This window comes from Kogia breviceps, chromosome X (assembly GCF_026419965.1).
Source record: "Kogia breviceps isolate mKogBre1 chromosome X, mKogBre1 haplotype 1, whole genome shotgun sequence".
Classification (NCBI taxonomy): domain Eukaryota; kingdom Metazoa; phylum Chordata; class Mammalia; order Artiodactyla; family Physeteridae; genus Kogia; species Kogia breviceps.
Genome location: NC_081330.1, coordinates 81,622,600 through 81,694,688, shown reverse-complemented (window position 1 = coordinate 81,694,688; position 72,089 = coordinate 81,622,600). Strand labels below are relative to the sequence as shown.

Here is a 72,089-nt window from a genome sequence, read left to right as displayed (position 1 = left end):
TCTGTTACACCATCATGCTATGAAGGGATCCCAAAAGCAATCATCCCTGGAGGGAAAGATACAGAGCTATCCCTGGTATGGATTGGCCATATCCGGCGGGGTGGGGCCTAGTGGGTGTGGCGTACCATGGCGTCCAAGAGGACGTTAGAGCAAACGTCATCTGTACCCAGCAGCACTCTGGGCTGAGCTAGAGCCCATGGCAACGGCGCCTGGAGCGAAAGCTTGTCCACTGCACCGCTGAGGTATAGGCCATGGAAACACGAAGCAGTCGGATGCCATGGCACTCAGGGGAGCGTGGCCCAGAGGAGCAAGGTGCCAGTGGGGAGGAGGAGGAGGCTGAGGAGGCAGTAGTGGCAGAGAGAGAGGAAGGGAAGGAGAGCGAAGAGGCCAGACCCGCCACCAGTCAGGGGAGCCACAAGAGGAAGACAGGCCCCGGTGGGCCGCTCAGAAAAGTGTCCCACCGGAAACATGCTAAAGATAGTTCAGGGTCCGTTTATGAGGCACTCTTCCTGAGAGGAGAAGAGAGTGACGTACGGATCCGCGCACTGGGGGGTGAGTGGAACTTGCATAGGGTCCACTTGTGCCAGTCAGGGTACTTTGCTAGTATGTTCAGTGGTGCTTGGCGGGAGACAACCATGGATACTATAGAGTTGCAGATGCCTGACGAGAACATTGATCGTGAGGCACTGCACGAGGCTTTCGGTTCCCTGTACCGAGACTCCATGCGCATCCCAGCCGGTCGAGTCGTCGCCATCCTGGCCACAGCCAGCATGCTGCAGCTGGATGAGCTGATTCAGCAGTGCGGGGAGGTCATGAAGGAGACTGTCAGTGCCCAGACCGTGTGCAGCTACTACTACTCTGCTGAAAGCTACGGACTCCAGAACATCAGGAGCATGTGTCTTCAGTGGCTGCTGGACAACATGATGACCCAGCGTAGTGACGAGCTATTGCGAGAAGTCAGCCTGGATCTCATGAAAGAGGTCATTGCCTCTTCAGATCTCTTGGTGATGGAGGTGGAGATGGACGTGTACACCATGCTGAAAAAGTGGATGTTCTTGCAGCTGCAGCCGACATGGAGTGGCCCGTGCAGTGCCCTATTGCCTGACACCGACTCGTGGTTTGCCAGGTCCAGGAGGGATTCGGGGGGCACCCCTATCCTGGAGACCGAGCAGGGCAGAGCCTTCGTGCCAGTGTTCCAACAGCTGCGGCTTGCCTACATTATCTGGGACCCGACGTCAGCACGCGTCATCCACCATGATGCCCTGATCTGTGCCACTTGGCTGACTCCAGTGTACAAAGAGCATTGGCTTGCCCCCCTGTGGACTGAGCAGACCAGAAATCTCTGGCCCATGGACGTCTACGTGTCCGACACCCAGGGGCACAGCATGCGGTGTGGGGGCCAGCTCCACAGGGACAAGCAGTGCAGCTGGCGGTGGGAAGACTTAAACTTCAGCTGGGACCTGGTGGTGTGCTATGCCAACCAGCACATCATTTTACGGTGCAGCGCACTGAACGAGTCCTGCGGCCTCGGTGTCAGCTTACTCTGGCAGAGAAAGTTCCTGTTCCGCCTGCGCCTGTCTTCCTTTGACAGGGCTGGGAGAGCCGTTTTCAGGAAGGACACAGGATACCAGATGCTTTCCCTGAGAAAGGATCAGGAGCTACAGGTAGTGAACCTGGAAAACCAAGATGTGGGTTTCCCCATATACGTGTCTTGTAACTTCCTGTTCCTCCACCAAGAGGGGCGTTGCCCAGAGGGAGGAACCCTGCAAAAACGCTCAGAGAACTGAGCAGCTCTTTACTGGGGTCAGGTACTACCAGCTTGGTCCATATGCCAGCTCCTTCTGTGGGACCAACCAGACTTACCCATCTCAGGTAACCAACTCTGTCAGAGGCTTTGTTGAACTGTAGCTCATAATACTTGAGATTGTTTACCTTAGCATATGAAGAGGACAAATATTGAAGCCCCCCAGACACCTCTAGAACTCATTTGGGCTTTTAACTTGGCAACCTGTCCTCCTGGTTTAGGATCCATCGACACGCCCCACGCCCCGCCCATCATTTCTGTGAAGACAAAGAGCTATTGACTTTAGACAGAAAATGTGAGCCTACCTGCTCTACTACTCTTAGTGAAACTCTCTTAAAGTTTGTGTTTCCTTTAGTTTGATTAAATGAATGTTAAAGTAACAGTTTCATTTCTCTTTCAGTTGGTGTATTTAGAGCAGCTACTTGGTTTCTATGGTCTTTCACTATGTTAGCACACCCCCCAGTCCACACTGATTATCTTCTTGTTATTGGTTGTTGTTCAACCTAAGCATATCTTTTTTTAAACATATTTATTGGAGCATACTTGCTTTACAATGTTGTGTTTGTTTCTGCTGTATAACAAAGTGAATCAACTATATGTATACATATATCCCCATAACCCCTCCCACCCCGCTAGGCTGTCATCAAGCACCAAGCTGATCTCCCTGTGCTATGCAGCTGCTTCCCACTAGCTGTTTTACATTTGGTAGTGTGTATATGTCAATGCTACTCTCTCACTTCGTCCCAGCTTACCCTTCCCCTTCCCCGTCTCCCCAAGTCCATTCTCTACATCAGCATCTTTCTTCCTGTCCTGCCCCTAGGTTCATCAGAACCACTTTTTAAAATAAAATTCCATATATATGTGTTAGTATATGGCATTTGTTTCTCTCTTTCTCACTTATTTCACTCTGTATGGCAGACTCTAGGTCCATCCACCTCACTACAAATAACCCAATTTCATTTCTTTATGAATGTAAGCACATCTAGATATTAGTTAGACTTGAACTTCCCTAGCAGTTTAACCCCAGAGAAACATTTCAAATCTTATAACACCCTATATTCGGGGTGGAGCGGAAGGAAGCAGATTAATTCTGTGAGATTATTCTTGTACTAAATATATTTTTTTCTGTGGCATACAATCATGAATTATTTATGCACCAGAGAAAGTACACTTTAAGCAAGTTGATGGCCTTTCCTCTTCAGAAATCGTTGATGTTCAAATTGTATTAGGAAAGACTCTTTCCCACTTAAGAATAGGACTGGTAACCTCTGGAACAGAATGCCTTTGGATTATAGTGGGAATTACTTAGGATCTGGAAATGGGATCAAAAGACTAGCAGTCCAAGCCAGTCAATCAAAAGCATAAGGTAGAAAGTGTTTTTGTCACAAAAGGAGAAACACACAAGTCATGATTTGAATATGTTGGTTTCTGACTACTGCTACCTTGCAAACTGGCCCCATCCCATTCCCTTTCACATGCCCTACTTGTTTGCATTTCATTGAGTGATTTTTGTGGTTAAAGTAGGTCAAAGAATGGAAAGCTCTGTTTAAGAATCCTTACAAATAATAAATACATGCTTGGAAAGGGTGTGAAAAGTTCATAGAAGATGAACAAATAAATTAAAAAGAATAATCACCAGATTTAATGTTTTACTTAGTTGAAACAAGAATTTTCCTTATAGTTTGTTTATATTCCTCTTCCCAATGAGATTTTATACTTTGTCATCCAGTGAACAAATTAGTTTTGACTTTCTTTGTTTTTCTTCATTCATTAATTCATTTATTGAATTTTACCCTTTAAGGAGGTTTTAAAGCCTTCATTATCCCAAACCCACATACGTGTATTAGAGTGATATTTACATAAGAGTTAGTTATAAGAAATAGTTCAATCAGGAAGCTGCTGTTGCATCCTTTGATGTTTGCCCTTAATTTCTCATTCTGCCCCCCTTCCCAGTGTTCCCTTATACTCTGTATATCTATCCAACTACAAACAATAGACTTCATTATATTTTTTTAAAAAAATTAACTAAACTAGGGGAAAGTGTAAGTCATTCATTCAGTAGAAAGGTAGAAATTGTTATTTATTTTTTCTGTAACAATTTCACTTCCTTTATATAAACTCTCTAAGCAATTTCCAATTACATTTTCTTGAGCTAAATGCCAGGATGACATTTCATCTAAAGAGAGGTATCCTCACTTGGGAAATTCAGAGACTACTTATCTAGAAATGCACCTTGAGTGAGAGATCTGCTTTTGTTTTCCTCCCCATCTAGCTTTAAATTCTTAATTGCATTTTTCTGTTTACAATAGACAGATGTTCAATAATGTACACACAGTGACAGCTGAAATACACTCATTTAATAAACATTTAAACTCTCACAGTCATAACTGTTGCTATTTGCCAGTTTGGGCAATTTTTCCAATATTAGTCCCTATTTTTTGACTTCATTTTTTTTCTTTTGTTTTTGACTGCTAAGGATGAGGAGGAAAGCTTCTCCCACCTTGACACTCACTGTGTTTTTTAGCCTGTTAGTCAAGGCGTGGGGAGATGGGGAGATTTGAATACCCAAAAGATCCTTAAGTCACTGAAAAGTATTCATCACGTAAACACAATGCATTGCATTGGTGATACGTGTCAAGTAGTTTTTTTAAAAAATAAAAATAATACAAGGTGATGGTAAAAATAGGAATCTATAAGCAACTGATTGTTTTGATGAACATGTTTGAAGCACATGGAATTTTATGAAGAACGGTGACTACAAGTGAATTAAAATTTTCCAAGCAGTCACGAAGAGCATGTTTGGATGAAGGCAAGTGTCTGAGTATCATCCACCAGCAGGTGAGTAGACTTCCGGTAAGAGGTACATTCTCCAAAATGGTATCCCCTAGTCATATGTGACTATTTAAATTGATTAAAATTAAGTAAAATTGAAAATTCAGTCTCGCAGTCTCACTAGTGACATTTGAAGTGCTCAGAAACTGTGTGTAAACAGTTGCTACTGCGATGCGTGCCGCACAGATATGGAACATTTCTATCAGTGCAGAGAGTTCTGTTGGATGGTGCTGTTCTATCATTAGTTGCCCCAAGTAAATTTTACATTTCTTTCTACTTCTGAATACGTAGGTTGTCTGGATAAACTCAAAGTGGGTTGATGATGTTTGTGGGTGTGAGGAGGAGTTAGAAAAATGGAAATACAAAGTGGTCACGTTCCAATTTGCAGGGTCTCATCAGGATCAAATTCGTCTCACCGTGCTTGTTGAGATGTTATTGGAGGCTGGGACCTGGGCTTGAGGAAGGTTGATAGCCACCAACAGGGGTGGTTTCTCCTGAAGCACTGTCCTCTGAAATCAGAGGAATTTGGGTCTTATCTTCTGTGGCCCATAGAGCATGTGACCTGGTAGTCAGACCATCATCTCCATCTCATTGTCCAAAACTCAAACTTTTCCTTCCTTCTCCCATTCCACCTTCGTGAAAATCTATGTTCAATATATTTTATGTTTGATTTCTTTTTTCACTGTTCATCTTGTTAATATCTCCACCAGTATGCCAGCCCTCTTCTCAGTCTCAAGGCCTTGTAATTGCCGGTTGAAAGGATACAAAATAAATGTCTTTGTGAACTGAGAGTTATGTTAGAAATATTAGCATGTGGGGTTATTGTAGTAAACACACCTGATTCTTCGTTTGGCTTCGTTATCAACTTTAACGTGACACAATATGTCAATGCCTCCTAGCTAAGGACCACCAGGAACACATTTGTAGTTGAACAAGCTGGGTTTACGTTTCCTTGTTGTGAAGGAGAACACACACAGTGAGGAACTGTGGGCCATATAAGTAAGAGGGTGATAGAAAAAGGATATTAAAACATTCGGACATATTTTAGGTGATTTGGGTGAGGTCTTAGGGAAGCAGAGTTTTGCTCTTGATTGGATACTGTCAGGAAGACAGGTATTCCTATGACTGAGTATCTTCATAAACCTCTTGTAGAGAGTAGATTACAGTGAGGGTAAAGCTGCAATTGGTAAAAACAAACAAAGCAAAAAAAAAAAAAAAACCCAACTAGCTGTCTCTCATATTAGCTAGGAGAGGGACATATGGTGATTTGTACTGTGATCTTGCTTTTGTCTGTGCTTAGAAAAAGAAAATTATGAAGTGGCCTTTGTTGTGTCTCACTTTATCATGATCTCCGAGTGCAGAGATCTCATGATCTCATCTGAAGTTGGCATTCCGTGAGATTTTTTAATGTCTACTGGGAGAATCACATGCCCTAGCCTGGATGTCAAGAGCCATTTTTAGTAGCCCCCTTTGGCCACAAGACCTTAATCCATGTAATCTAGCCTCCCACCATTGCTCTGATTTTGCTGGTGAGGAATTTATTTAGAGAATGTAGTCTTTAGTTGGACATGGGTTGATCTCTCACCTGCCTTTCATTGTGGAATGCATCATTGAATGATCTGATGTGACATTAGCTGTGCGATAGCATTTAAGACTCTGGACAGGATGCTCTGGCCAACTGCAAAACAAGTAATCATACAAAATACAATAAGTATTAGTCCTTGTAACAAGTCTTGAAGTCAAGGGCCTAGATTATAAAAACCAGGCAATGAATCCAGCTGCGTTCACTTCTGATAGCCACATGACTTTTGTCAGAATCAAAGACAAGTTTGGGGCCATCCTTGCTAGTTATTATTTTCTCTAATGTGAGGATCGCAGGTCACAAAGCATATATGAAGAGGGAGCCAGTTACTCTTCCTGGGAGATTTTTAAAAAGAAATTGGTTTGACTGTTACTGGATAATCCCCCCCGCACCCAGCCACCCCAGGTGAACAAGATCTGCTGGAATGTTCAGTTTTACATATCTGAAAGTCTCTAACAATTATCCTGAACACACAAGATAAGTTAGCATATGCCATATGGGTGTTTTATAAGATGTTATGTAAGAAAGAGTACCCCAGTGCGGCACAGACTATATCCGGAGTATAAGTATCATTTATCACAGCAAGAGAAAGCCAATTTTGTGTTCCTCAAGGCAAACAAACTGTATTTAGCAGAGTTAACCAGTTGCACAAAGCAGGCTGACTATCATGAACAAACGGAATACCATGAGCAATTTGACTATCAGGGCCAGGATGGCCCCGATATTGGAGCCTACTCCTGTTTGAGTAGGACTTGCTTATAGGATTGTAATCACCTCAGCAGGAGGTCAGTGTCCAAATTTCAAAGTCTGGAGTTTGGGATTAATGCTGTAAGGGAAACTGACAAATCAGAAGGGGCCTTCAAAAAGAAATCTGCCTTGAAGAGTGTTTAAAGGAGCAGCATTTGTGTCTTTTGTCTGCAGGTTCTGATTGGGAATGTTAGATGTTTTTCCTTAAGTGGTAGAAGGAGATCACAGGAGTAAAAAAGTAATTCAATAAAGATAAGGGAAGGTCACAGTAATGTGCTAGAAGTCATCACAGTGTAATAATAGACAATATTAATAGTAGAGTAAATAGGAGATAAAGGTCTTAGAGAATCAGAAAATTAATCTCATTCTGTCATCTTGGGAGGAATCTGTCCACTTCTGAAGTCAGCGTCACCTAGAATACTGCTAAGAATCCTCAGTTTAAGGTCTTCAGATGGAGTGGATATCCAGTAGAGATGGGGATGTGATGAGGAACCACTCAAGGATCAACACTCTGGAGTTTTAGTGATGTTAGTTCTTAACAGTATCTGGTAAGACTTTTTTTTAACCAACACTCAAGGGCAGATTTTTCTGACACTTATTCCAGAAAACCAATTCTCCAGGTTGCAGATCATGTAAAGGCTGTTTATGTGAGTGTTTTGTAGATTTGCTCATATTTGTGTGATAAAGCTGGAAGTATCACATGAGGGTCTTCAAGTAATTAACCCTATTAGATTGTAAAAACAGTGGAATCTAAAATTGGGCATGAGGTTCCCAAGGGAATGGACTGGCCTGATATGAATTAATAAGTAGATAAATTCTGAGTCCCACATGGGGTTGATCATACAGACATGAAAGTTATTGGTAATATTTGAGACCACAGGAAAATTTTAAAGAGCTTTACCAATTTTAGTTTTAGCATTCCGTTTTTATTTATTTATTTATTTATTTGCGGTACGCTGGCCTCTCCCTGTTGTGGCCTCTCCAGTTGCAGAGCACATGCTCCAGACGCTCAGGCTCAGCGGCCATGGCTCACGGGCCCAGCCTCTCCACGGCATTTGGAATCTTCCCGGACCGAGGCAAGAACCTGTGGCCCCTGCATCGGTAGGCAGACTCTCAATCACTGCACCACCATGGAAGCCCCGCATTCCATATTTATGATGGATTACACTTTTATTATAGAAATGATCAATCTATTTCTATTTGATTTAATTTTGGTAGGTTGAGAAAATTATTTATTTCATCTGGTTTAAAATTAAGTAACTCAAATTAATTCAAATTAAGTCATATGCTACTTACGTAAATATCTACTGTATCTGAATGATTACTTCTTTTCTCATTCCTAATATCTTTTACTTATGTCCCTCGCTCTGTCTCTCTCTCTCTCAGTGACCGTTGCTATACAATTATCCATTATTTTTTCCATTTCTTAACAACAAGCGTTTGGTTTGCTTGAACTTCTTTATGGATTTTTTCTTCTTTTCTCTTTATTTAACTTTGATAAATGTTCCTTCCTTCCACTTTCTTGCATTTATTCTGTTATTCTTATTCTAATTTCATATTTTGGTTGCTTAGCTCATTAATCTGTGGTCCCTCTGCTTTTCTAATACAAGCATTTGGTGTTATGAATGTCCCTCAAACTATCATTTGGTTGTATTCCACAAGATTTTTTAGGTGCTGTTTTCATTATCATTTGGTTGCAATACATCCCAATTTCTATTATGATTAATAATTACAATTTATCCCTTGTTGGTCATATATATCACTTGATTCAGGTCGTATTTTTAACCGTTCCCACCCTAAGTGGTTTGTTTCTGTTTTCCTTGGGTTATTATTTTTGAAATTAATTACATTCTGTTCCGAGAGTGTGGTTTCCACCTTCACAACTCTTTTTTGAAAATTGCTGACATATTTGTGGCCTTGTGTATGATCAGCTTTTCTAAATGTTCCAATTGTGCTTCCAAAGAATATATATTCTCTAATCTTTGGACCTAGTATTCTGTACATACCCATTAGATCAAGATTTTAATAGGGTTCTTCAAATCTTCCTTATCATTGCTCATAGTTATTGTTTTCTTAATGAATCAGTTACTGAGAGAGACACTAAAAGTTCCCACTCTGTGAATTTGTCAAATTCAGTGAATTTTTGGCATATGTTTATAATCACACTCATTAGCCCTGAATCCCTCTTTTTAATCACTTAAGAACTAAAATAATCATTAAATATGTTCACATCTATATACTTTTGACCCTTCCATGCCCTTATGATTTAGATTGTGCTCTTTGAAAGATCATATGACTCCACTTTGAATTTTTCCTAGAAATCTGTAGTTTGCAGTTGTTTGTCATCTTATTTCTGCTTCCTATTTATTGTGATTTTTCCCCTACACTTCTCATGTATTATTCTCTTTTTCTGTTTTGTACTGCACTGATTGAGTCTCTGTTGGATGGACTGAGTGTTCTTTAGTACCTTATTCCCTCTAGTGGTTTGGAAGTAATATATCTTAGTTCTGTTTCTCAAGAAATGGGTGAACTCCCCATGACATTTTAACATGCTCTCCAATGTTGCCAAGTCAGGTGTGATTCTATGAGTAAATACTTGTTTGTAGACTGCTTTACCCTAACCCAGTGTTCCTTAGGGCACATTTAAGACATCAACACAATCTAATGGACATCATGACAAAGATTTAAACCCAGTTGTTCTGATTTGGAGGTGGAAGGGTTGTAGTAGAGCAGGGAGCTAACATTTACTGAACAGCTTTAATATTGCAAGCACTTTATATACATTTTTCTCATTTGACCCTCACAAACACGATACCAGGTAGGCATTCTTATATCCTCATTCGAAATGGGAAAAGTGAGAATCAGAACTTTTCCCTTATGACATAGCTAGTAATTTCTGGAGGGAATCTAGTTCCCAATATTCCACATTGCTTCAAGGGTAGATACATAGACCGAAGCCACATGAGGCCTCTCACACTGAACAGTTAAACTTATGAGACCCCGGGCCATGATCAACCATAGCAAAGTGACCTTTTATTTGCCTCACAACTCAACTTATTTTTCCTCAAAACTGCTACTGCCACACAACTGCAGAAAATGTATCTTCCATTGATTCCTTTCAGCAAACTTGAAGGACACATAAGCATTTCCTATTTGGGGGACACATTTGCCAGCTTATCTGTAAGGTTTTGCCAAACATGTGGTTTCACCATGCCTAGCCTGGAGCAGGGGCACATGTCGGTTAGGTATATGTACGGTTTGGGTTAGTAGAAGAAACAACCCCATGCATGCATGACACTTTCAGTATGGGACCACTCCAGGGATTTCTATCAGCCTGCATCACATTTCTTTCGTAGAGCCCGTAACGAACTTCTGCAATCCTTCTAGGAGCCAAACATTTCAACAGGACTCATGTTGAGATCCATGAGCCTCTTTTCACCCATTGGGCTTCAGCGCACCTTGTTAGCTTCACTCAGCTTCCAAAGACCTAAGAGGTACAGTGTCTGGGTTTGGAAGGTTCAAAAGTAATCACTGCATGTGTCCCTCACATGGGATCGCTACTGGTCACTGAAGGAGCACTCTCGGGAAACATTGGTGCCGAGTGCTGACATCAAAAGGATCCCGTTCCTTAGGGCCGTCTTCATGACAGGCAGGTGGAGAAAGCACAAGTTGCCCCTGGGCCTGAGGTCACTGCTTGTGTGGCCTTCAATTCAAAGACAGGTGTTTCTCCAAAGCCTTGGTTGAGAAGCCTCTGAAAAGACCCAGGTTTTGCCTCTGCCAGTAGGTTCAGTGGTCAAGGAGTGAATGAAATTTGTGTTCCACATGGGCCATCCACCTACTGAGCGAATGTACCATCCTTTGCCAAGGTGGGCAAGCAGCACGTGGCCAAGTGTCTTTAAAAGCTTTTGCTCCCTGTGGGCTTCAGAACCGAGCGTTTATTGCAGCTTATGGGAGCCCTTGTGGAGTCCGGGTACCACAGTTCTCCAATAGGTTTCACTACATTCTAGACCCTTGGCCTATGTGTTTCCTGCATGGAAAGCAACATTGTATACCATGGCTTCCATCCGGCCCACCTCAGTCATATGCATTTCTGAACTGGGGACAAACTCTTTCCCCATGCCACGGTTGAGTCCTCCCTTGCAATGGACTTGAGGACACAGTGCCAAGAAGAGTTTTCAATGTTCCATCCTGTGATCGTAACCACTTTGTGTGAACACAAGTCACCTCACTCCTCAGGCAGTAAGGACTTCCTGCACTCAAGGAACAGCACAAACCCAGGATTTCTTTCCCGCAAGCAGCAGTGAACCAACTCCTGCCTTCCTTGTAGGAGCAGTATCTTCCAACTTCCTTTTGAAAGGCTTTCTCTTCCTGTCCCCTAGAGCACCCTTCGCTAAGCTCCACCTCCAAGAAGCATGCACAAATGATAAGATTTTAGTTCACACCACTCATCACCACAGGTGTCACTGCACTGGGTATGACCTTCTATTCTTGTAGGAACCCTCCTGGGAGAAACCTTTGCAAACCCTTCTGTCTCCACAGGGTTTCCTATTGGAAACCGGCAATGTTTTCTGGTGATGCACTCAACCTGCTAGTCTGCTGCTAGTCTCTACAGATTGCTGCATGAGAGCAGAGTGTTTTGAGGGAGCCGATGTACCACAGTGGCAGAGGATGTCTGTGACTGAAGACACTGCATGCTCCCTGGACCAGTGTCCAGTTCCCTTTGTACTGAACGAATTCTGCATTTGAAATTTCCTTCGTCAAGACTCTCAGGTACACATCCCATTTACTCTGTAGGAAACTGCCTTCCTAGACAGTTTGAAAGGCTATCACTAGTTATCACCCTGAGAAACAAGGAGTGTAGTGTTGTTTGCATTAACTGGGGACTGGCGTGTTGGGAAACGGGGCACAAACCTTTCAGAGCCTGCTTGGAACGAGCCAGCTCATAAGTGCCTGATCCCGTAAGAATCGTGGACGTCACATTGCGTTCACCTAGCACGTCAGATGCACGTGCACATCTGGGGAACCAGCCTGGCCATGCTTTCTGCACCAAACGTCATTCACTCCATTTGGAATATTGAACACAGAGCTCAGGGCAGCACGAAGGCACCTCTGGCGAAAGTGCTATTTCCAGGTCTACCAAATAATTCACTCCCATATGGAACTCTGTGGCTAAGCTCCAGATCCAGAAAGGGCCAGATGCCTAACATTCCTTTCAGCTAGCTTTAAGGACACATGTTATCCATAAGGGAGACACATTCGCCAAGCCATCAGTAAGGCTTTCCCAAACACATAGGCTCCAATAGTGGGGCCATCCTGGCCCTGATAGTCAAATTTGCTCATGGTATTCCATGTATATATGTCCATGCCACTCTCTCACTTCGTCAGAGCTTACCCTTTCCCCTCCACATATCCTCAAGTCCATTCTCTAGTAGGTCTGTGTCCTTATTCCCATCCTACCCCTAGGTTCTTCATGACTTTTTTCCCCTTAAATTCCATATATATGTGTTAGCATACAATATATATTTTTCTCTTTCTGACTTATTTCACTCCATATGACAGACTCTAGGTCCATCCACCTCACTACAAATAACTCAATTTCATTTCTTTTTATGGCTGAGTAATATTCCATTCTATATATGTGCCACATCTTCTTTATCCACTCATCCGATGATGGACACTTATGTTGCTTCCAACTCCTGCCTATTGTAAATAGAGCTGCAATGAACATTTTGGTACATGATTCTTTTTGAATTATGGTTTTCTCAGGGTATATGCCCAGTACTGGGATTGCTGGGTCGTATGGTAGTTCTATTTGTAGTGTTTTAAGGAACCTCCATACTGTTCTCCACAGTGGCTGTATCAATTTACATTCCCACCAGCAGTGCAAGAGTGTTCCCTTTTCTCCACAACGTCTCCAGCATTTACTGTTTCTAGATTTTTTAATGATGGCCATTCTGACCGGTGTAAGATGATATCTCATTGTTGTTTTGATTTGCATTTCTCTACTGATTAATGATGTTGAGCATTCTTTCATGAGCTTGCTGGCAATCTGTATATCTTCTTTGGAGAAATGTCTATTTAGGTCTTCTGCCCATTTTTGGATTGGGTTGTTTGTTTCTTTGATATTAAGCTGCATGAGCTGCTTGTAAATTTTGGAGATTAATCCTTTGTCAGTTTTTTCATTTGCAATTATTTTCTCCCATTCTGAGGGTTGTCTTTTGGTCTTGTTTATGGTTTCCTTTGCCGTGCAAAAGCTTTCAAGTTTCATTAGGTCCCATTTGTTTATTTTTGTTTTTATTTCCTAACACAAAATTTTAAAGCAACTCTACTCCAATAAAGTTAAAAGAAAAATAAATAAAGTTTGGTATTTTCCCCCTTCATCCTCAACCCCCACTTTTTCCCAAATAACCAATGTTAACAACTTAGTATTTATCTTTCTCCAGGCTCATATAATTATAGGCATACACATACACACACATATATACAGTCCATAATCCAATTTCATCAACTGTCCCAATAATGTCCTTTATAGTTAATCTTTCCTAGTTCAAGATCCAGCCCAGGTTCATACCTAGCACTTACTCCTTCAATACGGAACAGTTCTACCTCCTTTCTTTTAGTTTCTTGGTCTTGACATTTTAGAAGAGTTTAGGCCACCTATTTTGTGCAGTGTCACTCCATTTGGGTTTGGCGGGTATTTCTTCACCATAAAATCCACGATGGGTCTCTTATCCGGTTTCAGCTGAAACTGCAAGATACCTGCCTGGGTCACACCTGCTGCTGCTTCTGCGCCTGCAGTTCCTCACAGAATTTTGAAAAAGCACGTCCATACTGCTTGAAGCTGCAGGTGCTGGATACAGCTGGAATGTGCCTCCAGCCCAAGGCTAAACCAACACCCCAAAATACAGACACTTATTAATTGAGAAGCAAGCACTCAGTTTTAAAGAAGCAAAAATTATGAAGTACAAATTCTCCAAAACTATTTTGTGGATTACTTGTAAAATATGCAACAGAACAGTAACCAGTAAAATAATGGGAAAAGTAGATGCTTCCTATAGGTGATGAGAAACAATTCCACCACTCCTCAGATTTAAGCCTTGCAGGAAGACACAGGAGACTAAAGCTCTGAGTTCTGCAAGTGTGGTTGCAATGGCAAGAGCCCAGCCTGGTTTTCAAAACACCTACATCTGGACAGTCAATACCCATTTGCTCCTCAAAGGATGTGAGCAAAACAAAGAAACACTTCTCTTAACTAAAATGCTGGTTAGTCAGAAAGAATTCCAAAAGAATCCAAAGTGGATTTCAGACATTTCTTGTCTCCTCTGTAAAGAATGAATTTTGAGAAATGTCTAATGCTATTTCTGAACTAAAGCTTGTCAGTAAAATGACTTGTTTGACTTTTATTTATTTTCTGAATACATGGAAACCAAATCCAAGAACAAACTTTTCTTGGCATCCTTGGCATTTGTGGGAAATAAAAACCTCATTGGAATGAATAACTGAAGCCTATCCACCTCAAGGATTGGTTGTGAGATGAAAAAAATATATGAAAGTACTGGTCAGTAGTAAATTCATAAGCAGGTGTTACGGCTATTCTTATTATTTTCCTTTTCTCAACAGTTTTCACTATTTATTATCATTTTCTTTCAAAAGGGAATTGAGACCTTTATAAGTGTGTCTACTCACTTGGAAGGATTTCTTTAGGGGGTCAATAGCATGATTGCTAATTCAGAAAACCAGTGTGTCCTTATTCTCCTACAAACATCTGCATAACTATACACTATTGAAATCTGAAGATTATCCCTATTTGGGGTGTAAAAACATCCAGGATAGTCTTAATTAAAGATTATCGGGCTTCCCTGGTGGCGCAGTGGTTGAGAATCCACCTGCCGATGCAGGAGACACGGGTTCGTGCCCTGGTCCGGGAAGATCCCACATGCCGCGGAGCAACTAAGCCCGTGAGCCATGGCCGCTAGGCCTGCGCGTCCGGAGCCTGTGCTCCGCAACGGGAGAGGCCACAACAGTGAGAGGCCCGCATACCGCAAAAAAAAAAAAAAAAAAAAAAAAAAAAAAAAATGATTATCTAATAAGATAAAGAGTACAAATATATTTTCAAGAAATTTTCATTTGCATTACTTGCTGTTGTTCCTGTAGTAATATTTCACCCTAGGAGACAGTTTAATTTATTTTAGTACAGACTTATTTCTGGGTTTAAAATTATTTCAAAATGTTAACTTTTACTTTAGCTATCTTACATATTTTCAGGAACAACACAGGTATGGGGTTTTTGTTGGTGGTGTTTTGTTTTGTTTTTAATAAGCTAGGGTTGTTTTCCAGCTTTCTATTTAGCTCATTTAGATATGTTGAAAAAAAATTGGCTTATGCATTTTTGGTGGGAGTATCAGTGAGGTGATGTGTCTTTCTCAGCATCAGGTCAAAAGGTCCATGATGCTGGTTTGTCCCAATATTCATGATGTTCATTTTGATTACTAGGGTAAGTTGGTTCCACCAGGTTTGTCCAATATCAAGTTTTTATTTTCCTTTGTAATTCATAAATACAAAAACTGCAAATATCTTGTTGTTCATCAAACTCTCACCTACTAATTTTAGTATCAATTGATTTCTTAATTTTATTTTCTTTCCTTCTTTCTTCTTTCCTTCCTTCCTTCTTTCCCTCCTTCCTTCCCTCCATCCTTCCTTCCTTCCTTTTTTTTCTCTCTCTCCCTCTTTCTCACCTACCCCTTTTCTTGGCATATTATGGTGATAAAGAACTTTCTTTTCCTCCCTGTTTATTTATCTGTTCACTGGTTTATTTATATCAGTATGGTCTCATACGTACTTTTATTATTCAATGGGATATAATATACTGTTTAGTTATAAACACTAACTATAACTATAATCTATGAATAGTTATTTTGACAGTCAAATTGTTCCAGGTTTATCAAGCCTGAGCCCCTTCATCATAACTCCTGTGTAATTTGGCATGACCCAGTCACTCCCTGAGCACTTGCTTCCCTAGATGATTCAATCTGATATTCCAGGCACCCCCTGTACTTTTCCTGTCCCAGCCCTGCAATCTGTCATTTCTCCAAGGGGTCTTAGTTCCTTTTAGTGGAAAACACATGTGTGCTTGTATATCTCTGTCTATTTCTATCTCTGTTAAAATGTAGACATGGACATTGATTTTTGTCAGTGTTAGAAACCATGTTTTAAAATTGATACATGTACTTCCAGTAAAAAACTACAGGCTGTATGTAATGCATGTTTCTCACTTTCTGTATTTGTAGCTCCTTCTTCCCATTATTCTCAATGTATTTATTCTTTTCTTCAAGTCTTCAATACAAAAAAATGGTTTTGGAACTGCTAACCCGTGCCACATTGAAAAGCAAACCAGCAAACTAGAGTTAAATACTTATTTACAGTTCTTTCTTTTCTGTTTTAGAAAAAAAAAAGAGCATGCACATCTTTGCGTGTTCCCAGTATTGGGGGGGAGCAACATCTATGTCATCATTAAGTATGATGTTAACATTAGGATTTTTATAGATGCCTTTATCAGGTTGAGGGGGTTTCTCTCTACTTCTGGTTTGCTGAGAGTTCTTATATATATGGATTTTGAATTGTGTACGATGTTCTTTCTGCACCTATTGACATGATTCCTTTTCTCCTTTATTCTGTTGATATGACGTGTTACATTGATTGACAATTGAATGCTAAAATTGACATTTCTGAGATAATCCTCATTTGGTCAAAATGCATTGTCCTCTTCATATATTGTTGGATTTGGATTACAAATACTTTTTGAAAAACTTACATCTATGTTAATGAGGGTTATTGGTTACTGATATTTTGGGGGGGTTGGGGTGGGTACGTCTCTGTCAGGTTTTGGTTTCAGGATTCTCCTGACCTCATAAAAACAAGACGGGAGTTGTCTCTTCATCTGTTTTTTGAGAAGGTTTGGTAGGGTTGGTATTGTTTATTTAATAAACGTTTGATAGAATTCACCAGCTAATTATTTGTTTCTGGAGTTCTGTTTGAGGAAAAGATTATGGTATCAAACTCAGTGTCTTCAAAAGATATAGAACTACTCTTATTTTTTATTTCATCTTATGCCAGTTTGGGTAAGTTTCGTTTTCCAAGAAATTTTTCTATTTCATTTAAGTTATTGGATATATTGTCATAAATTTGTTCATAATATTCTGTCATGATTCATGTAACATCCATAAGATCATTTATTGTAGATACTGGCAATTTTCTTAGTCAGTCTTGCTAGGGATTTATCAATATTTTTAATTTTTCTCAGAAAACCAAATTTTTGACTGTTAATTTAAGCTATTGTCTATTTACTGTTTCATTTATATCTGTTCTTACCTTTATAATTACCTACCATCTATTTACTTTGGCTTTAATTTGCTCATCTTCTTCTAGATTCTTAAAGTAGAACCTTAGATTGATTGTAAACCTCTTTTCGTTTCTAATCTAAATATTTAAAACCAAAACTTTCCCTCCAAGAACCTCCTTAGCTACATCCCACAAAATGTGATGTATCATTATGAGCATAAGTTGGTCTGTCTTCTACTCGTCCTTGTGATTTCGTCTTTTATCCATGGTTTATTTAGAACTGAGTAGTTAAATTACTAAATATCTTTGAGTTACTGACTCCTAATTTAATAATGTTGTGATCAGAGAATGGACTCTGTAAGATGTCAATCCTTTTAAATTTATCAAAACATTTTTTTTTTAAATTTTCAAGCATATGGTTGGCCTGTTAGGCTTCCAGGTACACTTGCAAAGAATGTGTTTCTGCCATTCTTATGTGTGGTGTTCTTTATTTTTATCATTATTATTTTTTCCCAAGTACAAGTAATTTTATTTTATTTTATTTTAAATTTTTAACATCTTTATACAATGGTGTGTTAGTTTCTGCTTTATAACAAAGTGAATCGGCTATACATATACTGTGTGGTGTTCTTTAAATGGCAACTGGTTCAAGGTGGTTGATAATTCTGTCATGTCTTTTATACCCTTACTATCTTCTCTGGTTGTTCTATCACTTACTGAGAGATCGGTGTTAAAATCTCCAGCTATGATTATGGATTTGTCTGTTTTCACTGTAGTTCTGTCAGTTTTTGCTTCATGTTTTGGAAACCTTGTTCTGAGGTGCATATACATTTATAATTCTTTAATTGTTATACATTCCCAAATGAACAGGCTATTTGTTGTTGTAAGTGTTCTTCTTTTCTCTGGTTATACTCCTTGTCATGAAGTCAATTTTTTACAGTATGAATTTGCTGGCTCAGTTTTCTTATGTGTACTGTTTGCACGGTACCTATTTTTCCATTACATATTTGACTTTCAACCCCTCTGATACTTTACACAAAGGTAATTATTTTATTTTGTTTTAAATTTTCTTAACACCTTTATTGGAGTATAATTGCTTTACAATGGTATGTTGGTTTCTGCTGTAAAACAAAATGAATCAGATATATATATACATATATCCCCATATACCCTCCCTCTTGTATCTCCCTCACACCTTCTGTATCCCACCCCTCTATGTGGATATAAAGCACCAAGCTGATCTCTCTCTGATATGCAGCTGCCTCCCACTAGCTATCTGCTTTGCATTTGGTAGTGTATATAGGTCAATGCTACTCTCTCACTTCGTCCCAGCTTACTCTTCCCCCTACCTGTGTCCTCAAGTCCATTCTCTGTGTCTGTGTCTTTATTCCTCTCCTGCCCCTAGGTTCATCAGAACCATATTATTTTTAGATTCCATATATATATATATATTACATATATATACATACAGTACTTGTTTTTCTCTTTCTGTCTTACTTCACTCTATATGACAGATTGTAGGTCCATCCACCTCACTAGAGATAACCCAATTTCGTTCCTTTTTATGAACCTAAGCATATCATAATGTTAGTTAGACTTAAACTTACCTATCATTTTAACCCCAGAAAAACATTTCAAATCTTATAACACCCTATATTGGTGGTAGAGTGGAAGGAAGCAGATTAATTTATGAGATTATTCCTATACTAAATATAGGTTTTCTGTGGCATACAGTCATGAATTATTTATGCACCAGAGAAAGTACTCTTTAAGCAAGTTGATGGCCTTTCCTCTTCAGAAATCTTTGATGTTCAAATTGTATTTGGAAAAACTCTTTCCCACTGAAAAACAGGACTGGTAACCTCTGGAACGGAATGCCTTTGGATTATAGTGGGAATTACTTGGCACCTGGAAATGGGATCAAAAGACAAGAAGTCCAAGCTAGTAATCAAAAGGATAAGGTAGAAAGTGTTTTTGTCACAAAAGGAGAAACACACTAGTCATGATTTGAGTATGTTGGTGTCTGATTACTGCTAACTTGCAAACAGGCACCATCCCATTCCCTTTCACATGCCCTACTTGTTTGCATTTCATTGAGTGATTTTTGTGGTTAAAGAAGGTCAAAGAACGGAAAGCTCTGTTTAAGAATCCATACAAATAATGAATACATGCTTTGAAAGCATGTGAAAAATTCATACAAGATGAACAAATAAATTAAAAAGAATAATCACCAAATTTAATGTTTTTCTTAGTTGAAACAAGAATTTTCCTTACCATTTGTTTATCTTTCTCTTCCCAATGAGATCTTTCAATTGTCATCCAGTGAACAAATTACTTTTGACTTTGTTTCTCTTTCTTCATTCATTCATCCATTTATTCACTTTTACCCTTTAGCAAGGTTTTAAAGGCTTCATTATCCCAAACCCACATACTAGTATTAGAGTAATATTTACATAAGAGTTAGTTATAAGAAATAGTTCAATCAGGAAGCTGCTGTTCCATCCTTTGATGCTTGCCCTTAATTTCTCATACCACCTCCCTTCGCACTGTTGCCTTATACTCTGTATATCTAACCAATTACAAAACATAGACTTCATTACATTTTTTTTAAAAATAATTAAACTCGGGGAAAAAGTCATTGCTTCAGTAGAAACTTAAAAATTATTATTTATTTTTTCTGTAACAATTTGACTTCTGTTATATAAACTCTCTAAGTAATTTCCAATTACTTTTTCTTGAGCTGAATGCCAGGATGCCATTTCATCTAAAGAGAGGTATCCACACTTGGGAAACTCAGAGAATACTTATCTAGAAATGCACCTTGACTGAGAGATCTGCTTTTGTTTTCCTCCCCAACTAGCTTTAAATTCTTAAATTGCTTTTTGCTGTTTACAATAGAAAGATGTTCAATAATGTACACACAGTGACAGCTGAAATACACTCATTTTATAAACATTTAAACTCTCACAATCCGTGACTGTTGCTATTTGTCAGTTTGGGCAATTTATCCAATATCAGTCCCTACTTTTCAACTTCAATTTTTTTTCTTTTCTTTTTGACTGCTAAGGATGAGGACGAAAGCTTCTCCCACCTTGACACTCACTTTGTTTTGTAGCCTCTTAGTCAAGGAGTGGGGAGTTGTGGTGGCAGAACCAGATGTACAGTCATGGTAATGCTACAGGAAACAACTTCACCAAATAACAACAAACTAAACACCACACCAAAGGAGATGTACCCCTATGGGATACAGTGCAGTCCTTGACAATGATGAGGATTTATCGCTGTCTCTGTCTTTCCCTCTCTGTATGTCTGTCTCTGTCTCTCTGTCATTCCCCATCTCCGTCTCTATTGTCTCTGCATCTCTGTCTATCTCTATCTACTTCTGTCTTTTTCTAATTCTGTCTGTGTCTCAGTCTGTCTATCTCTGTCACTCTCTGTCTCTGTCTTACTGTCCCTAACTTTCTGTTTCCCTCTGTCTCTGACAATCTGTGCCTCTCTGACTGTGTCTGTCTGGGTCTCTATCTTTCTGTCTCTGTCTCTGTATCTCACTGTTATTTCAATATCTGTCTGTATCTGTATCATGGTATTCCGTTTGTTCATGATAGTCACCCTGCTTTGTGCAACTGGTTAACTCTGCTAAATACAGTTTGTTTGCCTTGAGGAACACAAAATTGTCGTTCCCTTGCTGTGATAAAAGATACTTATACTCCGGATATAGTCTGTGCCACACGGGGGTACTATTTCTTACATAACATCTTATATATCACCCATATGGCAAATGTTAACTTACCTTGTGTGTTCCGGATAATTGTTAGAGACTTTCAGATATGTAAAACTGAACATTCCAGCAGATCTTGTTCCCCTGGGGTGGCTCCGTTGGGGGGATTATGCAGTAACAGTCAAACCAATTTCTTTTTAAATATCTCCCAGGAAGAGTAACTGGCTCCATATTCATATATGCTTTGTGACCTGCTATCCTCAAATTAGGGAAAATAATAACTAGCAAGGATGGCCCCAAACTTGTCTTTGATTCTGACAAAAGTCATGTGGCTATCAGAAGTGAATGCAGCTAAATTCATTGCTTGGTTTTTATAATCTAGGCCCTTGACTTCAAGACTTGATTCAAGGACTAATAATCATTGTGTTCTGTATGATTGTTTGTTTTGCAGTTGGCCAGTGCATCCTGTCCAGAGTCTTAAATGCTATTGCACAGCCAATGTCACATCAAAGCATTCTACAACAAAAGGAGCGGGGGAGATCAGCCCATGTCAAACTAAAGATACATTCTCTAAATAAATTCCTCATCAGCAAAATCAGAGCAATGGTGGCAATCTAGATAACATGGATTCATGTCTTGTGGCCAAGAGGGGGTACTAACAATATCTCTTGACATCCAGGCTAGGGGAAGTGATTCTCTCATTAGACATTAAAAAATCTCGCAGAATGCCGAATTCAGTTGAGATCATGAGATCTTTCACACTGCGATCATGATAAAGTGAGACACAAGATAGGCCGCTTCATAGGTTTTTTTCTAAGTACAGACAAAAGCAAGATCACAGTACAAAACACCATATATCCCTTTCCTAGCTAATAGGAGTGACAGCTAGTTGCGGGATTTTTGTTTTTGTTTTTGTTTTTGTTTTTGTTTTTTTTTGCTTTGTTTCTTTGTTTTCACCAATTGCAGTTTTAACCTCACTCTTATCTATTCTCTCTATACAAGAGTTTTATGAAGATACGCAGTCATAGGAATACCCTGTCTTCCTGATAGTATCCAATGCAGATCAAAACTCTGCTTCCTTAAGACCTCAGGTAAATCACCTAAAACAAGGCCAAATGTTTTAATATCCCTTTTCTATCACCCTCTTACATATATGGCCCAAACTTCCTCACTGTGTGTGTTCTCCTTCACTGCAAGGAAAAGTAAACCAACCATGTTCAACTACAAATGTGTTCCTGGTGGTCCTTAGCTGGGAGGCATTGACATATCGTGTCATATTAAACTTGATGACAGAGCAAAACGAAAAATCAGATGTGTTTACTACAGTAACCCCACATGCTAATATTTCTAACATAACATTAAGTTCACAAAGACATTTAGGTTGTATCTTTTCAACCGGCAATTACAAGGCCTTGAGACTGAAAAGAGGGCTGGCATACTGGTGGAGATATTAATAAGATGAATAGTAAAAAAAAAGAAATCAAACATAAAATATATTGAAAATAGATTTTCATGACAGTGGAATAGGAGAAAGAAGGAAAAGGTTGAGTTTTGGACAATGAGTTTAAGATGATGGTCTGACTACCGGGTCACATGCTCTATGGGCGACAGAAGATAAGACCCAAATTCCTCTAATTCCAGAGGACAGGGCTTCAGAACAAACCATTCCTGTGGGTGGCTACCAAACTTCCTCAAGCCCAGGCCCCAGCCTCCATAACATCTCAACAAGCATGGTGAGAAAAATAAGATCCTGATGAGATCCTGCAAATCCAAATGTGATCACTTTGTATTTCCATATTTCTAACTCCTCCCCTCCCCCACAAATATCATCAACACACTTCGAGGTTATCCAGGTAACCTATGTATTCAGAAGTAGAAAGAAATGTAAAATTTACTTCGGGCAACTGATGATAGAACAGCACTATCTAACAGAACTCTCTGCACTGATAGAAATGTTCCATATCTCTGCTGCACACAGTACAGTAGCTACTGGTTACACGAAGCCACCGAGCAGTTCAAATGTCGTGAGACTGAGCGAATGAATTTTCAATTTTACTTAATTTTAATCAATTTAAATACTCACATATGACTAGGGGCTACCATTCTGGAGAATGTACCTCTTACAGGAAGTCTCCTCACCTGCTGGTGGACCATACTCAGCCACTTGCCTTCATCCAAAACATGCTCTTCGTGACTGCTTGGAAAATTTTAATTCACTTAGAGTCACCGTTCTTCATAAAATGCCTTGTGCTTCAAAAATGCTAATGAAAACAATCAGTTGCTTGTAGATTCCTATTTTTACCATCGCCTTGTATTATTTTTATTTTTATTTTTAAAATAATTGACAGGAATCACCAATGTAATGCCTTGTGTTTCTGTGATGAATCCTTTTCAGAGAGTTAAGGATCTTTGGGGTACTCAAATCTTTGCATGAATTTGCCCAGGTGGTTTTTAATCCCTTCCACTGCATCATATTACCCTGCTAGCCTTTAAAGCAAGTTTGAGAGTTGAATTTTGCTACAATATGGAGTGAAATTATTCTTTGTTGTCTAATCTCAGAATCTAATCATAACAATCGATGTGGAAAGTGTGTTCACAGAGTAAACCCAAATTTCCCCTGCAGCGTTAGAACAAATCTTTCCCAAAGACTGTTCATATATCAATTGGCTATTTGTTTTCTAAATAAATGAGGTAAATTTCACTTCTCTTGCCTACTAGAGAAAATGCCGCCTAGCTTTAGAACATCATGAACAGACAAATTTGATTCCTGAAACTCAAACAAACACTTGAGGAAGTACAACTTTCAGCCAACGTCTTGGTTGTTATCGCCTTACCACCATCAGTGTCTTTCTATTCATTTATTCAAATGAGGAAGGAATCTACAGTTAGTTTAAAATTGGCTGCCTGGTCCATAAGTTCTATTTTGTTCCTTTGTAGATTGCAGCACCTTTGAGATTTCCAAGTTGTGAAGCAGACCTTTGCCTATAGTTCTGGTTTCAAAGAAGAGGTCTGTGAATTTGAGAGTCTATGACATTTAGATGGCAACGGGAGTCAAGCAAGTAAACCTTGGAACATGGGGCAGGTGATACACCCCTCTCAAGAGATTTATCCTGAATAAAGTGAAGGGCATCAAGGCCCAGGTAGCTGACTGGACAAGAAAAGGTTGGCTCCTTATGCAGTCTCATGAAATATGAATGTCTTAGGAGTCATGTTACTAGCTAAACAGGTGATGACATTGGAACCTTGGATCTTATTTCAATCCACTTATTTCAATGTGGTTCTTACTGACCCCAATTCAAAATTTTATGTTTAGTCCCATGGTTTGTGTTGTGTGCTTATATAAAATAGGTGTATTCTGCTATTTTATCTCTCATAAAGCAGTTTCATGTCCAAATTCTGTGGTTGAGACTTGGCAGGCACCTTCCTGTAGACCCTGTGGCTAGACACTCCCTCTTGTTTTTCTTTTCCACTCAAAGAAGATGGTTTTCTTTCTCTAGCACATGATGGATCTTTCATTAAAATTCCAATGTCATCTTTGTGCTGTTTATATATAGACCCTTTCCACAGTAGCATTCTTTACACTTGTGTGCTGTGTCGATCCCACCTACATCCCTGGGAAACTGCTTTCTCTTTCATAGGCCATTGTTTATTTAGTTATCTTATGTCTTTGAACATGAATACTAACATTCATGTTTCTACAGCATCTGTCTCCGGGACACAACTGGAAGGGAACATAAGAGAAGAGGCTTTGTATACTGAATTGTAATAACCTTTCATCCCTGTCTCCATAAGACAGGCAGAGACAGAGACAGACTATCATATGATGCAACAGAGACAGAGGCAGAAACAGCCAGACAGGACATCCTGACAGAAAAATAGAAACAGGTGGTCGGGCAGGCTGAGAAAGCCCAACAGACGGACAGAGCCAGATATTACACCTCCAGGTTTCCCTGGAGCCTGAAGATCCCTGAACTCCAAGTTCTGAAATAACTTTAGATTTCTCATGATGTAGCGACTCCTGTGAGAAAAGTACAAATATCTCTTCTTTTAAAACATCTTTATTGGAGTATAATTGCTTTACACTGGTGTGTTAGTTTCTGCTTTATAACAAAGTGAATCAGTTATACATATACATATGTGTCCATATCTCTTCCCTCTTGCGTCGCCCTTCCCTCCCTCCCACCCTCCCTATCCACCCCTCTAGGTAGTCACCAAGCACCGAGCTGATCTCCCTGTGCTATGTGGCTGCATCCCACTAACTATCTATTTTATGTTTGGTAATATATATATGTCCATGCCACTACCTTACTTCGTCACAGCTTACCCTTCCCCATCCCCATATCCTCAAGTCCATTCTCTAGTAGGCCTTTGTCTTTGTTCCCGTCTTAGCCCTAGGTTCTTCGTGACCTTTCTTGTCTTAGATTCCATATATATGTGTTAACATATGGTATTTGTTTTTCTCTTTCTGACTTACTTCACTCTGTATGACAGACTCTAGGTCTATCCACCTCACTACAAAAATCTCAATTTCGTTTCCTTTTATAGTGAGTAATATTACATTGTATATATGTGGCACATGTATACAAATACCTCTTGATGAAGCTTCAATTTCTCTGAGAAATTGAAACAGCTTAGTAGTGATAAATGACACTCCAATATAAGCAAAATGATTCAGGGAGCAGAGAAGTTAGAATAACCAAGAAAAAAAGGAAAAATGATAAAGATCTAATCTGAACCCACACAGAAATGAGTGGCAGCAACATAATCAATTGTGTATATCTATGGTCTACAAATTGAGGCTGTGAAATCTATTTTATGGTCTCACTCTTTGCAAGAAGCAAGATTCTCAAGTTCAGGATTTTTTCTTCAAAAAAGATTTCACATCAGCTATTCTGCAGGAAAGTTGAGAAGAATGCAATGAATGAGAAAACACTTTATTTTTGCACATGAGGATGTTTTCATAACTTGACAGATTTACAAAAGAATATAAAAATCCACATATATATCCTGGCATTTGAAGAAAATAAAATTACTTTAATACTACCAACTACATTTATTTATAAACTGGCTCTATACCTTCATTAAAAAATTAAAATTGAAATCAAACATAGAAATAAAGAAAAGCATTTATGAGACTCCCCTAGTGGCGCAGTGGTTAAGACACTCCACTCCCAATGCAGGGAGCCTGGGTTCGATACCTGGTCAGGGAACTAGATCCCACATGCATGCCACAAGTAAGGGTTTGCATGCTGCAACTAAGGAGCCCGCCTACTGCAGCTAAGACCCAGAACAACAAAACAAATATTTTTTAAGTAAAAGAAAAGCATTTATTGCTACCAGGGAGAAAAGAAGACACTATGAAATTACAACAGTATACTTCAAAATGATGACCAACAGGTCAAGGAGCTTGATAACCAGATATAACTACTTCACATTACTCCACTTTCCTGGCCTGATTTTCACCAGGGCAATAGAAAAGCTGAGAAAAGAACGATCAATAGCAAATCTACTTTGGTCTGGCAAAATCAGACTTGTTTTAACATATAATATTATCTAAGAGGGAAAAATAAGTTAACGTGCTGTATATTTATATCCAGACCCCTTTAAGATTTATACTGTAATTGGAAGTCCCTAACTTATGCTGGAGTGAGAATTACACAGTTCACACTGGCCTTCTTGTCACCTTAATCCAAGGTGAATTCTCCCATCTTGCATTTCATACTTGTGACAATGAAAGAATAAACATGAGTTAATCCTTATACTATACAGCAGATAAAATGTTAAGTGTAGTATGAGTGAGACAACATAAAATGTGGGTTAAGAGGAAGGCAAACCCACAGATGGTGGAAGCGAGGAAGAGAATCAAGGCAAATAATGATTTTGTAAGCTTTCAGGACATTTATATTCAAGAACTTCTAGAAATTATTCGAACCTGTATTACACCATGAAGACCTTTTATTTAGATCTAATTCTATTTAGAAAGCTTGGGTTTTTGAAAGCATATAAAAATTACATTATCTTTCATCTTTAAATAACATAAAGATGACCACTGACATAGATCTGAAAGGATGGGTAGATTTGAGATGAGAGGATGTCTAACTAGAGGGGAGTAAACACGGAAAAGCCTTGCAAGAGATGAAAACAGGCGACAGAAGACCAGGTGTATTTCATCCTGGTTTAGCTCATAATAATTATGCTGTTATTGTTCCCATGATCAGAGCATCAAAATGTCTCCCTGTGAACCTGGATTCTATTCCCCAACAATCTGTGGAGCTCTGGCGTCCGTGAACCCCAGCATAAGAATCTGGAAGGGAAAGGCAGAAGGAGCTGAGGAGGACTCCCTTTTTCCTGTTACCTTGCTGTTTCCATCCATATCACCCCAGCAATGGGCCTTCATCCTTCCAGGGGCCCTTGGTCCCAGCCTCTAGCACTCCCATGACCAACATGATAAACTACCACCCCAGAGGTACCAGCACTAACCAGGCAGGTGCCCCCTCCAGGTGCCTGAAGTTTAGTAACAAGGAGTTCCTGCTTTGAATTCCAGAGTTATCAACACCAGCTTTACAATGTCTCTCCTCCAAGGTTAGGCCATGATAACCCCAATGGCTTCCCTTGTTTTGATCCTCACACCTAGCTAAGTGTTGTAAGTTCTTCCATCAGTTTACTTGTTTAGTTACTTCACTGCTCCCTTTGGCTTTTTGTTCCTCCAGCAGCTACTTAGCCAATTCTTCGTTTTAAATTTTGTTGAAATATTATGTGGTTTCTACTTTCCTGACTGTATCCTGACTGACAAACATATCAAACAACCTGAGCTCTCAAATCACTGAGCTTTCAAAATCACCAGCCACGTGTAATAGGGAAGAACCTTTGGTATTCTATTACAAGTTAATCACTAAAGGGATGCAGCCTATAAGCTTAAATTATACATCATCACCCAACTCTCAGAACCCTGACTCCCAGGTAATGAGCATTAAGCCAAAATACTTTTGTTTAGCTCACAAGAAACCACCTGACCAGGCCCACCTGTGAATGACTGCAGGGAGGAAGAAAGTCACACATACCCCTCTGGAGGCTGATGGGAACCACGAAATGTTTGACTTTACTCCCTCCCCTTCTGGTATAAGAGAAACCTGAAGTCTACCTCAGGCAAGATGGTTCTTTGGGGTCATGAGCCCACCATCTTGTTTTGCTGGCTTTCCGATAAACGTCCTTATTCCTTGCCCCAGCAACTCGTCTCTCGATTATTGGCCTGTCGTGTGGTGAGCAGTACGAGCTTAGACTTGGTGACACAAGGGCAGCTCATCATTCATCTCCCTCCTCCCCAACCCTTCCAGCCTCAAAATGAACTTCTCTACAATTTTACACCTATCATCCTTATTCCCTTACCTTCTCAGACGTGTCCTACTCTTTTTCAAAACCAGCAAAGGAGAACCCTCCAAACTCCCCCACGACCTTGGCTTATCACAAACCTTTCTTTTTTATCTGCAATCTCCAAACTCCCCGGTCCTCAAATGACTCATCCTTTCTCAGCCCTTAAATGTGCTAAAGATCTCTCCATACCATAGATCAATTCTAGATCCTCTCTGAAATTTCTGCAACGCCTCTATTTTCTTCCCTTGCCCCTTCAACCATCCACCTCTTGGCTAATTATCATGCCCGTGACCACAAGTACCAAACAGATCACTAATATACTTAGTAGGTCTAGCCCTGACCCTCCATAAACTGAACAGTAAACTCACATTCTCAACCTCCTGCTGTCACCACAAGGATTTCTCAAAAGAACATCAAATGCAACCTGTTAAATGAAGTACGTGCTATTCTCCACCAAACTACTTTCCCCTCTGGGACATGGCATTCCTACCTTATCTCTCCTCCAAGCTGAAACTGTGGGTCTGCTTCCCTTTTGCCCACACTTTCACAGTAAACTATTCACTGGTTATTGCCCTGCCTGTCAGTGTATGGTTTGAATCCTTTACATACTACGCAATCCTACGATCTGGATTGTGGCCTACATCAAATACCGATTGAGCACTTCCTAAGTGCTACTCTGGACAACACATGACTGACAGTCACTGCCTCCTCAGATTTCACAGCTTAACGGGGGACAGGGCCACATAAGATACCATGTTACCTGGAAATGCACAGGGACAACATCTCCAAGGAAAAGCTGCAGATGCGAGAAGGGACTCTCATCACAGTACCTGAACTTCTCTCTACTACCGTCACCTTCCATTATGCATTGTTGCGCTTTAATTGGTGCATTACTTGGTTCGGCGGTATTGTCCACAACAGCAAGGAATCCGGAGACTGGGTAAGTGTGCAGCTGGGGGAGCAGCATGTCATTCCCCATCCTGCCGCGCCGCGCACAGCCCACTGATGACCGCGGGTGCAGCAGGTGGCAAGTCTGCAGAAAGAGGATTCAAGGAGGGCAGAGGTGGTCAAGCCCTACTTCACTCCCAGCCCGGCAGCCGGCAGCGGTTGGGCGCTAGAGGGTCCCCTTCATCAGGAAACCCTCTGACGGACAGGGCCCGTTAACGTGCCCCCGCCCCAGCTAGGTACCACGAATGCTCACCTACGCCGTGCTATGAGGAACCACAAACAGCGCTGCGTCCGCCCAGGGCTGCTCACGGGCCTCTCCCAGTCCGCTGCTTCTGTCTGAGCTCTCGCGACGCGCACTGGGTCTCCGAGCCGCCGGGCTGCTCGAGCCCCGCAGGTAGTGGCTGAAGCCGGGCGGAGGGGCGACCCGCGAAACACGTACTCGAAAGCGAAGATACCCCGACACGCGCCGAGCGGCGCAGGAGTGACGCCGAGAGGCCCAGGGGACCGTAGCCTGCCTGTTTCGTCACCCCGCAAAGATTTCGGAGGAGCGGCGCTGGCTGCTGCCCGCTATCCCTACCTCCTACTGACTAGCTTATTGTGTTTGAGCCCCGCTTTGAAGTCAGACCCCAAAGCTCAGTAAGTGGCACCGGTGGGTAGAGCCTGTGGAGCTTGGGGAGCAGCGCGCGTGCGCACAGCGCATATCCCTGGCTACAGGCCTGAAAGACACCTTACTCTGTGGGAAGCCGGAGAAAGAGTACAGGTCCCCAGGGGGCGGGGTTTTCAGCACCTGAGGTCGCCATGGCTACCGAGCCTGAAACCCCTGAGGCCGCCTTGGCTGTGGAGTCCGAGGTGCCGTCGCTTGTGGATCATTACTTCACTTGCTGGTGCAAAGCAGGTAAGTGGAGAAACATGTCATTCTCCTTTGGGCCCAATTTGTCTGACAGTATAGGGACTATGATGACAGATCATAAGCCACAGGCGCCCTCCCCAGCGCTTCCTTCTCACGTCAGAAGGAACTGGATGTCTCTGTTTCCCTGTAGGCCAAGGGAATGGCATTTGCAAAGACGTGGAAAACAGCAGGGTGCATGCTGGGTAGGGTGAGTGCAGTGTGTGTTCACGAGGGTGGGTTGCTTGCGGGAAGATGGTAGACTAAGGTGAGATCCCCGAGGGAGGCAGGAGATGGATTGCAATCTGCATGAGTGCGTAAAGGGATTTGAGAGGCTCAGTCCTCCAAGAAGAGGTGATACATAAATTGATTTAAATGGTAGTGGTCTAAACTAAGGTAGATGCATAGGGATGGAGAGAAGAGTGTGGGTTAGAGTAGAGGCATTTAGAAAGCAGAATCTAACAGTTTTACTTAAAGGAAGTCGCTGGTATTACACATTTGCCACTTAGAAGTAGGTATCCTGTTGTACAGCTTTGTGTACCCAGCAAATATCAGTGATGAGAGCATCGTTGGGGACCCTCCTCTAACCCAACTTCCTACCATTCATTTATGGATAATAGATGTACTCATCTTTTGCAATATTGAAATATTTTACAATAGCATACGTTTTATTAGCCAGACTTAGTGTAACCAACTGTCTGGTTTATCCTGGATTGAGGTGTTTTCCAGAATCCATTACTTTCAGTGCTAAGATCAGGACACTCCTGGGCGAACCAGTATGAGTTCGTCTCTCTAAAATAGACCAACAAAACATGCTACTAAATTAAATAAAGAATACATTACTGGGCTTCCCTGGTGGCACAGTGGTTGAGAATCTGCCTGCTAATGCAGGGGACACAGGTTCGAGCCCTGGTCTGGGAATATCCCACATGCGGCAGAGCAACTAGGCCCGTGAGCCACAACTACTGAGCCTGCGCGTCTGGAGCCTGTGCGCTGCAACAAGAGAGGCCACGATAGTGAGAGGCCCGCACACCGAAATGAAGAGTGGACCCCGTTTGCCACAATTAGAGAAAGCCCTCACACAGAAACGAAGACCCATCACAGCCAAAAATAAATAAATAAATAAAGTTTAAAACAAAACAACAACAAAAACAATACATTACTAATCACTTTTTTCTAATAGAAATAATGATTGTACTCATTTTAAAGTGAGGATAAAAAACGGTAGAGCAAAGAGTTAATTATTTTAACATTGAATGAATGATTCCATCTGGACCAGATATCTTTAAGTACTTTATGGTAAGCCTTTAGGTATATCTTTTTCAGTAATGAAGGGATACCAGTGATGTATGTGTCCAGCCTTCATAATTAACTACCTCTATGAAACAAAGAAACTACTAGACAGTGGTAGTAAATATTGACTCAACAGCCATCAGACTCATTCATTTCTTCTAGATGTCAAAAGAAAACCCTGGGAGGACCACTGTATACTACAACACTCTAACTGGTAAGCAAATTGGGAATTTTAAATTATCAAAAAATAAAACCTTTTTTCTGGCATTGTAGCCTGGTACGGACTTTTATTGAATAAATGTTCATTAAACAATGATCTTCCACTGTACTGAGATGGTATTATTTATAGTAGGAGTTTGGTTGACAAGAATGAGTCTTTCAGTGCCTACGCTAAACAAATAAACTTGATTACCCAAACATCCAAATGGAGGTCCACACCCTCAGTCAGCTGCTACCTCAAGTAACCAGCCTGTGCCTAACCACTGAATGGCCCAAGCCCATGGAGAGGGCTAGGCTAGAAACACAGATGGTATTCTGTACATACCGGCATGCCTTACTTTTCTCTCTTCCTCCTCCATGCTGTCTAAACACCTCTGGTACTCTTCCCTTTTGGGGAAGGAAATTCAGTCCCATTTTCTCCATTTTTATTACTGCATTCTTTTCTTCAGTTAAGCTACAATAGTAGCCAGAGGAAAATGGGGGGAAATGATAGGCTGACTAAACAAATGTCAGCTCAGCTATTCTTGTGCCCGTAGGAATACGGTGTTATAGGAGGAAGAGTCATACCAAGCAATAATACAGGATCAATTTTTGCTCCTCGTAGAATATGTGTCATCACACTGGCAGGATGCCATCCAGTTCTTCAAAGTGGAAAAGCAGTTAAAAGCATTTCCTATCAAATCAGTACCAACTGTAGCAGACTTCAGAACAAAGTCTCTGGGAAATTTAAGCAGGTATGTTCCTGTATTTCTCTACTTAAGTCCTGTATTATCATAATAATGATAGAGCCAGCCAGCCTTAGAACCCAGTAATATATGCTCAGCATACTTCCCTGGCAGTTAGAGATGATTTTCAGACTATTTAAAGTCTAAAGAAATTATCAGGCCAAAAAAATGAGGTATTTCAGAAGGTATATTATCTGTCATATCAGCTTCTGGGCGACAATCCCTATCATCTCCAGGATGAAGGATGGGGAAGCTGGGTCTTTGAAAGAACAACTCTAATACCAATATAACAAGATATTTTGTCCTTTCTAGTTGTGTTAAGCCAGTATTTCGAATTCTATAAAATGTAGGTGATCAATATTTCTTTATCGTATATTTTCGCATGTGAACTTAAAAGTAAAAAAAGACCTGAGGTAGTGAAAAAAAACAAATCAATCTGAGAAAATATACAGTATTTGCTTCGTATGTTTTCCCATTCCTAAATCATTGCCAATTTAATACACATCTAGCTACACCCTCTAACTCCACGTAGTGTTTAGTTACAGAAAATGTTACCTCTGCCCTCTACTTCTCTGGGCAGGATGGACATTTTATTCTTAAAGGAGGGTATCACACCAAGGACAACTCGATACCATACTAAACTATCCTGACAGACCCCCCTGGATGGCAAAGTTTCAGTTGGTGATTTAGGTCCTTCATTTACTGAGTTCATACTAAGAGTTTCTGCTAATTACCCTCAGTGTTCTGGAAGACCCTTGTTTATGCTCCCCTTTGTAGTCCTGAAGGCCCCTAAAAACCTGCCTTATAATTATTGATTTTTCCTCACTCAAGAAGCAAGTGGACTTTAAAAAGCATGGACCATTCTTAAAACTCTACCAATTGCAAGTAAAAGAGTTAGTGCTTGTGATGTTCCTGTGATACATCTTTGTCAGAAATAGTAACACTGTTGTTACTTCTAAGGAACAGAGGGGGACCTGCATATGGAACCCACCGTAGATAAGCTTTGATCACGTCTCAGTGCTGCCAATCATTTATTCTCCCATGTGAGATGATCAAAAGGGGTTAAAACACTTCTTTCTGACACAGAGCCAGTGGTAGACAAACCATCTGTGACAAGTCCCCAACCCCTCCTCCCAAAAGTGGGGAGTCACACTGACTAGTATTTTGAAACATAGTACCCACAGGCAGAGGAGTGAAGCGCATGCAGTAACACCTGAATGCTGTCTAATAATGGGGTGAGTTGGAAAGAGGCCATAAAGAACAGCATCTTGACCTCAGATGTTCACTGCAGTAAAAATTCCTGGGAAAAAAGAGCAACTCATCAGACATGCTTGCATCCGTTTCCCATGAGCCTCCTTGTATTGGCTTGGCCAAAAAGTTCGTTCAGGTTTTTCATGTTAGGGAAAAACCTGAACGAACTCTTTGGCAGACTCAGTAGATATTTGTCAGAACCTCCCCAGATATATCCATATGGTGGAGTACATGAAAGTATAACCGTGCCACAACATTCAAACAGACATATGTCAAACTGTAGTATTTGCTAGCGGGTTAAAGGATAATGGGTAAGTTACTCTTATCTGCTACTTAAATCTTTTCTGTTTTCCAAATATTCCTCAAATTGCAGTTTTTAAATTAGAAAAATATCCCTTCTTCAGAAAGTCTTAGTGATTGACCTAATAAACGAGTTCCCTTCTCTATTAAGTTCTAATATAAAAATAAGGTAGGAATCTTAATGAAACTAACTGTACAATATTGCTGTCATTCTCTATGATGTTGAATTTAATATTACTGCTTATTGGTAAGATTTTCCTACCCTTTTGAAATCTTTACACTTGGCTATGTGCAGCTTTCTCATTTACAGTTAAGTATAAAGTGTAGTAAGTTAAGATAAAATATATTCTTAATATGTAACTAAACTACCTATTATCACATTTGTCTTAGTCTGCTTTTTCCCCTAGAGCCTAGGGTGGTGCCTAGGCCGTAGAGGCATTTAGTATATAAATATTTGAATAAATGAATGGCTTTTCTGTATTGAAGTCATTTTTATTTAAAACGCTAATTCCAGGAATATATCCTATTGTAACTCTGAGGGCTGCCTCACAAAGAAAAGTGAAAATGTACATCAATTAATTTTTTCTTCCCTTTTATTATCAGAGGGCACAGTTTCTAACAGAACTTGCACCTCTGTGTAATATTTACTGCTCTGATGGAGAAGAATACACCATGTCAAGGTGAGTTATTTTTTAACCACAATTTTTGGGAAACAAAGAAGGCAATACTTTTCTTCAAAGCAATTTTTTCTTTAAACAGCTGTGTTAGAGGACAGTTGATGGAAGTGAATGAAAGCATTCTGCATAAGCCACCTATTCTTCAAGAGAAGGTAAAATGGTCTGGGGAAGTAAGATTCCATCCACTTACTTTTAATCTGATTTTTTACCGTTTGACAGTATTAAGTATTCTATTTCCCTTGTAGCCATCCACCGAAGGCTACACTGCAGTTGTGTTGCCCAAGTTTGAAGAAAGTAAACGCAAAACAGAAGGGTTACTGACACAAAAACTGTATGAAGAAGTCGTGGTGAAACGCATCAATGCCTCAACAGCTACCTCATGAGGATTAAGATTGAGTAAAAACCACAGGGCATTCTTATCCTTACCTGGCCTACCAGTCAGTGCACTAAGGAAGAACCAGAGGCGCTGAAGCATCCTTTGCTTCACACTGGGCTATCCACAGTGAGGCCTGATCTTAAAACCTGACCTAGTTTTCCTTCTTTGTCTTGCATAACAAGCCTTGATTCCATTTTGTCTTGGACCTCCCAGATCTGCCTGCCCATCTACTCACTCTGTTCTTCTTTTGCTTTTCTCTTTCTATCAACTGGCAAGTGAGAGGCGTTTTTCTGATTAAAAACTAACAAACAAAGCACTTTGAGGAAAATTTGAAAAGACAAAAATAATTTACCCATCATCCTGTAACCCATTAGTAAATACTAGGTTTTGATGTAATTCTGTTTGAATATTATGTCATGGTTATTGTTTTTGCCTCCATTTTCCATCACTTTTAAGTTGAAAAACAACAACTGGCCTTCCTTACCCAGTCTGCTTCAGTGTGACACGATGCAGACCTCTGGTCCCACCCCTTTTGCCCCAACTGTCCCCCTCAGGTTGTCGGGAAGAGGCAGGGTGTAGACTGTATCTTCTCTTAGTCTATGGGTTGGCCTTGAACTCTGAACAATGTAGCACTGTAACACTGGCTTCTTAATGAGGGACACATGAAAAGGCTTTGAAAGGGGCTTTGCTAACATGAAAGTATCAATATTATAATGCGGTATGAAGTAACATGTGCATTTGGGGTCACTCAGCCTCACACTCTAGTTACAGGGTAACCAGCGAAGAAGTTCCCGAGAAGTTCCTGGAATTCAGACATACAGATGCTTTTGAACAGAACAAAAGCTTTCACATCACTTAAACAATAAACAAAAAACTATGAATTCATGGTTTAAGATTGTATACTTGTTTACATTGAATTTCAAATAAAAGGACTTCTTTTAAAATTGTTATTTTTATTTAAAGGCTGCAACATATACACACATATAAACATTTCTGTGGTTCTTTTTTTTGTGGTACGTGGGCCTCTCACTGTTGTGGACTCTCCCGTTGCGGGGCACAGGCTCCCCGTGCAGACTCCGGACTCACACTCTCTGGATGCGCAACTTTCCTGATGCGCAGGCTCAGCAGCCATGGCTCACAGGCCTAGCCGCTCCGTGGCATGTGAGATCTCCCCAGACTGGGGTACGAACCCACGTCCCCTGCATTGGCAGGCGGACTCTCAACCACTGTGCCAACTGAGAAGCGCAACATTTCTGTTTTTAAATAAGACCATTATCCCTGAGTTTAAATTCTTTTAGTCTCCATCATCCTTTGCTGTTCAAGTCAAAAGTTATCACTTCCCCACCCCTACTTGCATTTAAATAAGAGAATATTCTCATTTGAGGTATGTAAAATATTTTGTAAATAAAATTTTAAAATTATCTTTGACTCACAAGGAAACTTCTTTTAACCCTAACTCTCCTCCCCTAAGTATACCCACTAGACATGATACAGGTAGTAACTATAGAAACATCTACTTGGATAGTGCTGTGAGCTGAAAGTGTAAGCACAAACCAGCAAATCCCCATTTCAGGTAGCACAAATGGTTCCCAAAGGTGTCATAAAACAAAAATACTAAAGATAGTAAAATAATTATATATCTATTTTACATGTAGCATTACCTCACATCATTCTCCCATTATTTCCATTGTAATTGAAAAGGATATTTTGGTTTCAGGGAATAAAAATCATGTTTGATGATTTTTATAAAGAAATATTTTATAAAGGTCATAACCAAGCAGAGTGCATCCCATTTTCTCTCCAAGGCCTACAGTAAGTTCAAGTTTCCTTCAATAAAATGTTGACTAGCTAATTAGTAGCACTGTGGTTCTTCAGGATCTTGTGAATATTGACTGTGATGGCTGACCCAGATAATGATGATCAGACGAGCTTATAGAACTACTGCCATATGGCAACGGACACATCCCGTTTGATTTCAAAATACATTTCAAAGCATCGGGATACAAGCCGCCCAAAACTAAGTTAACTATACTACATCATAAGGACAGAACTTATAAGCAGATCCTTCAATCAAAACCCACCCCACAAAAACAAAAGCTTTAAACCCTAAAATTAAAAAGACTAAAGTCGTTGGTTTAATGAATATTCCAAAGGCACATAGTTATACTTATTCACACATTATTTTCAAGAGTTTAGTTTAATTGTTCTCTGTCTTCTATCTTCTGTTCCATCAGTTACTACTGAGACGTACAAAAACTGCTTGTCAAGCCAGTAAGATAGGCTTAGGATTCCAGCCAATATCCAGGGCGGACAGGCCAGCTATGCTAGAACAAGAACTAAAACCATCTCCTAGTGAGTTCCTCCAGGATTCCATGGAGTCAGCTCCATGACCCTGTTTTTGGGTGGGGGAGGGACATGCATCACAACAGATTTCCTGTGCTCTGTGAAACCCTTACTAGAGAGCACACGTGCGCTCCTGGCATGGATGATCTGTGACAGAGGGGACAGCAGAGGCCCAGTCACACTCAGTGGACAGAGGGATTGAAGGGTCCACAGGTTTAAGGAAAACTCTGCATCACCCAGACTACTGTGTTTCTTCTGCTGCAAATCAGTGTCCCAGATGATAAGCTGAAAGTTAAGAAACATAGGAAGTTAGGGTCAAATGTGCCAAAGGTGAGCATATTTTCAAAATAGCTTCTTTGGATTAAGTTGTCATGAAGGCAGTAAGGATATTTGGTTTGCCTTTTAAAGAACACTATTCATGGCAATGTCCCATTTAAAATCACACTGCAATTAGAAATAGAGCAACTACCATGGCATTTATAGTTGTCAGAAAGCTTCACAATCCGTTTCATGATCAGAAAATAAAGCAAGATTTCAGTTTGTTTTCTTTCCAAAATTGTTGTAGTTCTGAAATATACAGGATCGTTTGCTTTCTAAAAATGTCAGCTTTGCCACATGGTGTTGCAGAGATCTGACCGCAAGAGCTTCTCAAGTTTTACAGTCCACAGAATCTTTATTTCTATCTGAGATCCATCGGTGGTTTTCCACTTGAAGCTGGAAAGAATTAAGACAATTGGTTTCTGCTTTACTCTTAAAATAAAAATTACAAAATTAAATAGTATCTATTTTCTTCTGCATTTTCCTTTAGCCTAATTTGTTAAATGTGAGTTTAAGATAGACAAATTATCTTACCTTCTTCAGCAGTTTATAGCAAAACGAGAGAAGTTGGTTGAAAATAGCCATTATGCCTCTTGTCTTTGTAATACTCTGATCAACCTATACTGACAGAAAGGAAGCAAATCAAATTCTTAGAAGGAGGCCTTCAAAAGACTTTATCATTTACTTAGTTTGTAAATGGTAAAAATTTCTTCTAAGGGGTCTCAAATTGTATGTAGATTAAGGTATCTGTGCTGACTTGATGACCTAAGGTCCCAGAACTCAGAAGCAGGGACTGTTGCCCAAGTCCCATGCCAATTTCATGGAACCCCAGGAAGAATGGATGGAAAATCAACCTGTTCTATTTCAGATGGCTTAGGGGCTTCTCCAAGTGCACCAAATAGTGGCAGTGAACCCCCTTCTTTGCAATTCCTTGCACTCTACTTTTTGGCACTCAGACTCCCTAAAACAAACAATAGAAGCCCTTCAGTCTGAGGGGTCGGTGCCCTAGTTAGTCAGGTGATGATGTTGGGATTTAAGGGTAGCTGCTCTGTGCTGTGGTATTAATCATGTCCCCAAAGCTAATTTACTTGGTGAATCTACTGTTTCCTGGGGTCAGTTGTAACTGGAGATGATAAATGGTTCTTGCAGTCAAGGCAGGAAAAATGGAAATAAATTGTTCTTCTGTGGGTATTAACACTTTACTTGAAGAAAAAGGGGCTGGAAGCTGACCTAATAAAAAAAAAGAAATGTGAGAGTTTCTCAAGTGCTTTTCTGAATGTCCCACCCTCCCTTTAACCTTTAGAAACACTTGATTCTGCAAAGGTGTCTTACTTACTGTCTGGAGCTGGTAGCAGAGAAGAACAAGCTTGTTGATTTCCAGGAGAAGCATAAACTTATCATCATCTTTCAGCTGAAATGTAAATAAGGAAGTTATAACAATTCCAATGAAATTCCATCTTTTAAACCTTAAGTACCTTTATACCTTAATAATATACCCTCAACGTGTATATTTACGACATCACCACCAGCACCAGGCAGGGATACGTGCGTTACCTGTTTTGAGAAAACTTGCACACTTGAAGCAAGCTTCAAACCCTCTTCAGCAAAAACTGGGTAGAAAGGAAAAATATCACTACGTTAGGAGTATGTCGTCTAGATAGTTGGTAAGAAATACACTCATGGATAATTTTCATACCAAATGTAAAAAAGAAAACCTAAACGTAAAAGGTCTGTCATGGAACTTCTGTGGTTTTTGGCGTATCCGTGAAAACACAAGAGTTTAACCGTATTCAGAAGCAGTCTTCCCAGACCTGGGGCAGAATCAGTCCCTGCAGTGGCTCCCCTACACCGGGACACCTTCAATTACCATGCAGGATCGCAAGACATTTGATGCTTAGCCATAGCTCATCTCATAATATCCCCAATTATAAGAGGGTGCTGAATCTTGGAACATGGGGTCAAAAGGGTTAGATGAGGTCAAAAGCGTTAGAAAATTCCTGCTTCCAGCTCAGCAAGAAAGAGTTTGTCACCTATACACTTTCTTCAACCAGCCCTTTGAGGGGATTAATTTTTCACTATTCACCTTACATTGTACAATTTAGTGAGGAGAAGAGGATGATGGGAAAGAATACTGAAAAATACTTTAAAATATTTGGGATGATTATTTTTAAATGGTACACAGAATGTTTTAGGGTGAGAGATACCACGGAAGTGAAGACTGATCTTTAGGTGGCAGCAGGAAGAACGAAAAGAACAGGGCAAATCTGAGAGTGATTTGTGAAGAAAAATAATACATCTTGGTAATAAATTAGATAAAACACATGAAGAAGAAGGAGGAAATAATTTCAGGGTTAACTTTAATTCAGTTTCCAACAGCCTTGCTATAATTGGATAACCTGATCTCAAGGTCAAATAGTCCTTGGCATCCTTCCCTATCATTTAAAAGGGAAAACAATGCAGGCTTCTCATTGCCGTGGCTTCTCTTGTTGTGGAGCATGGGCTCTCGGCGCGCGGGCTTCAGTAGTTGTAGCACACGGGCTCAGTAGTTGTGGCCGGCGGGATCTAGAGCGCAGGCTCAGTAGTTGTGGCGCACGGGCTTAGTTGCTCCGCGGCATGTGAGACCTTCCCGGACCAGGGCTCGAACCCATGTGCCCTGCATTGGCAGGCAGATTCTTAACTGCTGCATGACCAGGGAAGCCCCTGTTCCAACTTTTTAAAAAGGGAAAAACTCATTTATAGTCAACTTTACAGAAAATTCCACATGAAGTATTTTCTATAATTCTTCTGACTCTGTTGACAATCATCCTCTCAAGCTGAAATCCCTTTCCTGAAGTGGCTCAGGTGAAAGCACATGGGAATGCCAAAGGAAAATACATAAAGTTGATAAAGTGATAGAAATTTCAAAGTTCAAATGCAAGAATGCCTTTGGTTCTAGAGAGGAAAACAGACTAACATGAGAGTCAGGGGAAGTAAGAAAGGACTCTTGTAATCCGCTTATCAATCTAAGCCTCCAGGTAAGTGAGGAGAATTAGAGCTAGGCCTATGTGGAGTTTCATGAGACATGTAGGGCAGAAGGGTGAATGTCAGTACATGTGTCTCTCCCTGGATGCCCTAAATCATCAGAAATATGGAAGAAGAAAAGGAAAGTAACATGTACTGAGAACCTGTAATGGTCTCAACCCTATGACAGATGCTTTCTTATGTGTTATCTCATTTAATCAATACCATTCATCCAATTCAATAATGAAGAAGCCAAAAAGCTTTCCTTGCATTCAGGGCAGTATAAGAGATGCTCATTTGCTGATAGGGTATTTGAACCTACTTGGGAAAACCTGAAACTTAATATTGCATCTAGTGAGTATCAAAGCCCATTCTACTTTATCCCTATAATATTTAAGTTTTTTATTTCCAATAAGATAAACAAAAAGCTCCAAAAATTGCTACTGCAAGTCCTCTTCTTTTCCACCACCATCTGTAGTATACATGTGTTGTGTACACAGGTAAACAATTACAGTAAATCATTTAGAAAACTAGCTATTACCAACTTTTAGCCCATCTCGTTTGCTACAGTATTAGCATGAAATGGAAATAAAATCTACCTCTAGCTGATGAATTAAATCCTGTGAAATTTTTAGTGGCCTCTCTCCCCTGAAATAAAATGAATTATTAACGAGGTAAGAAAACAGTATTGCCTGGATATTGATTTTATATTAAAGTTTTAGAGCATTTAATGCATTAACATATCCCAAGTTTTGAAGAATAATATTGAATAGACTAAAAATATTTTGAGTATTCTTAAAGCAAGTTTACTATTTAACTATTACTTCTTAAGGCACTTCAAAAAATTTCAGGTAAACATTATATATGTTCATTTTATAATGTAAGAAACTTAAAACTGACAAGTTACATTTAAGTTTTATTTTTCCTTTTTACACTTTTAAATGTTGCTTCATAAGTTAAAGATATAAGATCTGATAATATGTCTTAACTAAAAGGGCTTTGTTCTACAATGGAAAAAAGATCTGACTAAAAATCAGGAAATTCTCACTTTTTATTCTAATTTCAACTGTGGCAGGAATTCAGTTGTTTTTGATGAGGCATGTCAGTTAAGTTTCAATTCTGAGTCTATAAAATAATCGTAATAATATTTGTGCTACCACTCTCATCAGAAGATTAGGGAATATCACTTTGACAACTACTAAGAAGAATGAAGTTCGGCCCCTTAATAGCTATGAGGCGTGAACAAAATATTCTTATTCTCAGATAAACTTCAAATGAAATTACAAAGCAGAAACCACTTTAAAAACTATAAGGTACAGGTAAGTGTGAAATATTTTACAACTATAATGCACTAGAAAATCTAAAATATATAAATTATAAAGAAATATGAGTAACTGCATATAAATGATAGACATTATATAAATTGTTAAGACAACATTAAACAATAGCATGGATAAAAGCTATAAAATTGTGCAGGAAAACTACAAAACTGGATACAGTGAAAACTAACACAAGTCTCAGAAAGAAGCAATTAGATGAGGCTGGTAAACCATCGTCTTAAGGGAAAAGAGAAAAATTGTTTGGGAAAAAACAGGTATACTGACAGGGTGGGTAGAAAGCAAAGCCAGCTTGGGATTTTACCTCAATCATATAACCAAGACTTGCCAAATTGGCACAAGGTGTTATCTATTATCGTTATCCCATTATCCATTCCCATCAAGAATTCTAATATACTGTCATCTATTTTTGTGTATATCTGCTCAGTCTCTTACACCTGTGTATTTTTCACAGTTTTTATTTTGATTCAGAAAGCCTGGTTTATCAGTCAGAGTCCATTAAGGAAAACAAAAAACCACAGCTATTAATTTATCAGAGAGAGTTTAACATATGGAACTGGTTAACCAAGTACTAGAGGACTGAGAAGGCAGAAAGGGAACACAGAGAAGGAACATTGAGATTGAAACTGTGGGCAGCCGCCTGTACCCCTAAGGCTGAAGGAACAAAAGGAAGAGTTTGGGATTCTTAGAATTTAGAAGCTTGGCGATGAGGCCCCTGCAGAGCTGGTTCTTGAACCTCTGAGAAGGGGGTGGCAGCCAGCTGGGGCTGGTATTTCCGAGGGGGCAGGATGAGACTGGTTCTAAGTGTATAGAAATAAAGAGACACTGGAACAAACAGCTGCTCTGGGGTACAGAGAGCTACTGTTGAGTGAAAGCAAGCGAACGAGGGAACAAAGTCCTTCTCCTTCCTCTATCCAGCCTTGCTCTGTCCCTCTGGTGTCTGCTACTGTTGGAGCATAACAGCTGTCAAAGGAGGGGTGTTTTCTCTGGCCCCCAGTCCCAGCATCATGAGCAGTGTACAGGAAGGGTGGGTTTGGAGCTGAGAAGGAGGCTTGAAATCAGCTCATCAGCTTACTGGGTCTTGATTTCCTCAGTTATAAACGGGGATAATACTGCCCTGTGTACTTCACTGGAATGGTTTGAAGGTTAGATGAGTGGGTAGATATGAAAGCATTTTACAAGCCATAAAAAGAAAAGCAACTGAGAATTAGCCTCCCATAAATACTTGAATGTACTGTAATAGGTATTTCTTAGAAGAAATGTGATCACCTTCAGAACTAGTGGTTGTGAAACTAACAAATTATAATGCTTCCCCATGACTCCCTTATCCTCATCTATTCAGATCATGTTAACATCTAAGATTCCAACTTATGAGTCTTCTAGGGGAAATGACCAGGAACATTGTGTTTTTGCTTTGGGTGGTAATGTCATCTGTGCAGGATACCATGAGTCACATGGCACTGTTTTGAGCACGTGACATCACTGCTGAGAGTGCGCCAGGAGGGAACACGCAGACCTGAGTGAAGGCGAGGCGGAGGGCCTACAGTGTGCCTGCTGAGGCTCGTGCAGGTGTGGAATTCCTTCAAAGTCTCCTTTTAAAAAATATTATTTGTTCATTTATTTTTATTTTTGGCTGCATTGGGTCTTCATTGGTGCGTGCGGGCGTTTCCTTAGTTGTGGCGAGTGGGCGCCACTCCTCATTGTAGTGTGTATCCTTCTCATTGCTGTGGCTTCTCCCGTTGCAGAGCATGGGGTCCAGGTACACGAGCATGTGACGTGGTAGTCAGACCATCATCTCAAACTCATTATCCAAAACTCAACCTTTTCCTTACTCCTCCCATTCCACTATCATGAAAATCTATTTTCAATATATTTTATGTTTGATTTCTTTTTTTACTATTCATCTTCTTAATATCTCCACCAGTATGCCAGCCCTCTTCTGAGTCCTGAGGCCTGGTAATTGCCGGTGGAAAGGACACAAAATAAATGTCTTTGTGAACTGAGAGTTCAAAGACAAGTTTGGGGCCATCCTTGCTAGTTATTATTTTCCCTAATGTGAGGATAGCAGGTCACAAAGCATATATGAATAGGGAGCCAGTTACTGTTCCTGGGAGATTTTTAAAAAGAAATTGGTTTGACTGTTACTGGATAATCCCCCCGACCCAGCCACCCCAGGGGAACAGGACCTGTTGGAATGTGCAGTTTTACATATCTGAAAGTCTCTAACAATTATCCTGAACACACAAGATAAGTTAGCATATGCCATATGGGTGTTTTATAAGATGTTATGTAAGAAATAGTACCCCAGTGTGGCACAGACTATATCCGGAGTATATGTATCATTTATCACAGCAAGAGAAAGCCAGTTTTGTGTTCCTCAAGGCAAACAAACTGTCTTTAGCAGAGTTAACCAGTTGCACAACGCAGGCTGACTATCATGAACAAACGGAATACCATGAGGAAATTTGACTATCAGGGCCAGGATGGCCCCAATATTGGAGCCTACTCCTGATTGAGTAGGACTTGCTTATAGGATTTTAATGACCTAAGCAGGAGGTCAGTGTTCGATTTTCAAAGTCTGGAGGTGGGGATTAATGCTGTAAGGGAAACTGACAAATCAGAAGGGGCCTTCAAAAAGAAATCTGCCTTGAAGAGTGTTTAAAGGAGCAGCATTTGTTTCCTTTGTCTGCAGGGTCTGATTGGGAATGTCAGATGTTTTTCCTTAAGTGGTAGAAGGAGATCATAGGAGTAAAAAATACAATAAGGTTAATGAAGGTCACTGTAATGTGCTAGAAGACATCACAGTGTAGTGATAGACAATATTAATAGTAAAGGAGGAGAAAAAGGTCTTAGAAAATCAGAAAATTAATCTCATTCTGTCACCTTGGGAGGAATCTGTCCACTTCTAAAGTCAGTGTCACCTAGAAGACTGCTACGAATCCTCAGTTTAAGGTCTTCGGATGGAGTCCATATCTAGTAGAGATGGGGATGTGATGAGGAACCACTCAAGGATCAACACTCTGGAGTTTTACTGATGTTAGTTGTTAAGAGTATCTGGTAAGACATTTTTTTAACTAATGCTCAAGGGCAGATTTTTCTGACACTTATTTCAGAAAACGAAGTCTCCATGTTGCAGATCATGTAAAGGCTGTTTATGTGAGTGTTTTGGAGATTTGCTTATATCTGTGTGATAAAGCTGGAAGTATCACATGAGGGCTTTCAAGTAATTAATCCTATCAGCCTGTAAAAAGAGTAGAATCCAAAGTTGGGGATGACGTTCCCAAGTGTATGGGCTGGCCTGATATGAATTAATAAGTAGATAAATTGTCAGTCCCACATGGGGTTGATCGTACAGACATGAAATTTAATGGTAATATTTGAGACCATGGAAAAGTTTTGAAGGGCTTCATCAATTTTAGTTTTAGCATTCCGTATTTATTTATTTATTTTTTGTGGTACGAGGACCTCTCACTGTTGTGGCCTCTCCTGTTGCGGAGCACAGGCTCTGGACGCACAGGCTCAGCGGCCACTGGTGGGATAGTCCAGGACCAGGACACGAACCCGTGTCCCCAGCATCAGCAAGCGGACTCTCAAAAAGCACGCCAGCAGGGAAGCCCTGCATTCCATATTTGTGATGGATTATACTTTTATTATAGAAATGATCAGTCTATTTCTATTTGATTTAACTTTGGTAGGTTGAGAAAATTATTTATTTCATCTGTTTTAAAATTAAGTAGTTCAAATTAAGTGATATACTACTTACATAAATATCTACTGTATCCGAATGATTACTTCTTTTCTCATTCCTAATATCTTTTACTTTTGTCCCTCTCTCTCTCAGTAACCACGGGTATACATTTATCCATTACTTTTGCGTTTCCTAACAACAAGCGTTTGGTTTGCTTGAACTTTTTTATGGATTTTTTCTTCTTTTCTCTTTATTTAACTTTGATAAATGTTCCTTCCTTCCACTTTCTTGCATTTATTCTGTTCTTCTCATTCTAATTTCATATTTTTGTTGCTTAGCTCATTAATCTGTGGTCTTTCTGCTTTTCTAATACAAGCATTTGGTGTTATGAATGTCCCTCAAACTACCATTTGGGTGTATTCAACAAGATTTTATAGGTGCTATTTTCATTATCATTTGGTTGCAGTATTTCCTAATTTCTATTATGATTAATAATTACAATTTATCACTTGTTGGTCATATGTATCACTTGATTCAGGTCGTATTTTTAAACGTTCCCACCCTAAGTGGTTTGTTTCTGTTTTCTTGGGTCATTATATTTTAACTTAATTACATTGTGTTCAGAGAGTGTGGTTTCCACCTTCACAATGCTTTTTTGAAAATTGCCACATATTTGTGGCCTAGTGTATGATCAGCTTTTCTAAATGTTCCAATTGTGCTTCCAAAGAATATATATTCTCTAATCTTTGGACCTAGTATTCTGTACATACCCATTAGATCAAGATTTTAATAGGGTTCTTCAAATCTTCCTTATCATTGCTCATAGTTATTGTTTTCTTAATGAATCAGTTACTGAGAGAGACACTAAAAGTTCCCACTCTGTGAATTTGTCAAATTCAGTGAATTTTTGGCATTTGTATATTTTGAGCCTTCAGAATTATAATCACACTCATTAGCCCTGAATCCCTCTTTTTAATCATTTAAGAACTGAAATAAGCATTTAAAAAATGTTCACAACTATATACTTTTGACCCTTCCATGCCCTTATGATTTAGATAGTGCTCTTTGAAAGATCATATGACTCCATTTTGAATTTTTCCTAGTAATCTGTAGTTTGCAGTTGTTTCTGTCATCTTATTTCTCCTTCCTATTTATTGTAATTTTTTTTCCCCTACACTTCTCACGTATTATTCTCTTTTTCTGTTTTATACTGCATTGATTGAGTCTCTGTTGGATGGCCTGAGTGTTCATTAGTACCTTATTCCCTCTAGTAGTTTGGAAGTAATATATCTTATTTCTATTTCTCAATAAATGGGTGAACTCCCCATGACATTTTAACATTCTCTCCAATGTTGCCAAGTCAGGTGTGATGCTATGAGTAAATACTTGTTCATAGACTGCTTTACCCTGTACAACATGATACCTACTTCTAAGTGGCAAATGTGTAATACCAGCGACTTCCTTTAAGTTAAACTGTTAGATTCTGCTTTCTAAATGTCTCTACTCTAATCCACCCTCTTCTCTCCATCCCTATGCCTCTATCTTAGTTTAGACCGCTACCATTTAAATCAGTTTATGTATCGCCTCTTCTTGGAGGACTGAGCCCCTCAAATCCCTTTACGCGCTCATGCAGATTGCAATCCATCTCCTGCCTCCCTCGGGGATCTCACCTTAGTCTACCATCTTCCCGCAAGCAACCCACCCTCGTGAACACACACTGCACTCACCCTACCCAGCATGCACCCTGCTGTTTTCCATGTCTTTGCAAATGCCATTCCCTTGGCCTACAGGGAAACAGAGACATCCAGTTCCTTCTGACGTGGGGAGGAAGCGCTGGGGAGGGCGCCTGTGGCTTATAATCTGTCATCATAGTCCCTATACTGACAGACAAATTGGGCCCAGAGGAGACTGACATCATTCTCCACTTACCCGCTTCGTACCAGCGAGTGAAGTAACTATCCAAAAGCGATGGCACCGCGGGCTCCACAGCCAAGGCGGCCTCAGGGGTCTTGGGCTCCGTAGCCATGACGACCTCAGGTGCTGCAAACCCCGCCCACTGGGGACCTGTACTCTTCTTCCCCTTTGCCAAGGAGGAAGGTGTCTTTCCGGCGTGTAGCCCGGGACACGCGCTGTGCGCACGCGCGCCGCTCCCCTGGCTCCGCAGGCTCCACCCACAATTGCCTCTTACTGAGCTTTGCGGTCTGACGTCAAAGCGTGGCTCAAACACAATAGGCTAGTCGGTAGGAGGTAGAGATAGGGGGCAGCGGCCAGTGCCGCTCCTCCCAATTCTCGGCGGGGCAACCAAGCAGGCCGGCTATGGCCCCTAGGCGTCACTCCTGCGTCGGTCGGCGCGTGTCAGGGTATCTTCGCTTGCGAGTACGTGTTTCGCCGGTCGCCCCTCCGCCCGGCTTCAGCCACTACCTGAGGGGGTCGAGCAGCCCGGCGGCTCAGAGACCCAGTGCGCGTCGCGAGAGCTCAGATAGAAGCAGCGGACAGGGAGAGGCCCATGCGCAGCCGTGGGCGGATGCACCGCTGTTTGGGGGTCCTCAGAGCGCGGCGTAGGTGAGCATTCGAGCGACGTAGCTGGGGTGGGAGCATGGAAACGGGCCCTGTCCGTCAGAGGGTTTCCTGATGAAGGGGACCTTCTAGTGCCCAACCGCTGCCTGCTGCTGGTCTGGGAGTGAAGTGCGGCTTGACCACCTCTGCCCTCCTTGAGTCCTCTTTCTGCAGACTTGCCGCTGCTGCATCCGCAGACATCAGTGGGATCTGCGTGGCGCGGCAGGAGGGGGAATGACATGCTGCTCCCCCAGCTGCACACTTACCCAGTCTCCGGATTCCTTGCAGTTGTGGACAATACCGCCGAACCAATTAATGCACCAATTGTAGCACCACAATGCATGATAGAAGGTGAGGGTAGTAGAGAGAAGTTCAGGTACTGTGATGCGAGTCCCTTCTCACATCTGCAGCTTTTCCTTGCAGATGCTGTCCCTGTGCATTTTCATGTAACGTGGTATCTTATGTGGCCCTGTCCCCCGTTAAGCTGTGACCTCTGAGGAGGCAGTGACTGTCAGTCATCTCTTGTCCAGACTAGCAGTTAGCAAGTGCTCAGTCGGTATTTGATGTTGGCCACAATCCGGATCATAAGATTACGTACTATGTAAAGGATTCAAACTGTACACTGACAGGCAGGGCAGTAACCAGTGAATAGTTTACTGTGAAAGTGTGGGCAAAAGGGAAGCAGACCCACAGTTTCAGCTTTGAGGATAGAGAAAGTAAGAATGCCATGTCCCCAGAGGGGAAAGTAGTTTGGTGGAGAATATAGCATGTACTTCATTTAACCAGTTGCATTTGATATGCTTTTGAGAAATCCTTGTGGTAACAGCAGGAGGTTGAGAATGTGAGTATAGTGTTCAGTTTAGGGAGGGTCAGGGCTAGACGTTTAGATCTACTAAGCATATTAGTGACCTGTTTGGTACTTGTGGTCATGGGCATGATAAGTAGGCAAGAGGTGGATGGATGAAGGAGCAAGGGAAGAAAATAGAGGAGTTGCAGAAATTTCAGAGAGGATCTAGAATTGATCTATGGTGTGGAGAGATCTTTAGCACATGTAAGGGCTGAGAAAGGATGAGTAATTTGAGAGCAGGGGAGTTTGGAGATTGCAGATGTAAAAGAAAGGGTTCTCATAAGCCAAGGTCCTGGGGGAGTATGGAGGGTTCTCCTTTGGTGGTCTTGAAAAACAGTAAGACACTTCTGAGAAGGTAAGGGAATAAGGATGATAGGTGTGAAATTGTAGAGAAGTTCACTTTAAGGCTGGAAGGGTTGGGGATGAGGGAGATGAATGATGAGCCGCCCTTGTGTCACCAAGTCTAAGCTCGTACTGCTCACCACACGACAGGCCAATAATAGAAGAGTTGCTAGGGCAAGGAATAAGGACTTTTTTCAGAAAGCCAGCAAAACAAGATGGGGGGCTCATGCCCCCAAAGAACCATCTTGCCTGAGGTAGAATTCAGGCTTCTTTTATACTAAAAGGGGAGGGAGTATAGTCAAACATTTCCTGGTTCCCATCAGCCTCCAGAGGGGTATGTGTGAATTTCTTCCTCCCTGCAGTCATTCACAGGTGGGCCTAGTCAGGATGTTTCTTGTGAGCTAAACAAAATATTTTAGCTTAATGCTCATCACCTGAGAGGGTTCTGAGAGTTGGGTGATGATGTATAATTTAAGGTTATAGGCATCCCTTTAGTGATTAACTTGTAATAGAATACCAAAGGTTCTTCCCTATTACACGTGGCTGGTGATTTTGAAAGCTCAGTGATTTGAGAGCTCAGGTTGTTTGATATGTTTGTCAGTCAGAGTCCACTCAGGAAAGTAGAAGTCACATAATATTTCAACAGAATTTAAAACGAAGAATTGGTTAAATAGCTGCTGGAGGAACAGAAAGCCAAAGGGAGCAGTGAAGTAACTAAACAAGTAAACTGATGGAAGAACTTACAACGCTTAGCTAGCTCTGAGTATCAAAACAAGGGAAGCCATTTGGGTTATCATTGACTACCCTTGGAGTAAAGCTGGTGTTGATAATTCTGGAATTTAGAGGAGGAGCTCCATGTTACAAGACTTCAGGCACCTGGAGGGGCACCTGCTTGGTTAGTGCTGGTTGCTCTGGGGTGGTTGTTATCATGCTGATGGGAGTGCTAGAGGCTGGGACCACGGGCCTCTGGAAGGATGAAGGGCCATTGCTGGGGCGATATGGACGGAAACAGCAAGGTAACAGGAGAAAGGGAGTCCTCCTCAGCTCCTTCAGCCTTTGCCATCCAGATTCTTATGCTGGGGTTCACGGACCCCAGAGCTCTGCAGATTGTTGGTGAATAGAATCCAAGTTCACAGGAAGACATTTTGGTGTTTTGATCATGGCAACAATTACAGCATGATTATTATGAGCTAAACCAGGATGAAATACACCTGGTCTTCTGTCGCCTGTTTTCATCTCTTGCTACTCTGTCCCATGTTTACTCCCCTCTAGTCAGACATCCTCTCATCTCAAATCTACCCATCCTTTCAGATCTATGCCAGTGGTCATCTTTATGTTATTTAAAGATGATAGATAATGTAATTTTTATATGCTTTCAAAAACCCAAACTTTCTATACAGAATTAAATCTAAATAAAAAGTCTTTATGGTGTAATACACGTTCGAATAATTTGTAGAAGTTCTTGAATATAAATGTCCTGAAAGCTTAGAAAACCATTGTTTGCCTTGATTCTCTTCCTCGCTTCCACCATGTGTGGGCTTGCCTTCCTCTTAACCCACATTTTATGTTGTCTCACTCATACTACACTTAACATTGTATCTGCTATGTAGTATAAGGATTAACTCATGTTTATTCTTTCATTGTCATAAGTATGAAATGCAAGATGAGAGAATTTACCTTGGATTAAGGTGACAAGAAGGTCAGTGTGAACTGTGTAATTCTCACCCCAGCATAAGTTAGGGACTTCCAATTACAGTATAAACCTTAAAGGGGTCTGGATATAAATATACAGCACGTTAACTTCTTTTTCCCTCTTAGATAATGTTATACATTAAAACAAGTCTGATTTTGCCAGACCAAAGTAGATTTCCTATTGATTGTTCTTTTCTCAGCTTTTCTATTGCCCTGGTGAAAATCAGGCCAGGAAAGTGGAATAATGTGAGGTAGTTTTATCTGGTTATCAAGCTCCTTGACCTGTTGGTCATCATTTTGAAATATATTGTTGTAATTTTATAGTGTCTTCTATTTTCCCTGAGATCAATAAATGCTTTTCTTTTTTAAAGAAAATATTTATTTAATTATTTGGTTGTGCTGGGTCTTAGCTGTGGCATTCGGGCTCCTTAGTTGCAGCAGGTGGACTCCTTAGTTGTGGCATGCAAACTCTTACTTACGGCATGCATGTGGGATCGAGTTCCCTGACCCAGGATCGAACCCGGGCTCCCTGCATTGGGAGTGCAGAGTCTTCACCACTGTGCCACCAGCAATGTCCCATAAATGCTTTTCTTTATTTCTATGTTTGATTTGAATTTTAGTTTTTTAATGAAGATATAGAGCCAGTTTATCAATAAATGTAATTGGTGGTATTAAAGTAATTTTATTTTCTCCAAATGCCAGGATATATTTGTGGATTTTTATATTATTTTATAAATCTGTCAAGTTATGAAAACATCCTCATGTGCAAAAATAAAGTGTTTTCTCATTCATTTTGTTCTTCTCAACTTTCCTGCAGAATACCTGATGATAAATCTTTTTTGAAGCAAAAACTCTGAAGTTGAGAATCATGCCTCTTACAAAGAGTGATACCGTAAAATAGATTTCACAGCCTCAATTTGTAGACCATATTTACACTATTGATTCTTGCACTCATCTCTGTGCGGGTTCAGATTAGACCTTTTTCTTTTTCCTGGTTATTCTAACTTCTCTGCTCCCTGTATCATTTTGCTTATTTTGGAGTGTCATTTATCACTACTAAGCTGTTTCAATTTCTCAGAGACATTAAAGCTTCATCAAGAGATATTTGTATATATGTGCCACATATATACAATTGAATATTACTCAGCCATAAAAAGAAAGTAAATTGAGATATTTGTAGTGAGGTGGATGGACCTAGATTCTGTCCTACAGAGTGAAGTAAGGCAGAAAGAGAAAAACAAATACCGTATGTTAATACATATATATGGAATCTAAGGAAAAAAAAAGGTCATGAAGAACCTAGGGGTAAGAGGGGAATAAAGACACAGACCTACTAGAGAATGGACTTGAGGATATGGGGAGGGGGAAGGGTAAGCTCTGACAAAATGAGAGTGGCATGGACATATATACAGTACCAAACGTAAAATAGATAGCTAGTGGGAAGCAGCCGCATGGCACAGGGAGATCACCTCTGTGCTTTGCGACCACCTAGAGGGGTGGGATATGGAAGGTGGGAGGGAGGGAGATGCAAGAGAGAAGAGATATGGGAGCATATGTATATGTGTAATTGCTTCACTTTGTTATAAAACAGGAACTAGCACACCATTGTAAAGCAATTATACTCCAATAAAGATGTTTTAAAAAAAGAGAGGTATTTGTACTTTTCTTTCAGGAGTCGCTTCATCATGAGAAATCTAAAATTATTTCAGAGCTTGGAGTTCAGGGATATTCAGGATCCAGGGAAACCTCAGTGCTTCTCTGCGAAGTGAACAAGACACAGTGCTCCTTGGCTCAGAACATGGACTGATAGAAGTAGACCCTGTCACAAGAGAGGTAAGTTACTGATGGAGGATGGTAGCATTTGGCATGACTCTTGGCTTGTCTTTTTCCAAACTTGCTTCCCCAAATAGTATTTCCTTTAAATCTTTCTGAATTTATGTCCCGCCAAAGGAATACTCCCTTCGATTTATACTGATGTCATATTAGGTATAACTTAACTAGTACCCTATCTTTTAGTCTGCTTCTGTTTTAATCTAAGTTGGCAAAACTCTGACATTGGATTTTGTGGGGGTGCCCTAATTTTCACCCTTTCTACCATGTAAATACTATCTATTAACAGTTCTCAAGGGGAATGCAGACGAAAATTTCTTGTAGGGCTTTTTAAACTGTTTCAGTCACCATCTCATAGCAACTAAATCAGAATCTTCACTTCTGGAGCTTGAGCGTATGTATATTTAAAAGCTCTTTAGGTTGATTCTGATATCTTCCCTTAATTATATTTTGCTACTAATGTATTTTAGGTGATTACATTCTTAGTCCCCTTTCACCATACTGTGTACATTTTAGGAAATCATAGTTATTAGCTTCATTTTTTATTGGGTATTTTCAAAGATACCAGGCTTCTATGTTTGCTTGGCACAAAGGTCACATTAACAGTGTTTTGTGTTAAAGATGGTAGTGTTGTGATATTTCTCAAATGAAAGTTTGGGTTTAAATCTATGAAAAAACATTTTAGAAAGCTTTTATATTATAAAAGAAACATTAGAAAGTATCTCTGGAAGTGTTATGAATTGTTCTTGGAAGTAGATTGACTTAATTTGCTTATTTGTTTGTTGTGGTGAAAGGTGAAAAATGACACTCCTTTGGTGGCAGAAGGCTTTCTCCCAGAGGATGGAAGTGGCTGCATTGTTGGTATTCAGGAGTTGCTGGATCACGAGTGTGTGTGTGTGGCCACAGCCTCTGGAGATGTCCTACTTTGCAATCTCAACACACACCAGGTAAGTGGAAGAGACCAGTAAGTAGGAAATCTTAGGCATCCTCAAATGCCTTTTCTGGTTTCATGTCACTAGTTTTTCATAGAAGTTTAAAATGTCAGGAGCCATAATATTTAAGCATTTTGCAAATTAAAGTCTTTGCATTATATAATTCTTTACAGAAAATTGTTGGCATGGCTTTAGCTATATTTCAGGATTCTTCTAAATGTCTGTTTTGTCTACTGCATTTATTAATGAGAACAATCAGAACATTCCAGATAATAACAAAAGCTCAAACCTGACCATTCTTGTATGGTATAGCTCACCTCTTACTAGAATCTGATCCTGAGTTTTAACCTTTATTTCTCAATTTACGAAGTCTTTGAAGTGTTTATATGGCTTATGTTTTCTTTTATGAATGCTGAGTAAGCCTCTCCTTGATGGCTAACTTTAAGAGTCCCTGAACTACAGGTGCTAAGGTGATAATGCTATCATTATGTGCACATCTTATGACTACCAGAGAAGATAGATTTCAACCATTTGCCTCCTTCTCTACTTAGCATAAGCCTGAATTTCTGGATTTCTATCCTCACCTTCTTGACAGCTTTTTAAACTTTGTTGATTATTCCCTTAGTTGTGATCTCTTTAACATGGATGTATCACAAGTCATGTTACTAATCATAGGATAATAATAGCAGCTGACATTTATTAAATGTTTATAATACGCCAGGCACTTTTTCAAGTGTTTTTCATGCAAAATTGTATTTAATCTTCACTACAACCTTATGAGGTAGATTGTTGTTTTTCCATCTTCAGAAGAGGAAATGGAGGCACAGAGGGCTTAAATGACTAGGCCGTGGTCAAACAGTTCGCAGGTGGGATTTAAACCCCGGCAGTGTAAGTCTGGCACCTTTGCTTTTAACGGTTCCATTTAGTAAAACAATAAATCTTGTTCTCAGTTCATGGTGAGAAATAGCAAAGCCATCAAGTATAACTTAATTAGTATTTCTCACATTTAAAAGGCATGCTTTTACTTTCAAAACATTTTGCATAATTTTTTCCAGATGGTGCTGATGCTCCATATCTGTGGCATCACAGTGTCTGCAAGACAGAATCCATATTCCTTATTGTGCCTTATAAGACCTTTCACTATCTGTTTCCCCAATTCCTTTTTAGCCTCCCCTCCCACCTGCATCATTCCTGTGTGTATATATACCTTATGCTCTCGTTGCAGCTGATTTTTAACTGCTCTTTTTAACTGCACATTTTCCCCCAGTCTCTTCCTCCTGGCCCTATTCCTACCTTTCAAAGCACCTCCTCAGAGAAGCTTTCCTGGTCTCTCCGGGGCCATTTGTCAGTCTCTGCTCTGAGCCCCATCTTAATTCCCAGAGACCTTGGTTACATCCCTAACCCTGCTGTAGAGGCATCTTTTATCTCTCTTTTATCTCCTTAATGGGAGGAATGGAGTGGCCATGGTCACCTCGAGTGCCTATGGTCTGTACCATGCCTGGTCTTTTAATACCTGTTACTGAATAAGTGTTTACTGAATAATTTCACCTTTGTGTGTTTCATTAATTGTTGTGATTAAGGTCATCGTAAATATTTACTGAGACGCTTATATTTTCATATTTCCGTTAACATTTTTAAATGTCTCTGTCAGCTGGAATCGGTCGGGAGTGTAGCCAGTGTTATTTCTGTCATGAGTTGGAGTCCTGACTAAGAACTGGTGCTTCTTGCCACGGTAAGCATGTCACTGGTCCCTAATTCTTGATTTTTATAAAACATGACTCCTAATGTATCACAGGCTTGAGTTTTAGGGTGCTTAGGTTTCAAAAAAACTTTTCTTGGAACAAGGATACCAACATAATAATCTATATGGAATGTGGTGTTTTTGAGTTAAGTTTTACTTCTTAATATATAGTTTTAAAAAGTTGCTGCTGGGCTTCCCTGGTGGCGCAGTGGTTGGGAGTCCGCCTGCCGATGCAGGGGGCGCGGGTTCGTGCCCTGGTCCGGGAGGGTCCTGCGTGCCGCGGAGCGACTGGGCCCGTGGGCCGTGGCCGCTGGGCCTGTGCGTCCGGAGCCTGTGCTCCGCGGCGGGAGAGGCCGCGGCAGTGAGAGGCCCGCATACCGCAAAAAAAAAAAAAAAAAAAAAAAAAAAAAGTTGCTGCTGGGGCTTCCCTGGTGGCGTGGTGGTTGGGAGTCTCCCTGCCGATGCAGGGGACTCGGGTTCGTGCCCTTGTCTGGGAGGATCGCACATGCCACGGAGCGGCTGAGGCCATGTGTCATGGCCAATGAGCCTGTGTGTCCGGAGCCTGTGCTCCTCAACGGGAGAGGACACAACAGTGAGAGGCCCGCGTACGAAAAAAAAAAAAAAAAAAAAAAAGAATTTGCTGCTGAGGTCCATAGTTATGGTTCAAAATGTCAGCAATATTTAGCCTACTCTAAGAGGAAGAGTTGCTACATAAAATAAACTGATTCTAAGAACTGCTCTCCCAGTCCTATTTTTTTCCCTTAAGTCTTTTCATTCCAGATGTGTTTCTGCAAACTAGCACCCTGATGAGGTGTACATTTGAAGAGATATCTTGCTGACTAAATCGTTGAAGTTAGTGGAGGCGAGCTATGTGGACTTTAATGTTAGCTTGACATACATAAATAGCTGACCATAAGCAATACGTGACATACCCAGTCAAAACTTCTTTATGAACATGAGAGTCAGAACATTTTGAATAAATTCTGTCTTCCCTGTTTTGACTATAAGCTCCTCCACTCCAGCTCAGTAGCTTCCAGTGCTATAGATACTTACGGAATGGCAGATTTGCTAAGTGAGAACAAAATCATTCTTGTTTGTGCTCCTCCAAGGTCAACAGACCCTAATTATGATGACAAAAGAGTTGGAGCCAATCATGGAACAGCAAATCCACCAGGATGATTTTGGTGAAAGTAAGTATAGCTTTATTTGAAACATTTTGTGGCTTGTCTTGCACACTAATAGGCACGTCATAAGCACAAAGAACTTAAACCCCTACTTAGTTCACTGTCTGAGAGCCCAATTCCTTTAGTTCATTCGAGATTTTAAAAGGCATACCTCTGGTGCCTCTCCAAGTCTCAGAGTTGGCTTGGTCAATAACTTGGGGAATAGAGATCTGTGCTTAGAATCACCTGGGTAGTTGTTGCCCAAAGCCCAGGACAGGCTTAGCCGGGGTGTTTAATGAAAAGGACTGTACTAGCTAGAATAAGGAGAGCATTTCTGAGGTACAATTTTGGGGAGAAGACAAGAGAGGCAGGATAGAGAGCTGAGTTTTGTTCCTACTGATTCGACCTGAATTTTCATGGGAACCATCATATTGTTTTCTTGCTAAGATGTAGCTGAGGTGATATGGGCATTAGGCTGTGGAAGTACTGAAGGCGAGATGCTTATAAGAAGCTTATATGAAGCTCTGGCCAACTTGAGGGCACCAGGTAGCTGGCCTGATTGAGGAGAAGGATGGGGAAAATGGTATTTTAACTTTTGCTGAGGTCTAACCTCATGACTTCTCGTTCTACTAAGTAAGAAATCATTTACAAAAGTGGTACTCATTTATTCATTTGAAAATAATTTGTTCAGAAATAATGTTTGAGTAGGTAGTATGAACCCAGCAGTGTGTTTGGTGCTGTGGCTAATTCATCTTTTCCCTTAAGGAGTCAATAATACCAGGATGTGCAGGTATTAGGGTAGCATAAGGAGAGAAAGGGAGTAATGGGGACAGAATACTTCCCAGAGGAGACCGACTTGAGCTGAGTTTTGGTTGATTTGGTGTTGGGTAAATGAGGGTTGAGGGTGGGGGAGTGGTCCAAGCAAGTGAATTAGTTCATTCCAAGGCAGGGATGTTTCATAGATGCCTTTGACAAAGCATGGCTTATTCAGGAAACTATGAGTACTTCAGCATTGCCTAGTGACAGGAAATGGATGTGCAGTGAACTAAAGGGGAGGGATTCTGATTAAGTTTGATAGGGAATTTGGACATTAAGTTATAGGAGATCAGTCATTAAAGTTTCTGATGATGCAAGATTGATCGATTGGTGGAGAGGGAAGAGACGAGGCAGGGTGATCTGGTTGGAGGTTGCTACAGGAATCCAGGTGAGAGATAAAGAAGGTGTGGGACTAGAAAAGGGAAAAATGCAGGAAATTTTTGATTCTCAATGAGGATAGGAGTACATTTTTTGGAATTATGGGAAACTTGTTTTGAATATATGGGCATGGTTCCCATCCTGCCCTAGCTAGTTTGAGAAATACCAGTTTAGAAATTGAAATAAATAGGCTTTGGATATGTCAGGTGAAGAAGAATGTTTAGTAGGACTCTAGCCAGCAGCTCAGATGGTGGAAATAAAGATGTCAGTATGTGAGAGGGAAGGTGGGGGAAGTGCTGCTCTGTAAAGGTGGGTGATGAGTTCCTTTTTGGATTTGTTTAAGGGCCATATGGGATCACCAAGTAAAGCAGGTGAGTAGAAGGGGCTGAAGCTCAGGAGAGGCCAGAGCTGTGGACTGGGAGTCATTGGCATGTGGGGAATCTTTCCAATCTTGGGATTAGAGGTGCTTGCTCAGGGAACAGGTATGGTGCTGGGTCTAGGGCCCAGGGTGAGACTCTGGGGCATCCAGCTTTGAGGATCGTCATAGAGGTAGTAACGAACACATCTTTTCATGGGAAAGTGCTCTGGGCCTGGCTCATCCCACCGACGTTTCCATAAGAAGTCTAATAGAGTAAATCAGAGGAGAGGGAGTCCAAGTCAGGGTCTTAGGTCTCAGAAATGTACTTGTCAGAACAAAAAGTCACTGTGGAGTGGTGAATAGATATTTTTCTTCTAACCGGGGTGTCGACAAACGTGTCCTGTAAAGAACTGGATAGTAACTGTTTTCCGCTTTCCGGCCATATGGTCTGTGTCGCAGCTACTCCACTCTGCTGATGTAGTGTGAAAACACTCAAAAGACAGTACATAAAGAAATGGGTATGGCTGTGTTCCAATACAAATTTCTTTGTAAAAGCAGATGCAGGCTGTAGTTTGCTGGTTCCTGCTGTAACTCCACCATTTATTATCTGATCCCACTGGAAAAGTTGTCTTGCTTTCGCTTCTTGACCCTTTATCTCTCTGTGGAAATTTTGGATAGAAGCCCAGGGGTCTGCAGCAGGATAGGCACTACTGTTTGTATACAGCTGCAAGGTATGTTTGGGGGTACTATAATACTTGGATGTGCCCAAGCAGAGCACACAGGAAATGGTCATGCTGACCCATAATTTATAGGAATTATAAACATCCCTGCTTCGTCAGAATCAGCATCAGTTATAGGAGGGAAATATTGGGTCCTGGATCTGGCCGATGCTTTCAGGGGCATCTCTGTAGTACTTCTTATAGGTGGATGCCAAGTCCTACTTTCAGCAACAGAAGGCTGCATTATTTCAGCAACTCTGACTTTATATTTTAGTTAAGGTCAGCATTATAATTTAGAAAGAAGCCCATCCTGCAAGGCAGAAGCCCTGTGTTCTAATTTTGGCCTCTGTCACTAGGGGGTCTCAGTCTCTGTCTCTGTGAGGGGTTGAATTCCATAATCATGGTCTCCTCCCACACTAGCAGGGAGGTTGGATACATTTAGTGGATCAAACACTTACAATCGGAATTTTATTCCCAGCTCTTGTCTTCTTGAGTTTTATGTTTTGTTATCTGTGGACGTATTGCATAGATTGCTCATGTTTCATTATCCTTGTAAAGTGGGTATGGATTGCTAACTGTCCTAAAGGGAATTTATATACGATGGCAGTAGAGCTCTTTCCAATATAAGGGCATTTCAAAGTCTTCAAAATCACTTCAGCATACAATATGGAACATAGGTTTTTAAAATATTGACTGCTGGTCAATTTATTGAGAGGTCTCAGAGGACCCAACTTCATGAAGAATAGCTATGAAACTGCGTTTATTTTATTTAGCTTAATGGTTGTCTTGCATATTCTTGAGATATAGTTGACATGCAATGTGTACATTCAGGAGGTAAAATGTGATGATTTGATACATGCATACACTGTGAAATGTTTACCACAGTAAGGTTGATTAACTCTTCCTTTACTTCACATAATTACCATTTTTGTTGTTATGGTGAGAACTTTTTTTGGCTGCGTTGGGTCTTCGTTGTTGCGTGTGGGCTTTCTCTAATTGTAGCGAGCGGGGACTATTCTTCCTTGCCGTGCGTGGGCTTCTCATTGCAGTGGCTTCTCTTGTTGCGGAGCACGGGTTCTAGGCACGTGGGCTTTGGTAGTTGTGGCATGCGGGCTCAGTAGTTGTGGCTTTTGGTCTCTAGAGCACAGGCTCAGTAGTTGTGGCTCACGGGCTTAGTTGCTCCGCGGCATGTGGGATCTTCCCGGACCAGGGCTCAAATCCATGTCCCCTGCATCGGCAGGTGGATTCTTAACCATTGCACTACCAGGGAAGGCCGGTGAGAACTTTTTTTTTTTTTTTTTTTGCTGTACGTGGGCCTCTCAGTGTTGTGGCCTCTCCCGTTGCGGAGCACAGGCTCCGAACGCGCAGGCTCAGCTACCATGGCTCCGCGGCATGTGGGATCTTTACGGATCGGGGCACGAACCCGTGTCCTCTGCATCAGCAGGCTGACTCTCAACCACTGTGCTAGCATGGAAGCCCAGTGAGAACATTTAAAATCTGCTCTCATAGCCACTTTCAAGTATACAATATAGTATTGTTAACTGTTGTCACCATGCTATACATTAGATCTCTGGAACTTGTAACTGAAGGTTTGTACTCTTTGACCAACTTCTTTCTGTTTCCTGCACTGTACAGGTTTTGGTCTTGTTCTTTTAAGGGTAATTGCATGCTGATCTCCCTTGGACATTACTGCATACAAAACACCTTGACGAAAATAATAAGCATCTTAAGCGTATTTCAACACAGTGATGCTAGTCTAGTGCTCTTGGATTGGGTGTTTTAATACTTTTAATATGATTGCCAAGTTTTCTTCTTTCTAAGTTTTTATGAAAAAAACAACTCACTAAAGCACTGTCCTATGGTAGGAGCCTTCCATCATCATGATCATAAAGTTTGAAGGTAGAGGCAGAAATGAACACATGTGCTTCTGACCTTATTGCTGCATAATATTTTGTCCTCATGAAAAACTATACTTTAAAAATTATTGTTAACATTATTCTCTTAATGAAGAGGCTGAGCAGAATCGGTCATTTGAAAAAGAAAAGGGTGTCCTCATCCGTCTCCAGCAAGTGGTACAAAGTCTGGTCCTCTGGCCCCTGCCTCTGATGGCCTTCTTTTCATTTTCCCCTGCAGTTCATCTCTGGACTGTTGGAAAGTATCACTGGTATCTCAAGCAAAGCCTGCCCTTCGGCACCTGTGGGAAGAGCAAAATTGTGTCCCTGATATGCGGCCCGGTGACCCCATACCGGCTGCATATTCTCTGTCAAGGCTGGCATTACCTCTGCTATGACTGGCACTGGACGACTGACCGGAACTCAGGAGATAATTTAAGTGACATGGCAAATGTGGCTGTTGTTGATGGAAGTAAGGAGTTGAAAAGTGTGTCCATGGGCCTGCAAGGGCCCTGAGCCAGGAACCTGCAGATGTGGTAGTTTGACTTAGACAGTGCAGGATTTTTATTTGATTGATTATTCTGATTGTTTGGTTTGTTTTTTTTCTTGTTTTGGTTTCGATTGGATGGGAACGCCCTTAGGTGAGGTGCGTACTCCCCTGAGGACCCATAGTCTCTCCTCTCCCCCCGCGCATCCCTCAACTCCCTTTTCTACTACAGCCATGGCCTTTACATATTTACTTGTCTGGGCTTTGAAGACATTGACATTTCTGACCCTTGGTAGAGAGGAAGACAACAGTAGGCTTGTGGCATTGGTGTGTCTGCCTTGTCTTTGTGCCCTGAGATAGCCTTACTATTGACTCTCACACCACTCCATTGTGTTGCTTTGTTTTCTGATATAATGCTTGCTAATTATGTACCTTTCCAATATCTTCAGTTCAAGTCACAGACATCTACCTAGTACTCATATTGGATTGGTGTTTTTTTAATCAGGTTGAGGGGTTTTGTTTAGTGAGGGGAAAGAAACTAGGGAAAGTCAGTCTTTCCTGAATAGACAGTTTATTTATTGCTGATGACGTAAAGGATGACTTGCTTCTAAGATTGTAATGTGAGTTGGTGTACTAATTTATGTTTTATGTACTGATCATAATACTGATTTTACAATCATATGTTCTGTATAGAGGATTTAAGCACATATGCCTTATTACCAGATCCATGTACAGGGAAGTGCTTAAAGGACTTTGGTTTATTCTGGATTGGTTGCAGGCCCAGGTTTAAAGCTAGAACTCTGACCTTTTGTCCTGCTTGCCGTAGTCCCTGGCACCTGAAACTCCAAGCCCCAAGATGGACTGCTATAGGCCTCGAGGTGACAATAGCCAGTTATAGACAGAGCTCTGACACTTACTTTCCTCCTCTACACTGTGTTTAAGCTTATTCATGATAAAAACACCAACAATTACTTTTAAGATTCGCTGTATATTTTCTACCACCATTATTAGTTAGTGGTACTGTGTTGTTCAGATGCCTTGTTTTACAAATTGAACATCCATGTGTCTAATCCTCTCTCTCTCTCTCATGCAGACAGAGTATTGGTGTCAGTCTTCCGGCAGAGTGTGGTTCCACCTCCCAGGTGCACCTCCCGACTGCCGCTCCCACACCCTGTAAATCAAATCATGTTCTCCACACACCCTAAAAAGAGTAACGACCTCTCTGTCCTAAATGCCAGTAACCAGATTTTTGTTTATAAATGTGGTATGTTCAAAAACTGTTATCAGGATGTTCTGAATCAAATCTGTCCTACACAAAAGCAAATTATAATTTGGTGTTGCGATAGCTCTAGGGCTTTGAAAAATTTTGAAGTATATAATTAATATCATTATTACTGTGATGTTTAATTGACTTGTAGGGGTTTTTTGTGTGTTTGTTGTGGGGGGGGCGTTCAATCCTACTCTGGCTAATAAGAACAATTCTTTTTGCTCTGTTGAACTTGAAGGGTTAGTTATTTAAGAATAATTCTGAATCCTAGAAAGAACGTAGTATCTCATTACATCCCTAACATGTTTTACAGTTTTCATTGCCATTGCACATATTTTCAGTTGATCTCACAGCTTTCCAGGGAGCTGTGTCAGAGGTAGAGTTCTTCTGTTTTATAGATGAGGGAACAGAATGCCAGAGGGTTTGCAGTCTGCTTGAGCAAGAAAGGACAAGGACCTCTACTTAGGTGTTTTAGCATCTAATCTAGTTGTCCTTCCACAGTCCCGTTGCTCTCAGTTTCTAGTTGCTTTCCTGATGTACTTGAAGAACCTGTAATTTGTGAATTTTGTGGTTATATTTTAAGTTATACTGGCACATGGCAATGGTAGCCTTGTTTTCAAATATGTTTTGAATTCTCAGCATGAAAGGTAGGCAGAAATTTAAGAAAGAGGTTCAGATGTGGTTATTTTCTAGATTGCTTGATTTGTAAATTGGATTACCTTCTAGAACCCATTAAATGCAGGACCCCATATCCATAGTATCAGGAAGAACGTTTGTAGTTTACTATGATAGTATTTGCATTTTTTCCCTAGGTGATAGTCCAATCGAAGACTCTATGGTGAAACTGGGAGCTGTGGGTGGAAATGGATTTAACATTTCTCTTAGAACACCTCATCTGGACAAGAGATTCATGTAGGTTGTTCTTAGTTTCCTTGGAACTCTGGGCACAGAAGCAGCCAGCATTTAGTCCTAAATTCAGCCAACTGTTATTATCTTATCCTGTGCCTGTTGCTCAGTGGAACAAGAAGTAGATACAACACCTGGGCCCTGGTTTTTCAGCCTGGTTGGGGAAGTCAGTTACCTATGTATCTGAATATCATATATGCTGATGGGTGGCAATGGAGCATAAGTCTTAAGCTGACTTAGAACCCATTCCCCCAACATCCCTGGGGGGATATTCAACAGGGAAAATCCCATGGGAAAGATGGAGATGCAGATGATAGAGCAGAGTGCATTTGCTTACACAGATGAGGTTACGTACATTGTTAATGTGCGGCTGACCTAATGCAGTCTCTAGTTTGTCTCATCCTACAGTGCAGAACTTTTGGTTGCTGTGTTTTGAGGCTGTCAAGTTGGAAATCAGAATGCATTTTCCTATTGAAATGATACTATGAATAGTTGGATATAATTGAATACCTCAGGTACATTATAGGCGTCATAAAATGACCCAGAAGCCAAATTACTATTTATAAGTCCATTTCTGTAAGAATCCAGAATTTGGTTCTGTGCTGTTTAATGAGCCCATGTTCTTTTTTTTTTTTTTTTTTTTTTTTTTACAATGGTGTGTTAGTTTCCGCTTTATAACAAAGTGAACCAGCTATACATATACATACATCCCCATGTCTCTTCCCTTTTGTTTCTCCCTTCCTCCCACCCTCCTAATCCCACCTTTCTAGGTGGTCACAAAGCACCGAGCTGATCTCTCTGTGCCATGCAGCTGTTTCCCACTAGCTACTGATTTTACATTTGGTACTGTATATATGTGCATGCCACTCTCTCACTTTGTCCCAGCTAACCTTTCCGCCCTGCTGTGTACTCCAGTCCATTCACTAGGTCTGTGTCTTTATTCCCATCCTGCCCCTACGTTCTTCATGACCATTTTTTTTCGATTCCATATATATGTGTTAGCATACGTTATTTGTTTTTCTCTTTCTGACTTACTTCACTCTGTATGACAGACTCTAGGTCCATCCACCTCACTACGTATAACACAATTTCGTTTCTTTTTATGGCTCAGTAATATTCCATTGTATATATATATATATATATATATATATATATATATATATATGCCAGATTTTCTCTATCCATTCCTCTGTTGATGGACACATAGGTTGCTTCTGTATCCTGGCTATTGTAAATAGAGCTGCAATGAAAATTTTGGTACATGACTATTTTTGAATTATGGTTTTCTCAGGGTATATGCCAAGTAGTGGGATTGCTGGGTTGTATGGTAGTTCTATTTTTAGATTTTGAAAGGAGCTCCATACTGTTCTCCATAGTGGCTGCATCAATTTATATTCCCACCAACAGGGCAAGAGGGGTCCGTTTTCCCCACACCCTCTCCACCATTTTTTGTTTGTAGATTTTTTGATGATGGCCATTCTGACTGGTGTGAGGCGATACCTCATTGTGGTTTTGATTTGCATTTCTCTAATGATTAATGTTGTTGAGCATTCTTTCATGTGTTTGTTGCCAATCTGTATATCTTCTTTAGAGAAATGTCTGTTTAGGTCTTCTGCCCATTTTTGATTGGGTTGTTTGGTTTTTTGATATTAAGCTGCATGAGCTGCTTGTAAATTTTGGAGATTAATCCTTTGTCAGTTGCTTCATTGGCAAATATTTTCTCCCATTCTGAGGGTTGTCTTTTGGTCTTGTTTATGGTATCCTTTGCTGTGCAAAAGCTTTTAAATTTCATTAGGTCCCATTTGTTTATTTTTGTTTTTATTTCCACTTCTCTAGGAGGTGGTGCAAAAAGAATCTTGCTGTGATTCATGGCATAGAGTGTTCTGCCTATGTTTTCCTCTAAGAGTTTGATAGTGTCTGGCCTTACATTTAGGTCTTTAATCCATTGTGAGGTTTTTTTTGTGTGTATGGTGTCAGGGAGTGTTCTAATTTCATCCTTTTACATGTAGCTGTCCAGTTTTCCCAGCAGCACTTATTTATTTTCCGGATTTTATTTTTATTTTTTATTTTTTATTTTTTTAACATCTTATTTGAGTATAACTATTTTACAATAGTGTGTTAGTTTCTCCTGTACAAGAAAGTGAATCAGTTATACATATACATATGTTCCCATATCTCTTCCCTCTTGTGTCAACCTCCCTCCCACCCTCCCTATCCCACCCCTCTATATGGTCACAAAGCACAGAGGTGAACTCCCTGTGCTATGGGGCAGCTTCCCACTAGCTGTCTAATTTACATTTGGTAGTGTGTATATGTCCCTGCCACTCTCTCAGTTCGTCACAGCTTACCCTTCCCCCTCCACATATCCTCAAATCCATGCTCTAGTAGGTCTGTGTTTTATTCCCGTCCTACCACTAATCTCTTCATGACATTTTTTTTTTAGATTCCGTGTATATGTGTTAGCATACGGTATTTGTTTTTCTCCTTCTGACTTACTTCACTCTGTATGACAGACTGCAGGTCTATCCACCTCATTACAAATAACTCAGTTCCATTTCTTTTTATGGCTGAGTAATATTTCATTGTATATATGTTTCACATCTTCTTCATCCATTCATCTGTTGATGGACACTTAGGTTGCTCCAGCAGCACTTATTAAAGAGGTTATCTTTTATCCACTGTATATTGTTGCCTCCTTTATCAAAGATAAGGCACCATATCTGCGTGGGTTTGTCGGTGGACATTCTGTGCTGTTCCGTTGATCTATATTTCTGTTTTTCTGCCAGTACCATACTGTGTTGATTACTGTAGCTTTGTAGTATAGTCTGAAGTCAGGGACCTGATTCCTCCAGCTCCGTTTATCATTCTCAAGATTGCATTGGCTGTTCGGGGTATTTTGTGTTTCCATGCAAATTGTACAATTTTTTGTTCTAGTTATGTGAAAAATGCCATTAGTCATTTGATATGGATTACATTGAATCTATAGGTTGCTTTAAGTAGTATAGTCATTTCACAATGTTGATTTTTCCAATCCAAGAACAGGGTATATCTCTCTGTCTATTTGTATCATCTTTAATTTATTTCAAAAGTGTCTTATAGTTTTCTGCATACAAGTCATTTATCTCGTGAGGTAGGTTTATTCCTGGATATTTTTTCTTTTTCCTGCAATGGTAAATGGGAGTGTTTTCTTAGTTTCACTTTCAGATGTTTCATCCTTAGTGTATAGGAATGCAAGAGATTTCTGTGCATTAGTTTTGTATCTTGCTACTTTACCAAATTCATTGATTACCTCTAGTAGTTTTCTGGTAGCATCTTTAGGATTCTCTATGTATACTATCACGTCATCTGCAAACAGTGACAGCTTTACTTCTTCTCTTCAGATTTGGATTCCTTTTATTTCTTTTTCTTCTCTGATTACTGTGGCTAAAATTTCCAAAACTATGTTGAATAAGAGTGGTGAGAGTGGGCACCCTTGTCTTGTTCCTGATCTCAGTGGAAAGGGTTTCAATTTTTCACCACTGAGGACGATGTTGGCTGTGGTTTGTCATATATGGCCTTTATTATGTTGATGTAAGTTCCCTCTATGCCTACTTTCTGGATGGTTTCTTTCATAAGTGGGTGTGGGTGTTGAATTTCGTCAAAAGCTTTCTCTGCATCTATGAGATGATCATATGCTATTTCTCCTTCACTTTTTTAATATTGTGTATCCCATTGATTGATTTGCATATATTGAAGAATCCTTGCATTCCCTTAATAAACCCTCTTGATCATATTGTATGATCCTTTTAATGTGCTGTTGGCTTCGTTTGCTAGTATTTTGTTGAGGAATTTTGAATCTATGTTCATCAGTGATATTGGCCTGTAGTTTTCTTTCTTTGTGACATCTCTGTCTGGTTTTGATATCAGGGCGATGTTGGCCTCATAGAATGAGTTTGGGAGTGTTCCTCCCTCTGGTATATTTTGAAAGAATTTGAGAAGGATAGGTGTTAGCTCTTCTCTAAACGTTTGATAGAATTCGCCTGTGAAGCCATCTGGTCCTGTGCTTTTGTTTGTTGGAAGATTTTTAATCACAGTTTCACTTTGAATGCTTATGATGGGTCTGTTCATATATTCTATTTCTTCCTGGTTCAGTTCAGGCAGGTTGTGCATTTCTACAACTTTGGCAATTTCTTCCAGGTTGTCCATTTTATTGGCATAGATTGCTTGTAGTAATCTCTCATGATCATTTGTATATCTGCAGTGTCAGTTGTTACTTCTCCTTGGTCAATTTATTTTATTGATTTGAGTCTTCTCCCTTTTTTTATTGATGTGTCTGGTTAATAGTTTATCAATTTTGTTTCTCTTCTCAAAGAACCAGCTTTTAGTTTTATTGATCTTTGGTATCGTTTTCTTCATTTATTTTTTTTTGTACGTGAATATTCATAGCAATGTTATTTAATTAACTAATTAATTAATTTAACATCTTTATTGTAGTACATTTGCTTTACAATGGTGCGTTAGCTCCTGCTTTACAACAAAGTGAATCAGTTATACATATACATATGTTCCCATATCTCTTCCGTCTTGCATCTCCCTCCCTATCACACCCTCCCTATCCCACCACTCTTGGTGGTCACAAACCACCTAGCTGATCTCCCTGTGCAATGTGGCTGCTTTCCACTAGCTATCCACCCTACGTTTGGCAGTGTATATATGTCCATGCCACTCTCTCACTTCATCACAGCTTACACTTCCCCCTCCCCATATCCTCAAGTCCATGCTCTAGTAGGTCTGTGTTTTATTCCCATCCTACCCCTAGTCTCTTCATGACATTTTTTTTCTTAGATTCCATATACATGTGTTAGCATACGGTATTTGTTTTTTTTTTTCTGACTTACTTCACTCTTTATGACAGACTCTAGGTCCATCCACCTCACTACAAATAACTCAATTTCATTTCTTTTTATGGCTGAGTAATATTGCATTGTATATATATGCCATATCTTCCTTATCCATTCATCTGTTGATGGACACTTAGGTTGCTTCCATATCCTGGCTATTGTAAATTGAGCTGCAATGAAAATTTTGGTACATGATTTTTTTGAATTATGGATTTCTCAGGGTATATGCCCAGTAGTGGGGTTGCTGGGTCGTATGATATTTTTATTTGTAGTTTTTTAAGTAATCTCCATACTGTTCTCCAAATTGGCTGTATCAATTTACATTCCCCCCAACAGTGCAAGAGTGTACCCTTTTCTCCACACCCTCTCCAGCATTTATTGTTTCTAGATTTTTTGATGATGGCCATTCTGACTGGTGTGAGAGGATATCTCATTGTAGTTTTGATTTGCATTTCTCTAATGATTAATGATGTTGAGCATTCTTTCAGGTGTTTATTGCCAGTCTGTATATCTTCTTTGGAGAAATGTCTATTTAGGTCTTCTACCCTGTTTTGGATTGGGTTGTTAGTTTTTTTCCTACTGAGCTGCATGAGTTGCTTGTAAATTTTGGAGATTAATCCTTTGTCAGTTGCTTCATTTGCAACTATTTTCTCCCATTCTGAGGGTTCTCTTTTCGTCTTGTTTATGGTATCCTTTGCTGTGCAAAATCTTTTAAATTTCATTAGGTCCCATTTGTTTATTTTTGTTTTTATTTCAATTTCTCTAGCAGGTGGGTCAGAAAGGATCTTGCCGTGATTTATGTTATAGAGTGTTCTGCCTATGTTTTCCTCTAAGCGTTTGATAGTGTCTGGCCTTACATTTAGGTCTTTCATCCATTTTGAGGGTTCTTTTCTGTTTATGGTGTTAGGGAGTGTTCTAATTTCATTCTTTTACATGTAGCTGTCCAGTTTTTCCAGTAGCACTTATTGAAGAGGCTGTCTTTTATCCGCTATATATCATTGCCTCCTTTATCAAAGATAAGGTGACCCTATGTGCATGGGTTTGGCTCTGGACTTTCTGTGCTGTTCCATTGATCTATATTTCTGTTTTCTGTGCCAGTACCATACTGCCTTTATTACTGTCGCTTTGTAGTATATATTCTTAAGTCAGAGAGCCTGATTCCTCCAGCTCCATTTTTTGTTCTCAAGATTGCTTTGGCTCTCTGGAATCTTTTGTGTTTCCATAGAAACTGTGAAATTTTTGTTCCGGTTCTGTAAACAATGCCATTTGTAGTTTGAAAGGGATTGCATTGAATCCGTAAATTGCTTTGGATAGTATAGGCATTTTCACAATGTGGCTTATTTCAATCCAAGAACATGGTATATCTCTCCATGTGTTTGTGTCATCTTTAATTTCTTTCATCAATGTCATAATTTTCTGCATACAGGTCTTTTGTCTCCTTAGGTAGATTTATTCCTAGATATTTTATTCTTTTTATTGCAATGGTAAATGAGAGTGTTTCTTAATTTCACTCTCAGATTTTTCATCATTAGTGCATAACAGTGCCAGAGATCTCTGTGCATTAATTTTGTATCCTGCTACATTACCCAATTCATTGATTAGTTCTAGTAGTATTCTGGTAGCATCTTTAGGATTCTCTATGTATACTATCTTGTCATCTGCAAACAGTGACAGCTTTACTTCTTCTTTTCTGATTTGGATTCCTTTTGTTTCTTTTTCTTCTCTGATTGCTGTGGCTAGAACTTCCAAAACTATGTTAAATAAGAGTGGTGAGAGTGGGCAACCTTGTCTTGTTCCTGATCTTAGTGGAAATGTTTTCATTTTTTCGCCATTGAGGATGATGTTGGCTGTGGGTTTGTCATATATGGCCTTTCTTATTTTGAGGAAAGTTCCCTCTATGCGTACATTCTGCAGGGTTTTTATCATAAATGGGTGTTGAATTATGTCAGAAGCTTTCTCTGCATCTATTGAGATGATCATATGGTTTTTCTCCTTTAGTTTGTTGATATGGTGTATCACGTTGACTGATTTGCATATATGGAAGATCCCTTGCATTCCTGGAATAAACCCCACTTGATAATGGTGTATGATGATCCCTTTAACGTGCTGTTGGATTCTGTTTGCTAGTATTTTGTTGAGGAATTTTGAATCCATGTTCATCAGGGTATTGGCCTGTAGTTTTCTTTCTTTGTGACGTCTTTGTCTGGTTTTGATATCAGGGTGATGGTGGCCTCATAGAATGAGTTTGGGAGTGTTCCTCCCTCTGCTATCTTTTGGAAGGGTTTGAGAAGGATAGGTGTTAGCTCTTCTCTAAATGTTTGATAGAATTCGCCTGTGAAGCCATCTGGTCCTGGGCTTTTGTTTGTTGGAATGTTTTTAATCACAGTTTCAATTTCAGTGCTTCTGATTGGTCTGTTCATATTTTCTATTTCTTCCTGGTTCAGTCTTGGCAGGTTGTACATTTCTAAGAATTTGTCCATTACTTCCAGATTTTCCATTTTATTGGCATAGAGTTGCTTGTAGTAATCTCTCATAATTTTTGGTATTTCTGCAGTGTCCATTGTTACATCTCCTTTTTCATTTCTAATTCTATTGATTTGAGTCTTCTCCCTTTTTTTCTTGATGAGTTTGGCTAATAGTTTATCAATTTTGTTTATCTTCTCACAGAACCACCTTTTAGTTTTATTGATCTTTGCTAACGTTTCCTTCATTTCTTTTTAATTCATTTCTGATCTGATCTTTATGATTTCTTTCCTTCTGCTAAATTTGGGGCTTTTTTTGTTCCTCTTTCTCTAATTGCTTTAGGTGGAAAGTTAGGTTGTGTATTCGAGATGTTTCCTGTTTCTTAAGGTAGGATTGTATTGCTATAAACTTCCCTCTTAGAACTGCTTTTGCTGCATCCTGTCGGTTTTGGGTCATCGTGTCTCCATTGTCATTTGTTTCTAAGTATTTTTTGACTTCCTCTTTGATTTCTTCAGTGATCACTTCGTTATAAAGTAGTGTATTGTTTAGCCTCCATGTGTTTGTATTTTTTACAGATATTTTCCTGTAATTGATATCTAGTCTCATAGCATTGTGGTCGGAAAAGATACTTGATACGATTTCAATTTTCTTAAATTTACAAAGGCTAGATTTGTGACCCAATATATGATCTATCCTGGAGAACGTTCCATGAGCCCTTGAGAAAAATGTGTATTCTGTTGTTTTTGGTTGGAATGTCCTATAAATATCAAGTCCATCTTGTGTAATATATCATTTAAAGCTTGTGTTTCCTTATTTATTTTCATTTTGGATGATCTGTGCATTGGTGAAAGTGGGGTATTAAATCCCCCTACTATGATTGTGTTACTGTTGATTTCCCCTTTTATGGCTGTTAGTATTTGCCTTATGTATTGAGGTGCTCCTATGTTGGGTGCATAAATATTTACAATTGTAATATCTTCTGTATGGATCGATCCCTTGATCATTATGTAGTGTCCTCCTTTGTCTCTTGTAATAGTTTTTATTTTAAAGTCTATATTGTGTGATAT

General features: G+C 40.2%; 2 protein-coding genes across 6 annotated transcripts; one reads left to right on the top strand and one right to left on the bottom strand.

Annotated features, from left to right (window-relative positions):
• Window positions 1-30,138: 30,138 nt before the first annotated feature.
• On the top strand, window positions 30,139-35,281 carry LOC131748733 (protein Abitram-like). The gene is made up of 7 exons (XM_067023479.1): window positions 30,139-30,235; window positions 31,682-31,733; window positions 31,872-31,979; window positions 32,343-32,472; window positions 34,618-34,694; window positions 34,774-34,843; window positions 34,937-35,281. The coding sequence occupies exons 1-7, from the start codon at window positions 30,139-30,141 to the stop codon at window positions 35,072-35,074; spliced, it is 672 nt and encodes a 223-aa protein (XP_066879580.1). The 3' UTR covers window positions 35,075-35,281.
• Window positions 35,282-35,953: 672 nt separating this feature from the next.
• Window positions 35,954-47,932, bottom strand: LOC131748735 (alpha-catulin-like). 5 transcript variants are annotated; one of them, XR_010838737.1, is made up of 7 exons: window positions 47,683-47,895; window positions 44,949-45,038; window positions 39,283-39,338; window positions 39,065-39,139; window positions 38,263-38,346; window positions 37,880-38,124; window positions 36,008-37,695 (listed from the first exon to the last, which is right to left on the bottom strand). XR_010838737.1 is itself a non-coding variant. In XM_067024028.1 (5 exons), exons 1-5 carry the CDS (start codon window positions 47,777-47,779, stop codon window positions 38,059-38,061), a joined length of 378 nt encoding a protein of 125 aa, XP_066880129.1. In that variant the 5' UTR covers window positions 47,780-47,888; the 3' UTR covers window positions 35,954-38,058. The 5 variants fall into 5 exon arrangements, 2 of the variants coding, with proteins under 2 accessions (XP_066880129.1, XP_066880128.1); XR_010838736.1 differs by having other exon boundaries at window positions 37,183-37,695; window positions 38,263-38,351; window positions 47,683-47,932; XR_010838738.1 differs by lacking the exon at window positions 44,949-45,038 and having other exon boundaries at window positions 36,009-37,695; window positions 47,683-47,875.
• Between the last annotated feature and the right edge of the window lie 24,157 nt (window positions 47,933-72,089).

Excerpts from the sequence above, each read along its gene's own strand:
- LOC131748733 (XM_067023479.1), top strand. The coding sequence starts at position 30,139 with ATGGCTACCGAGCCTGAAACCCCTGAGGCCGCCTTGGCTGTGGAGTCC. Across the intron at positions 30,236-31,681 it reads CACTTGCTGGTGCAAAGCAG|ATGTCAAAAGAAAACCCTGG; the intron begins GTAAGTGGAGAA and ends CATTTCTTCTAG. Across the intron at positions 34,695-34,773 it reads GAAGAATACACCATGTCAAG|CTGTGTTAGAGGACAGTTGA; the intron begins GTGAGTTATTTT and ends TTCTTTAAACAG.
- LOC131748735 (XM_067024028.1), bottom strand. The coding sequence starts at position 47,779 with ATGGCTACGGAGCCCAAGACCCCTGAGGCCGCCTTGGCTGTGGAGCCC. Across the intron at positions 39,140-39,282 it reads TGCAAGTTTTCTCAAAACAG|CTGAAAGATGATGATAAGTT; the intron begins GTAACGCACGTA and ends TTTACATTTCAG. Across the intron at positions 38,125-38,262 it reads GCTATAAACTGCTGAAGAAG|CTTCAAGTGGAAAACCACCG; the intron begins GTAAGATAATTT and ends AATTCTTTCCAG.